Source organism: Rhamphochromis longiceps, linkage group LG7 (assembly GCF_057381845.1).
Source record: "Rhamphochromis longiceps isolate RC_006_pf linkage group LG7, R_longiceps_female_GT1.1, whole genome shotgun sequence".
Taxonomy (NCBI): Eukaryota; Metazoa; Chordata; class Actinopteri; order Cichliformes; family Cichlidae; genus Rhamphochromis; species Rhamphochromis longiceps.
The window spans coordinates 34,155,246-34,225,612 of NC_140563.1; the positions used below are offsets into that span (position 1 = coordinate 34,155,246).

The following is a 70,367-nucleotide window of genomic DNA, read 5'->3' on the forward strand; positions in this document are numbered from 1 at the left end:
ATATATGGATTTTACACACATGATACATAAGTGAACACTCACACTTGTACAAACAGGATATTCACTATAGGCCACACAACACAGCACAGACTCATTTTGCACAGCAGACACACTCCACTTGAAGAACTACACATAGGAACCAGTTTCCCATGAGGCCTTTCAGGGGGTGACTTCCAGGTGAAATCCAGGTAACAGTTTAGTAAAATAAGAAGGCATGTATGCAACAATAAACAAAACAAAAAACTAGTATGGAGATAATTGTTAAATATTTTGGGGACGTCTTTATTGAACCTCTGTAAGTTATGCCAAATACATCTTCTTCTTCTTTCGGCAGTTCCATTTAGCGGTCACCACAGCAAATCCTCTTCCTTCACCTCACTCTCTTCTTGCATCTTCCTTTGCCACACCAACCCTCTGCACGTCCTCCTTCGCCACATCCATGAACCTCCTCTGCGGCCTTTCCCTTTTCCTCCTGAATATATCCACCACCCTTCCCCTGCACATGTCTAAACCATCTCTATTGGAATAAATTCAGGATTCTTACTTTAAAATACATCAACATATGAAAAAAAGTCAACCTATTTAATGCATCTTGGTAAAGATTCAACCACATCTGCTCTTCATCCGACCAAAAACAAAGCAGCTCCAAATCATGATGATACTGATGATAATAATTTTTATGAGATTCTTTGAGTTACTGTGACTGAACTGTAAGAGCAGTCTAAGTATATACCTGGTGAGAATTTCAACATATTAAATTAACAGGGTGTTCTGTGATTTTGTATCCTCTTCCCCTGAGAGTCTAATATCACTAACAGCAGGCTTCTTTTATAACCAGAACTTTTCACCTATATTGACTGAGTTTGCGTCCTATCTCAAATATCAAAACTGCAGAATATGTGTGTGTCTCTGTGTGTGCTATGAGATCCTATATGTTACCCTCAAACCACCCAGCATGTGGAGAGTGCTGGGTGGTTTGAGGGGTGGTCTGAGGACAGGGTCAAAAACAAGCTGTAGCTGACATATGATTGGGTAAGGACTCACATGTACTGCTGAATGGAAAAGCACTGAAATGTGACTCCACAGGCTGGGAGGCATTCGCTCTGTTAGTCTACGTGTAGAGTCCAAGCTGAAGCTGAGCTTTTTTCAGCCATTTGTTAAGTTTCTCTCACAGTTTCTCTCAGCACCCACGGCAGCTACCAATTAGCTGTAAGAGCTTTATTAAAAAGGTTGACTAATGCACGTAATTATGTAAATATATTAAATTGTTTAGATGATACTGTGTTATCCATTTTTTTCCCAGAGCATTTTCAACATTGACAGAAAAATATTGACATTTTTTATAAAACAAATAAAGACAAATGCACATGACACACTTATGATTATTGCAAAGGACAAAAGGTGAGAGTGAAAAAATACAAGACTAAGAAAATACTAAAAGGTTTAGTTTTTTTGTAAATTTTGTAAAACAACAATAAAAAATTGTTAAAATTGGAAGAAATAAGGCAAATGTTTTGGAAAAAAATTGGTATATTACTTACTCAAAAAAATAGAAATATATAGGGAAAAAATAAAGATCTAGCAAATTCACATGAAAAAATATGAATTTGGTCATATTCAGGAGACAAAAAGTGTCATATTTAGGAGAAATTGAGAAACACAAAAACAGCAAATTGAGAAAAAACGTGGCAATTTTTTGCATTTTGCAAGAAAAAATTGTCAATATTGTCAAATATTGACTAAATTGAATTAATGAGAACAAATGCAGATTTATTGTTAAATATGTGACAAAGTTATTAGAAAAACCTGAAAATTTCATGAGAAAAAAACTTTACAAGACAAAAGCTGCCAACAAGGCAAATTTGGGAAAAATAAATAGCAAATGTCCACTTCTCCTAAATTTCCCAGCATGTTCTTCTCTTGCCCTAACATATAGGATCTCAGTATTTGTGACACCAACTCAGTACATTTAGGCATGTAAAAATGGTCAAGAGGGGCAGGCTGTTGTGTGTATTTCAGAAACTACTGATCTAGTTTTCCCACACAACCATCTCTCGAATTTACAGAAAGGACACTGAGTAAGTGGCAGTTCTCTGGGTCACAAGTCCTTTTCTCTGGTAAAAAAAAAAAAAAAAAAGGTACTTGTTGATGACAGAGTTCACAGGAAAATGGCCACACTGCTTCAACCGCAAGACATCAGAAACTCAAATAACCCATCATTACAACCAAAGTGTGCAGACAAGCATCACATCTTATGCAAAACTTTGAGGCAGATGGGCTACAGGAGCAGAAGACCACACCAGGTGCCACTCTTGTCTGCTGTGAACAGGAAACTGAAGCTACAATCCACACAGGCTCACCAAAATAGATTTCTGCTGTGACATTTGGATGGAAGGCTCAGAATTTGGCATAAACAACATGGATCCCTGGATCATTTACCAGCACAGCCTACCTGATCGTTGCTAACCTTGCCCATCCCTTTATGAGCACAAAGGAGAACACACCATGTCTCAAACTGGTTTCATGGACATGAAAATGACTTCACTGTGCGTAAATGGCCTCCACAGTCACCACATCTAAATCCCACAGATCCATGAAGACAGACAGGAGCAAGGTGTACCTAATAAAGTGTCCGGTAAGCGCCTTCTCACTGTTTTCCTGCTGTTCTCAGACTCCACCGGTAGATGGCGCCACTCTTTGCTTCTCCACAGCGTAAACACATCACAGCTGCTGCCGACTGACACACAGCGAGGCGTTCTTCGACACCGCTGCCAGCTCATCCCGCATTCTGTGAACAAATACAAAAATAAAAGTAACATAAAAACCATCACGGCTCGCAGCAGAGATAATCCGGAGGTCATTTTTTCCTGAGCGAAGTAGGAGTTTTAGTTTTTTTTTTCCTTCTTGCGTGCGTTCGCCTTTGCTACAGCTTTACCCAGGACAGCAGTGAGACCTCCAGGACCGAGCACACTGCGGTGAGTTACAGATGTGTGTTGTAACCCACGCGGATCTAAAAGCCACCAGTGGATCTGGGAATCCCACACGCAGTAGATTAAGCCTTGCTTGTGTTGTGTGTGATACTGTCAGAGCTTCTCGTTCACGTTTTCATGAGGTTAGCCTGAAGAGGGGAAAGGACACAACTCCGACTGTGTAAACAGTAAGGGTGCTGCCACCTGCTCATTACATTTGTTTAGAACTACTTTAATACTAATTTAATTTTTACTTTGGTTATTTATTATTATTACTTTGAGAAAATACTAATTAATCAATTAAGCTATGTAATGTTTCCAAGCAAAAATTCTCTAGTCATGTGGATTTCTTTTCATGTGTCTTTTCCTGAGGATTTTCTCCTTTCCTTCGTCTTAAATGAGTAAACTGAGCAATTTTGGGGTTTTAGATCTTTACGAAACCTAAAAGAAGTTTACTTTTTGGATTGTCACACAAAACAGAACTGGGGGGGGAGGGGATTACATAAGAAGCACATATTAATCAATTCGTTGATTATTGGAAAAACAATTAAAAAATAATCAAATATTTGGCAATGACACTAAAAGTGAAATACTCCAAATGCCTCATGGATTTTAGGAACGTTACAAAGGGAAATAATGAACTCCTACACTATGATGAATTGCAGCGCTGCATTCCATGTTTAATATCTTCAGCTAACATGTAGTGAAAATATATTTTGATAATATGAAAGTTAGAAATGAGGGGTGACTCAAAACTTTGGCACAGCACTATGTGATTATATGACTCTGAATGCAAAGTGGCATTAGCTGTATCTTGTTTGAATCAGCAATTTTTGAAAATGCATCTAGAACCTGTCTAGGCTCCTCTCGTGGCAACCTTAGGGGACTAGACATAATAGTTTAGAGACGTTCAAAAGTGTGCATTTAAGCTCCTATAATTAACGCTGCATGTCAGGACAAAATCCGTTAAAACCTGTGGCGAGGTGCTGATCAGGGAGAGGGTATGAAACCGTTTCTAAAGCTCTGAGGGTTCCTGTGAACACGTTGGCTTCAATAACTCAAAAACGAAAGATATTTAGGGCCACCAGTAGTAACTAGGGCCTCAAAATAGCCTGGGATGCCTCTACCACTCTAACAGAGCTTTAGCGGTCATCTGGAGTACTTGCTGTGCTAGAGGACTCTTGGATTTCCAGGAAGAAGATTCTCTAACTGAATGAGTCAAAAACTGAATCATCTGGGGAGAATGCTAAGAACTAAGGTTGACAATGTCTCTGTATTTTATCAGGAAAATAGGAAGTAGGTGCAGAGATTTATTGAAACATGCAAATGCAATTATTCTTGTAATTTCTTTATGTAGTTTTCAGGACTACTTCTCCGGGTCTCTCAAGGGACGTTCAAAGCTCTTTGCTCTGTTCCATTGTCTGCTATCTTTTCTATCCAGGTCTGCTTTTACTGCACTGGCAGTGTGTTTGAGACTGTCATGCTGAAAAATTAAGCATATCAGATGCCTTCCAGATGGAATCAGAATGGTAGATCAAAATCTTACTGTACTTCCTTCATTCATAATTTCCTAATCAACTTTAACAATATCCCCAACACCGCAAATTTAGCCCCAATCCATGACACAGCCTCTCTGAACTCCATGACAACAATTTGAACTATCAATTTTAAATATGGATTCATAAGACCTGTTGTCACTGTTTTTATTCCAGTTCTTGTATATTATGGCATACTTCAGTATTTTCTCCCTGTTTCCCTTGGAATGGCTTCTTGATAACCAACCTTACACTGAGACAATTTCTGAGAAGCTTCAGTGAACAGTAGATGGATTTGCTGAGGACACAGATGTATCTTTCAGGTCCTGTGTCAGGTCTTGCTGGAATTTTTCCTATTTCTTTACGGCTTGACTTTTAGATACTGTTTAAACAAACAAACAAATAAAACAAAATTCCTCTGAAAATGATCAGATACAAGGACTGCACTGAATGTGAGTGACATCCTGGAGAACTATTCCTCAGACCAGTTTGAAGAATTAGAAGAAAGTCTGGTTTTTAATGAATGGAGGGTGGTGCTGGAGATGATGTGCTGAGAAGAATGTCTTTCCAAAACATCTCGAAGCTGAAGGGAAAAACAGACTTCCATCAAATATTGAACTAAGAGGCTTTTCTTAATGAGAAAATTCTCTTCTTATTTGCAGGAATAAAATCTCATTTGAACGTGGCTGGATGTTTTGTGAAGTAACTGAGTGCAAAGCTTTAAAGTCTTAAACCTAAGGTGGAATTTCCCTGCCTGTCACAGTGTTAAGTTTCCTGTTTTCATCAAATCTGACAGCCCTGTCCTAGTTAAAAAAAAAAAAAAAAAAAAAAACCCCAATGCAGTCTCACCCAAAAGATATTTTACTGTTTTGTTTTCATTTTTTTTAAGGTCCTGAAATGTTTAAACTGAGAAAATGCATAATTTCAAGACAAGTATGAGTAGTTTTAAAAGGGCTGGAAAATGGAGTTAAAGCTGTGCTTACAAATTGTGAAACAGTTTTAGTTCCTCAGTATAAAATGACCAAGGGTTTAATATCTCATCATCCACATTGCATGATGCCATTAAAAGATCTGGAGGAATCTCTGTGTGCAAGCGCCAAGACTGAAAATCAGTATTGGATACTGTGATCTATAGTCCCACAGACAGCACTGCATTAAAAATAGGCATGATTCTGAAACCACTGTCTGTGAGCACAGGTCACTGTGTCATCCACAAATGCAGGTTAATGCATTTGTTCATGCAAAGAGGTAAACATGATCCAGAAACACTGCCATCTTCTCTCGTCCAAAGCTCATTTAAACTGGACTGAGGTAAAGTAGAAAACTGTTCTGTGGTCAGACAAACTGAAATCTCAAATTCTTTTTGGAAAACATCCTCTGGGATCATCTGGCTTTTTATCAGCACTCACTTTAAAAGCCTGCATCTCTGATGGTTTGGGGCTGCATTATTGTCAGTAGGCACCACCATCAATGCTTTAGAGCAACAATGCTCTCATTCAGATGATGTCTTTTTCAAGGAAGGCTTTGCATATTTCAGCAAGACGATGCTAAACCGGAAGCTGCAGCTATTGCCTGCGATCCAGATCTACCCTAAACTATTTGTACGACAAAGATTCAGGACTGGTGAGCAGCTAGAGTCCTATATGAGACATATGGGACAACCTTCCTCTCAGCTATCGCAGATGTTTATAGACTTGTTAAAAGAAAGAGTGGATGCTGCAGAGTAGTAAACACAGCCCTGTCCAGACTAGGGCTGGGCGATATGACCCAAAAGTCATATCTCGATATTTTTTAGCTGGATGGCGATATAAGATATATATCTCGATATTTTTTTAAGCCACAAAGTAAGAACAAAAAGAGAGTTCTTAGTCACACTGTGTCCCAGATGTCACACAAGCACTTTTATTAACATACAGCACAGATGTACATGAAAAATTACTCAAAAATAAATTATGAGCATTCATTAAATAATAATGCTCCATAAATTAAATAAAACAATGTTGTTTTTGTGCATAACAAAGAGCTCACAATTGTGCAGTCAAAATGTAAACTAAAAGACGCTGAGCATAGTAACAAAGAGACAGATGTCACAGCAGCTCTATTTCCAAGTTTTACTGCGTGACTGACAGCCTGGAGTTTGAAATCCACTGCATAACCACGTACGTCTCTTACAGGTGCTATTTATGGTCCTTATACACACACAATACGGTAATATTACGTTGAAGCACAGTACGTATCACTCCGCGAGGCTCCTCGGTAGCCGTAATGCGCCGACAATCTATCAAGCGGTGCAGCTCCGTAGCTGACCAAAATCGTACTCAAACATTTTTGACAGATTGCTGAGCGCCGCGTACCACATAAAATCGGTTCGCGGCCATCAAGCACAACCAGAATTCATACATAAGGCGCGCTGTCAACTTTTGAGAGAATGAAAGGATTTTAGGCTATGCAGCCCGTAGGGACTAGCGCGGTTAGCTCGTTAGCATGGTTAGCTCGTTAACACGTTGACGCCGTCCAGCCCCACGCATGGGGCGATGCGCAGTAACTCGTTAACGGAGATTTGCCGTGTCCATCTTGTCGCTGCCTGCACGTGAAGCGATGGGGGAGGAGGGGGAGTTGTCGTCAGTGAAGGCGAGGCGGAGTAATGTTGCGTAGAGACAAAAGTAGACGAAAGAGAGGCAAACTTGCGGCTCCACAACTATAAGTATAACGTAACATAGACTATATCGATATAAAGGATATTGTCACATCTTATATCTCGTATAAAAATATATCGATATGTTTTAAAAACTCGATATATCGCCCAGCTCTAGTCCAGACTTTGTTTTTAAACGTGCTGCTGCATTCAAATTAAGCCAATATTTTTTTCATAAAATTGTACATTTTCTCAGTTTAAACATTTCATATGTTTTTCATTGTTCTATTATAAATAAAACATGGGGTTGTGAAATTTGCAAATCGCTGGAATTTTTATTTGTATTTTACAAAGTTTCCCTGGGTGGAAAAGGAAAAGTGATAGTATTTATACTGTAACCTTTGTTTTGTTTCAAGTAGGGGTGGGCGGTATAAATGGTATACGGTAGAAACAATATGAATTTGGCCAACGGTAGTGTTACGGCCCTAGCAGGGCCTCTCTCTCTCCTGAGGGTGCCTGTGTGGGCGTGTCCCACTACCTCCTGCCTGAGGTGCCACCTTTCCCTCCTGTACAGCTGGCTCCTATCAGCAATTAAGGGTATTTAAGCCCAGAGCAGGGTGAGCTCTGGGCCAGAGTGCCATTTTGTGTGGGCCCAGCTAGTGAGCTGAGTGTCTTGTGGTGTTCCCAGCTAGTGAGCTGTGTATTGTGGTTCCCAGCTAGTGAGCTGTGTATTGTGGTTCCCAGCTAGTGAGCTGTGTATTGTGGTTTCCAGCTAGTGAGCTGCGCTTTCCTTTTGACTTTTTGCCTTACTGACCGACGCCTGAGTTTTGTTTGTTTCTTTTATGGTGATAACGGCTTGTCCGTCTCCTTTAGTTGAATTACTTCAATAAAACTGTTTTATTTAACTGTTTTGCCTCCCTGACTCCTTTTTCTGACCCGGTCACTTTTGTTACTTCCCCCTCCCCGCCTAGACCCCTCAGGGGAACGTAACAAGTGGGGGCTCGTCCGGGATTGTTGAAAAGGGAGTTTTGAGTTGGAATTGGTCTTTGATTATCTTGCTGTTTTTACCTTTGGAGATTCAACTTCCCAGTTTAGTTAGGTGAGTGTCCAGCTGAGCTTTGTTTTAAGTTCTTCCTTCGGGCACTCTTTTGTTGTTTTGCCTTTTTTATTTTTGGAGTAATCCTGGGTGGGGATTAGTTCCCTGTTGGGGGTAGGCAATTCAGGGCTCCAGTCGCTGAAGTTTCGCCTTTCAAGTTGCCTCGAGCCCGGCACGCTCCAGAAGATAGGTAAAGTTTGTTGTGCTTAGGAACTGGGTAAGTTGTGTTTGTTTAGTGTATACTGCAAGAGGTAAGTTGGTCAGTTAAAGTAAGTTGTGTAGTTTTCCATTAATCGGTTAATTATTGGGTAGTCTGCTTGAGTTGGCAGACGGGTGTGGCAGTGGTCCTAATTAGGTGGTGTGTTTCTAACCCTTCACCATCCCCAAAATGGTTGACACAGCTGCTAGTGTACAGGTGTCTAGAGGCTTGTTTGTGAGCAATAACATTCACCTGGTTCCAGACTTCTGTGAATCCAGTGTTCACAGCTTTTTCAGTGTGTTTGAATGCCTGGCAACTGCACTGCAGTGGCCTCAAGATGTGTGGGGGGTGATGTTGCTGTGTCGGTTGACAGGTAAGGCTCAAGAAGCGTGTTCTGGTCTGTCTAGGCAGGACGGCCTGGTTTATGGAAAGATCAAAAGTGCCATCCTCAAAGCCTATGAACTGGTACCTGAGGCCTACAGGCAGCATTTTCGACGGTTGGAGTTGGCGCAGGGACAGTCCTATCTTGACTTTGCCAGGGAGAAGGCGAGGCTCTTTGATAGGTGGTGTGCAGCAAGCCAGGTTAAGGATGTGGGGTCCATACGTGAGCTTATGCTGGTGGAGGATTTTAAAAACTCTGTTCCTGAGTCTGTGGCCCTTTATTTAAGTGAACAGAGGGTTACAACTCTACAGCAAGCTGCCACCCTGGCAGATGAGTTTAGGCTGACTCACAAAGCAAGTGCTGTGGGACAGGATATCCCTCTGCACTATAGCGCATCCTGGACAGGTGAGAGTGGGCCAGCTAAGAAGGAAAACGCAGTTATGGTGTTAAGACCTAGGCCCAAACTGTGTTTTTTCTGTCACAAGCCTGGCCATGTGGTTGCCAATTGTGTCAGACTGGCACTCAAACAGAAAGCCCACTCAACACGAGAGGGGCCTGTTTTGAGTAAAGTCAGTCGTGGCTCTCAAACTGACAAGCCTGCCAGGCCTACTGATAGGCTAAACCTGGAGCACAGTTGCTCGGTAGCACCCCGTAATCAGTGTATGAGGCCAACTAACCCTGAGCTGCCGCTGGTTGACCCATGTTCAAAACCACCCTTCAGACCTGCACCCCTTGCAACAATCATGTTTGTGTTTCAGTGAAGCCTGCTAGCTGCCTGCTGGGTTCTCAACACGCGATGGTTCGAAGCCCCGGCTATCCCATGGGACACTGTTTTGAGGGTCTGGGGCCACTCTCTGGTAATGTGGTGAACCCACTGAGATGGGATTGGCAGCTCCCGCAGGCCATGCCTAACCGTTGCTACGCGGTTTGGTAGGTGGAAAGCCTGCAAAATTCGTCATGAAACGGTTATGGACTCATTTTTGGTTATGGTAATTTGACAAACCATGGGTTTGCATTTATGGGAGGGGGTGTTACGGCCCTAGCAGGGCCTCTCTCTCTCCTGAGGGTGCCTGTGTGGGTGTGTCCCACTACCTCCTGCCTGAGGTGCCACCTTTCCCTCCTGTACAGCTGACTCCCATCAGCAATTAAGGGTATTTAAGCCCAGAGCAGGGTGAGCTCTGGGCCAGAGTGCCATTTTGTGTGGGCCCAGCTAGTGAGCTGAGTGTCTTGTGGTGTTCCCAGCTAGTGAGCTGAGTGTCTTGTGGTGTTCCCAGCTAGTGAGCTGAGTGTCTTGTGGTGTTCCCAGCTAGTGAGCTGAGTGTCTTGTGGTGTTCCCAGCTAGTGAGCTGTGTCTTGTGGTGTTCCCAGCTAGTGAGCTGTGTCTTGTGGTGTTCCCAGCTAGTGAGCTGTGTCTTGTGGTGTTCCCAGCTAGTGAGCTGTGTCTTGTGGTGTTCCCAGCTAGTGAGCTGTGTCTTGTGGTGTTCCCAGCTAGTGAGCTGTGTCTTGTGGTGTTCCCAGCTAGTGAGCTGTGTCTTGTGGTGTTCCCAGCTAGTGAGCTGTGTCTTGTGGTGTTCCCAGCTAGTGAGCTGTGTCTTGTGGTGTTCCCAGCTAGTGAGCTGTGTCTTGTGGTGTTCCCAGCTAGTGAGCTGTGTCTTGTGGTGTTCCCAGCTAGTGAGCTGTGTCTTGTGGTGTTCCCAGCTAGTGAGCTGTGTCTTGTGGTGTTCCCAGCTAGTGAGCTGTGTCTTGTGGTGTTCCCAGCTAGTGAGCTGCGCTTTCCTTTTGACTTTTTGCCTTACTGACCGACGCCTGAGTTTTGTTTGTTTCTTTTATGGTGATAACGGCTTGTCCGTCTCCTTTAGTTGAATTACTTCAATAAAACTGTTTTATTTAACTGTTTTGCCTCCCTGACTCCTTTTTCTGACCCGGTCACTTTTGTTACTTCCCCCTCCCCGCCTAGACCCCTCAGGGGAATGTAACAGTAGAGATTTTGACTATACCACTGTACCTCGATAGCGCATGTTGATGGTGTCATCAAGCCTGTTTTGGTCGAAAGCATCGCAGTGGCTGCAAGCAATATCATCTGCAAATTATGCCGTTTGGCAGTAATAGCAAAGAGAAGAAGCACGTTTTGGAATATGAGGAAAACCAAAAACTGCGCTTCACTTCCGTACCATTGATTCATCAATGTTGAATTCTCTCGCAGCTGCTCTATTTCCATGTTGTTGCAGTAAATTAATGACTAACCTCGTATTGTGGATGGATTATCTCAGTTGTTCTCCTGACTGAAGTTTGGTCCGTTTACAGTATCCTGCCATGCGATTGCATTTGTCTCTAACCATCAGGAACCCTCACGTTAACCTTTATCGAGTGGAAAAAGTTAGCGTTCATCCTCTAGCTTCACTGTGTTTGTTATGCTAAAATAGCTGTGTCGCTAGCGGTCACGTAGCACATCATTATATACCAGCTAATCCAACTTCACTAACTCTACAAAAGTCACTGTTGTTTAGTTTTCTGTCTTCATTTATGCTGGAAGTGATAGCAGAGCTGTATGTTTAAATTCTTTCAGAAATCTCTCAGTCAGAACATGCTATATCATGTTTAGGTGGAAACTAGCGAGCTAACTTCCTGCTAACTTCTAACTCTGTTAAATTTAATAAATTCTGTTTTCATGCTTGGATGTTAAACTTAATTGTTACACTTGGTAAAGCAGCAACGCTGATCATTATACTAAAGATGAAAAATTTAGACAGTTTTTAACTCTCAGTGATGCCGCAGTGTTCGTTTGACTTTGGGACCTGAAGCAGACGAAGTTTTGGACCCAGATTACTCCACGAGGCTCCTGACTATGGTAGTTGTAATGCTCCCACAATCCATCAAGTGGTGCGGCTTCGTAGCTTACCAAAGTCATTCTAAAACATTTTTGACAGATTTTTGAGCGCTTGTACCACATAAAATTGGTTTCGAGGTCAGTAATCACAACCAGAATTCATAGATAAAGCGGATTATAAGGTGCACTGTCGATTTTTCAGACAATTAAGGGATTTTAAGCGCACCTTATAGTGCGGAAAACACTGTATACAGAGGAAAAGAATATCGCGATATATATCGTTACCGCACATGCTTCAGATTATACTGTGATACGGATTTTAGGCCATATTGCCCAGCCCTAGTTTCAAGCATAAACAGATTTATGATCTTAAATAATTTCTCACAGTTGGTTACTGTATTATCACAAACAGGTTGGATGTATTTGCCAACTTGACCCATTCAATCTCAGAGTGATGGCTCTGACTCTGTCTGTGGGCAACACTTTTTAGTTAAAAAGGTTGGTGAGCAAAATAAAGACTTGGCATGAGATAATTTAATCTTATTAGATAAAACAGATACTGACAAAATGTAACTTTGAGGCGAATCATTTGCAGTTGAAAAAAAAACCCATGATATATCGCAGTATATGTTGGCATAAACATATAATATATCACAGTGTTAAAAATTGCAATCATATCAGATTCTATTAAATGCTAGTTATTTTTTAAAATAATGCTTTCACTAATTAGCAATACATTTGTGTGATATACACAAAAACTTCAAGAATTTCAAGCTGTTTTCTTTTTACGTTGTCATTATTTGGTAGTGTGTGTGGAATTTTGAGGTGAAAAAGGAATTTAATCCATTTTGGAATAAGGCTGTAACATGAAAAAATGTGGAACAAGTGAAGCACTGAGAATACTTTGTGTACTTCCTCCTTTGTCCCCATTATAATTACTGCTGCTGTTGGACACAGGGCAATCAAGCCTGATCGTTAGACATAACTAAGGCTCATAAAAATTATGAAAACTGAAATTATGTCTGTTTGTGCAAACACCGGTACAACGAGGCCCTGAATACATGTTAAAAAGTTATGATAAGCTTCTCTAGAACCTGGTATTGGCCTTGAACATGGTAGCGGAGCCCAGGTGTGTTTATTTAACAGGCTCTGACCTCTGCAGCTGTGAGCAAAGTTTAGTCTGGAAGAGCATGAGTTTAAAAAAAAAAACCCTCAAAAAAACTGCACATGTAAGAAACCTGCTTTCTTAACTCCGTGTAGACAAACAGAGGTAAACACTAACTTACACTACTGTGTGCATTTTGACTCCACTTTATAAGTTAAAGGTTATGTGTGATTTACCTACAGAAGTGTGGTATCTGCAGGTTTCCAAATCTGCTGTCAGTGATCACATATATTGAAACATTTTAGGGCCAATCTGTGTTAGCTGCTGAGAATCTGTTTTCTCAGAACAATACTGTGAGATATTTATCCTAAAAAAGTTAAGCTCAAGGACTTTAGATAATGGGATTTCAAATGGGCCCTCTGAAAACGATGCTAGAAAATCATCTAAAAACAGCCCTGCCTGTAGAAAAATAACCACAGTAGAGACTTGAAATTTTGCATAATTCCCGATAAGTGCAGCTTTTGTTTTTTCAGGCAAATCCAAGATTGTCAGACGGGAGGAATTCGATACACTGACATCGAATAACCCTGATCTAATTGTGTGAAACTAACTGATGCATTTATCAGTCACTTTCTTCATTTTTAATGATGTTCTGTATAAAATGAGTTTGAAAGAAAAGGAGGAAAGTTATCAGTGATTGCTGTAAACCAAGCAAGTGTCTAATTCTGATAAATATTTAAAGTTAAAAGAATACAAAAATACACATGTACCTACTGTAAGTCCTGATATCATTCAGTAAACCTTTAGTAAACCTGCAAGATGTGACCATCCCCCCCACCTGCTCCAGGGTGCCGCCGGTGCGTCGAGCCGCCTGGGGGGCTCTTCAACTGGTGGGGGGGATGGTCACATCTTGCAGGAGCTTTCTTCTCTTCAGGAACTCTCTGCAGGAGGGGGAGATACAGGAGAGGTGGAGGAAGATCTCAGCCTGGGCGTTTACCGTCTTATGTAGTCTGGAAGATGTGTGGATGGTGGGGTGGGTGCAGTTTTCTCTGTGGTGGGGTTGGGTGGACTGTCCAGGGCTCTGTGGAGCCGGGGGGCGCTACTGCACTGGGCCCCGGTCTGATGGGCCTGGGCCCCCCTTCCCTGGCGGGTCGCGGAGGGTGGGAGTGCCTACTGGGGTCAGCGGGGGAGCTGGCCCCAGGGAGGGGTTACCTGCCCCTCCCTTCCTTCCCTCCCCATCTCCAGCTGCCTCCCTCTTCCCGCTCCTCCACAACCACCCACACATGCAGGACCTTGGAGTGGGGGTATGTCACCAGGGTGCAGAGGAGGCTACCCCCCCCCCCCCCCCCCCCCTGTCCCCTTCTGGCTGCCTCTGCCTCAATTTTATCCCACAACTTAGACATTCACATTATTCACACTCTCATTACACATACATATAGGATCTTGGGGGTGGGCACAATCACGGAGTCCAAATCACCATCAGGGTGTATACCTCACCCCTGACGTCGTTGCCCACCTCTCAATTTTAAATACACTTAGTCATTGAGGGCTAGCAGGAGGGACTATGCGCTTACCTGCTGCTCCTTGGCAGGTAGCTCCATGCCCTCCTGGGTTTTAATTGCACCTTAGAACACATATGCATCAACACTGCAATGAGCGGGTGGAGGGAGGTTTGGAGTCTTCTCCCACCCCCATTCTCTGCGGCCTGCTGGAGCGGGAGGGCTAGTAGGAGGAGTTGGCCGTCCGACTGCGGTCTGGGGTGTGGGGCCTCCCTGCTGCTGCGGAGTCGGGGTGGTCTGCCTCTCCCCACCGCAGGGAAAAGGGTAACACCACCTGGGTCTGGGTGCAGTTCCCCCCTCCAGGGGCAAGGGTACCTAGACCCGGTTTGTAGAGTACGCTTGGGGAGTGTGATTGTGTGTACAGCGTCTCTTTATGTCTGTCTCCACGTTGGTTGAGTGTGGAGTGAGTGCATATGAGAGCATGAGGGTGGGAATGGATGTTTGTGTCTGTGTGTGCCTGTATGTCTGTGTCTATATGTCAGGTTGGGTATCAGACGCCACCTCTCTGGGGACACCTCAGGCCCTCCAAGGTTTGGAGGCCTATCTCCACCCACCACCACTTCCCCTGCCGGTGGCGGACTCCCTCAGGTGTCGGTGTGTTGGTGGTTCTTTGTGTCTGGGGGTGGGCGTCCGGGTACACACCGGCTCACTCCTTGGCGGCCGCTTGTCGGGGCCTGGGGCCTGGGGCTCGCTCGGGCCCCTTTGGAGGTGGGGTGCCCCCGGCCTCTCGGCCTGGGGCTCGGTCACTCAGGCACAGCTGGGGGCCGGCGGAGCTCACGGGCGCGTCACTGCAACTCCCCCTGACTTCTGCTCCGTGGCTGCTGGGCGAGCCCTCATCTGGGACTCTCCTCAGCTCTTACTGGAACAGTGGCGCGGCTGCCCCTCTGTTGGTCTTCCATGGTCTCTTGTGTTCTGGGGGCCTCTGGATGTCTGGAGTTTTGATCTCCTCCATACCCGCTTCACACCCTGGAGGACGGGGCTGTGGCCCCCCCACACTCCCTAGCAGATCATTACATGGAGAAACCTTTGGAATGCAAGCATGCTGATCCACACAGGTATGCACACATGGGTATTCACAGACGCGGACTAAAGCTTTCTTGGCTGCTGCCTCAAAGCACACTGTGCGCTGTCTATCTTGCGTGCTGCACAATATCGTTTATTATTTAGTAAATATTGATATCTATGACTAGCTAGTTTATTGTGATGGTGCTTTGTTTTCTCTATTATTATGTTACTCTTTGTTGTTTGCTGTCTCCTCTGTTTGTTTTTTTTGTTTGTTTTTTTTTTTTCTCCATACAGGTGACCCAGGAGTTCTTTTTTTTTTTTTCTCTCTCTTCCCCCCCCTTCTCACCGTCTCTTCTCCCCTTTGGTTTTCTTTCTTTCTCTCCCCCTCTTTCTCTCATTCATTCCCCCTGTCCTATTTATTAAAAAAAAAAAAAAAAAAAAGTAAATTAATATTGGGTGATTTGTAAATTAAGTCTAAGAAAGTCAATGCTCCAAAGTGAGCTTAGTTGAAGAAAGAAATATGACCTTGCTGCACATCTTTGAATAGCACGGCAACAAATAGCAGTGAATATATTAGAGTGGAGACGGTAAACTGGCAAGACGGCAGACATCAGAGAAACATTCATGTAGATCGAAGCTGAACAGGCTTAGAGAACAACATGAATGGGTTTGCATCAGAAGGTCTCTGCCTCTTCGAATGGAGATCAAACCACATCTTTGTTGATATGTTCTGAGGCAGGGATCGCAAACATGAGGCCCGGTGTCCAAAATTTTGCACATTCATGTCTTACAATTTAAACCTAAGAAGTCATGTTGACACATTTCATTCATTTACTAGAGCAACATGTTTTTTTTATCATGTATAAACACTGAGACATGCTGTTTAAATTGTACTTTTTCTTATTTTAGGATACAGTATGTCAGGGATTAAATGTGGAGGACTTTCACTGGTCCGGTCCACTTAAGCAGTATGTAGCCCACGGTGTAAAATGAGTTTGACATCCCTGATCTGAGGTGTGAAAACTCATCATTATGCATAGAAGATCTTTATTTGTGAAAGAGTTAAATTATTAAAAGATAAACATTTTGAAACCACTGAAAGTGTTTTCTGAGTTGTATGTGGTGCAGCGTCATTCACAAGGCCTACAACAAATACCGCCTTCATCCTAACATATATGTGGTTTTGCGTTTTCTTTAACTTTTGAAAATTCCTTGGCACAAATTTATAAGCTCCAACAGTCTGAGCAGTGCTAAGTTTTTAAATGTTATAATAAGTGTTTGTGAGAAATATTTATACAAAAAGACCTTTATTATCATCCCTCATTAACACCTCTAATCTAAGCTCACAGAAGTGAGTTCTGGGTAGATTAATTTGGCACCGAAAAAATTGCAACTGATGTCAGCAAACAAGAGCTACGCAAAGCCCAGAGAAGTAGTAAGGTTGGATTTCACAAGAGCTGGCAGGACTCCAGCACCACTGGCTGGGTGTCACGTTCAGAAGAAATCTGTTTAGTATTTCGAAATATGCCTTTCCAAGAAAGATGGATTGTTTGTGAATACCAAGAAGCATAATGAATAAAACACATTTCTTAACCTGCTTGTCCTTGCTGCTTTCGAATAACTGGTGTTGTCTCACTCATCCCCATCTTTGTGTAGCAAAAAAAGATAACAAAAACATGTCATTAAACAGGTTGCAGTTTTGAACAGCTGCTAAAATACTGCTATGGATATGCACTTACTGGCCACTTTGTTAGGTATACCTGCTCCGCTGCTTTTTAATGCATATCTGCTAAGCCTGCATTTAGACATGTAAACATGGTCAAGATGACCTGCTGAAGTTCAGACTGGGCATTGAAATGGGGGGAAAAGGTGACTGAAGTGACTTTGAACATGGCATCGTTGTTGGTGCCAGACGGGTTGGTCTGAGTATTTCAGGAACTGCTGATCTGAAGGGATTTTCCCACTCAACCAAGAAATCTGCAGCAACTGCACGATGTTATCACCATGTTTGCACCATGTTTAACCTATACAGTGAAGAATTAAGGCAGTTTTTCAAAGGAAAAAAGGGGGTCCAAGTCACCACTAGCAAGGTGTACCTAATTAAGGTGCCAGTGAGTGTAACTGTCTTACTGCTTCATCATTTCGTTGCGTTAAGAAGCTGCAGTTTCTGCTTCTGCTGCTGCTTCTTTGTGCACTCTGAGCTTCATATAATAAAGTGATTTGAAGTGTGGATGAATGAGACTTAGTCATTTATTCTTTTCTTGAGTTTAATGCAGGTAACAAGAAATGCATCCATTAAATTGTGATAGTGCAAAAGATGTAGCACGTAGTGGTGTCTGGAAAAACAAGCAACATGCAACTAGCTTAAAATGGACACTGGGCTAGCTTGTTAGCTCAGAAATTTCTTAGACATGTGGATGGACAAATCTGAAAATGTCACTCACTCTTAAACTGAAAGCTTAACTATAAAGAATTTTACTAGCCAGTTTCCCAGACACGGATTAAACCTAAAAGACTAAAAGGAAAAAAAAAATCTGTGACAACTCTATTGAAAAAAGGTTTAGTCTAGGATGAGGCTTAATCCATTTTGGGGGAATTGAGCCGTGTATTTAACAAAGGCCTCAGTCATACAGCGAGCCCCCGGCAACCACTGGTTGCTAGTGAAAAATGTGTATTCCCTAACTGGCTGGCGGATGCTTGTTAGCTTCCAGCAACCACTCAACCAATCAAAAACCGTGAGTCAACTGCTTTCAACAACTTCTGTGTTCTTATTGTAACACCTCTACTAATGTTCTAGATAAGAATTAATAAATAGCTAAAGCTGCTAAACAGAAACAAGCAAACAAACTGAAAATAAACTGAATTAAAGGCAAAATGTCAAAAATAAATAAAAATAAAAACTAATCAGAAAAGAATTTTAGAGCGCTCAAGCACTCCCAAAACCATAGTAGCCCTGAAAATAATAGCAATAATAGTTTGGAAAATAATGCTAAAATGCTAACTTCTAATGCTAACCCAGAAAGAAGATGAAGAAGTAATCTAACGACACAAATCAGTGGTGCAGATTTAAAACAAGTCTTACCTGAAGCGTTAGCAGGCAAAAGTGCAAATTGTTGTGATGATGAAGGGTGATTAAAGTGACTTAATAAGTTTCTGCTTAAGCATATTTGCTGTTTAAATAGCGTCAAAAACACTGGCTGGCTAATTTTAACCTTCAGTGTTTGTTTACAGTATAGGACAGTTACAGATCCAGGTATGAACAAGTGAAAAGAATGTTACCTGTCCATGGCCAGCAGCAGCCCGTATTGATTTAGGATATCGGTATGACTTTATTGTTATAAATTCTGTTTCACTGTTACCTTTGCACAGAGAAGGAGAGAGGAAGACAGAGAGGGGGAGGACAGAGATTTCTGAGATAAATAATATTTGTGTTTTCTTGTTTTCAGTACAGCTGGTCTTCTACATGCATTAAGCACTAGGTTGTTATATATTATTTTAGAATCTTTACTCAAGTCATGGATTTTTTTATTTATCAGTTATTGTGCAGAAAAACTGCAAAAGAATGCAAATGTGCAAAGTTTAATAAAGTTAATCCAATTTTCTTACAAGCAAGCTGAAACTATAAACATACAGAGATTGTTACTAATGTATAGCACCTGCAGCAGTGTGGCAGTCGTCGAAGTAGTAACATTCGTTCAGCATGGGAAGCTGGTATAGAATATTTTAGTAAACCAGGAAAAAAAATTCTTTGCCTTAAATAACAGTGCCTCAGCAGAGGTTTAGATCTAGTTACGCCCCGGTGGGAGCGTACTGGTTTAATGGTGGTAGTGGGCTGGGCCTTCGTCAGCTGTGTGGTTCAGTGGACTGCCCTGAGAAACTTAACATTACCCACATGTCTCCTCCACAGCTCCACACCATGGCTCACACTCTCACCATGCTCCTCTTTGTGCTTCACATCCTCACTGCTTCGGTGCTGCAGTCGGCCTCAGAACCAGGTAGGATTTTGAATATTTATTTCAATAAATCAGCATGCATGTTTGTAAAGCTGTGGAAGACCTGATTCAGGTTTGAAAACACAGTCATTAAATGACATTAATTCGTGCCTTTGGTTGTGTTTTGCAACTCTACTGCTATGACATCTGGTGCCTTCTACTAGCCAGATTTTCAGATGCTGTTGAACTGTTTTGTGGGAATAAAAATTGAGGAACATCATAATAACTGGGGAACTATTACCAGAGATCAGGATGCTTTTAATGGTCACAGGAGACTTTGAGCCTAGTATAATGTAAAATACTAATAGTTGCATACTTACTGACTTGTTTTGGCTTTAAATGAAATGGGTTGCATAACACATTCACAGAGAGCCTCGGTGAGCAGAGAGCAGATTTCTAGTGAAGTGGCTTCCCAGGAATTCTGAACAGAGAGCACTCGGCTGTTGTTAAACAATGGGAAGCTGTTCAGTTCGTAGAGGCCTGGCTTTCTACCAAACACTCCGCAAATGGAAGTGGAAATGCTGTGTATGTGGACACATAGGCTGTGTTTTATCCACAGTGAAAAACTATGTCTGTGCTGGTTATTTATGTCACACACGGACATCCGGTGCTTTGTCTTGTTACATAATGCTCAGTAAGTTAGCAGAGGTGTGGACAGAGAACATAATCTCCTGCTGTTTGCTATTATCCTCTTTGTGCTCAGTACCCTTTAGGTGGGATTTTACAAGGCCGCTGTGTTTTGACAGGAGTGTTTGCTGCTCTAGAAAAAAAAATGAGACTGAGGACAACTTGTTGATTGAAAACAGTGAAGTCACAAGTAAAAGAGTTCTTTTTAAAAACAGATTTGGCAACACGCTAGCCAGCTTGTAGTGACCTGTACATTTCTGACTCACTCCAGTGATCTCAAATGTTGTGGAGGGATTCTTATTGGTTTAGTGTCACCATGGTTAATGGCTGCTTGTCCAGTGGGAGGAATATCTACAGAACCAACATAAACTTCATGATCTAATTGTGTAATATGAGAATCTACACTGGAATTTTTTAGTGTAGACAAGATTTTCAGAATCAACATAAATTTAAAAAGGCTGAATCATCATCAAAATATAGCCAGAGGCCTTGAAATTGTATTTACACAAATGTACACTATATGGACAAAGGTACTGGGACCCTCTTTGTAGCTATAATAGCCACTAATTGGTGTTGTGCTTTGTGATGTAATGCTTGCGTGCAATTGCCCTGCCATAGAAACCCATTCCATGAAGCTTCCTCTGCACAGTTTCTGTGCTGATGTTATATCCATAGGAATTTCTAGCTCTGCAGTAGCTGACTCAGCAGATCATTGGCGATGTTTATGCACAGTGGTCCCTCGTTTATTGCGGGAGTTACGTTCTTAAAAATAACCCGCGATAAGTGAAATCCGCGAAATAGCCAGCTTTATTTTTTACAATTATTATAGATGTTTTAAGGCTGTAAAACTGCTCACTACACACTTTATACACATTTCTCAGACAGGCATGAACATTTTCACACTTTTCTTTCTTATTTAAACACTTTCAAAGTTCAGACCTGATGGTGCAAAACATTTCGTCGACATTGTTGTGTTTGTCGGGGAGAAAACGTGCAAACATACAGTACAGCGCTTCAGAGTCACACTGCTAGTGATCAAAGAATTATGTAAATTTGACAAGCTGAATGCATTCTGTACTGTACAGTAGGGCTGGGCCATATCATACCGTTCACGGTAATACCGGTATAATGTTGGGCAATGATAAGAAAATGAAATATCGCGATAGAATATGGGTAAAACGTGCATGCGTAGTGCCTTTGTTTTCATACGCACATGGCGGAAAAAGTATGGCAGCGGAATGAGAAGAAATGAGAATGAGAAGGGCGAAAGCGGATCATTGAATGAAACGGATGAACCAGAATTAGTTTGTAAAAATGCTGCAACTTCAGTGGTGTGGAACTGGTTTAGCTTTCGTCCATCAGATACACAACAAAGCACTATTTTTGGTAGAGCATGCTAGCGGGCCGTTGTTATTACCGTGTTGTTTGGAAAATATGGCACACTTAAAATCAATCCTTTGATTTTTCTGAAAATCGACAGATTATAATCCCGTGTGCCTTATGTAGGAATTCTGGTTGTGTTTACTGACCTCGAAACGATTTTATGTGGTACATGGCGCTCGAAAATCTGTCAAATGTCTTAGTACGACTTTGCTAAGCTACGAACCTGCACCGCTTGATGGCTTGTACAATAGCAAAAGCGTACAATAGCATTACTGCTATTGTAGGCAGGAGCCTCGCGGAGTGATATGTACTGCGCTTCAACATAATATTACTGTATTGTGCGTGTATAACGTCTTTTTAAGTTTTGTGGATATTATACATGGTTATGCTGAGGATATGTCGGCCAATTTCCACTGGAAATGCATTTTGGTTAAACTGTCCGCAAGGAATTTGCATTTGCACTGTTAAATTTATATATAACTTTAATGCACATAAAAACAGCAGCTTGTTTAAGTGAAAACACATTTTTTTTTTTTTTGCACTAATAAAATGTGGCGTTGCAAAGTATTTTGTCTAGTGTCAATTATATTGTCCGTTATATCGTTATCGCAAATTTTGAAATGTATATCGTGATAAATAGTTTTGAAGGCGGGTCATCTACCAATCAGTTCAATCGCTGGCTGCTCCAGTCTCCAGACTGCATGCCTAAGTAACCTTTGGCCTAGATACTGAACCCCAAGTTGCTCTTCGATGTGTTCATTGGAGTATGACTGTGTGTAAAAGGCCTTAGGTGTAGAAAAAGTGCTTGTATGAATTAGGGCTGCCACAAACAATTATTTTGATAGTCGACTAGTCACAGATTATTTTTGCGATTAGTCGCCTAATCAGATCATGCATCCACTGGACGTAAAGCGTACAGCTTATAGCAGCAGCATGCGTCTGCTCTTATATAACTATCATTAGCTTACAGCTTGAAGTGTTTAAGGTATGTGCTAACTAAAAATAAAGACAAGATGATAGTTTATTAAACTTTTAATGAAATTTGTTTTTTTTAGTTTTAGTTTTTTTTTTTTTTACTTTTAATTCCACTCACTGGTTAGATTTGGCACTGAAAACGACTGCTGAGTTTAGGTAAAATCTCCGTGGATAGGATTAGGAGAGGACTGGTTTGGATTTAAACACACCCTTTCACAACAATGGCCCTGTTTGTTGTGAAATAATGAGTTGGGAGGGACCAATTGGGCTCAATTAATCCTTAACATGGTGCATCAGGGCAAGATGCAAAAGGACAACTTGTGCCTTTTTTCATCTGCCATATCAGTAGTTTTGACAAAGGGGCACTAGTTGATGCCCTGGAGATGAGAAAGGACTGTAACATCTGAGGCAACCAGTGAGGCATAAAATACCACACTCAATCTGGCATTTCCGCTAGCATTTTGAAAATGAAACGGTTAAACATAAATGAAATAATTAAGAAATGTAACTGGCTTTCAAAGTAATGATGATGAAAGCAGAGGAAAACGTTAGAGGATTTTAAAGAGTTAAAAAATAGTGAACAATCAGTCGGCTTTAACAGTTTTGTTCTTGTTTCACAATAAAAGTCAACATTATCTGTTTCAAGTTTCAAGGTTGTTTTGTTTTTTTCACCTAAGGTAACAAAACTTTTACAATAGCTCTGTCACATCTTAAGGGGTGTTTATGCTCTTTCTTTCCTCCTTGCTTGTTCCATTTGGCCCCTTATATGATCATCTGGGTCAAGCTACAGCATTGGAACAAATAGTACATTTCTTTTGAGAGCACACATAGCCAAAAATAACTCCTCTCACTTTCCAGCTATACTGAAGCACCAGCTGTGGGAGGTACTACTTCTAGGAATTGAGTGGTCTATGTAGGGGTCAACAAGTGTTTTTCCTCTTTGCTACTAGAGCACCACAGGGGATATTACTTAGAAATCAGGACATTTGCCGTTGATAAAACAGCATTTCCTCTCTTAGGAGGTTATATTGTTGCTTTTTGGCATGAATAAACTGTTTTCCTGCCCATGATTTGCCCATAAAGCTTGTTGGGTCTCTAAAAGGCTGGAACTTTAATCACCGATAAGGGCTTCTTGGCTCTTAGCCAAGGAAGGAAATGGCTTTTCTAAATGTAGCGCGTAAGGCATTTCCCCCCTGAGAGTGCACTTATTGATGTCTGAGCATGTGAATCTCTAAATCACTGTTTTCGCTGTCTGCTCACAGGAAAGACATTAATGAAGGCTTCCCACCAATATGCTGAGCACAGGTTAACAGGTGCAATAAGGGGAAAAACATGAACTGATTAATTAGGTGGATTTGGTAAGTGTACGAGGCAGTCCGTCAAAAGGAAATTAATTTATCTGCTATTTCCCTTCAGAGCTAAAACATAACACATCTTATCAAAACAAATCACACAAGGGTGTTTTGTTTTACCCTGAAATAGGCTGCCAGGAGGCCTCTGAGAAATAAACATGCAGTAAACATGTTCACCCCGTAAGCTCATGGCAGATCTGTAAGAGAAGCCCTGTAATGAGAACAAGCTGTAAGCTGATATTGCCATCTTGGAAACCGTCTGCGTGTTTTGTAGCTCTAATGATATCTGCTGCTCCAGAACTCCTGCTCACATGTTTACTTACACCACAAGTGAACTCTGCTTGGTGGCTGCTAAGCAAACACAGCAGCACTTTGATGCACAAGCACAAAAATGAAAACCCTTTGCAAGCCAGTCTAGTTTTTTTAATCACTTCTCTGCCTGCAAATGGCCCAACTACATAACATGTGTATAATACGCTGTGGCACAATACACTTTTTCCATTTTGTCTTCTTTTTCACTTTCACTCAGTACTTTAAATACAAGTGAAATGAACCCTGAAATCACAGAATTGTTGTTAGCAAAAGTGTTTCTAAAATAAAATTACTCTGCTTACCCTTTCATCGTATTATATTTAGATTTAGTGCTGTCAGCGTTAATCTCGTTAAATCAGAATCAGAATACGTTATTAATCCCGAAGGAAATGACGTTAATGCCATACCCGCATTAACGTGGCAAATTTCCATTAGCCAGTTAGCGCGGATCGCCCCGTACGTGGGGCTGGACGGCGCTAACGGGTTAACAATCTAACTCGGTAACGGAGATTTGCCACGTTAATGCGGTTATGGCGTTAATGTCATTTTAACGAGATTAACGCTGACAGCACTAATTATATTATATTATATTATTTGGTTGCAACTTATCTTAAACTCAAACAAATAACAGTGCAACACCCCATTTGCTTTTTCCTTTTAAGACCATTTTAAGCAGGGAAGCTGTGCTTTTAGCAAATCAAATCATTATTATTTCACAGCAATGTTGTTACCATCGATTGAGTAATAATTTCACCTCTTATCATTTTATTGGGACATAATTAAAGTCGCATTCATTTGAAAGCACTTTATTGTTTTAGCTGGTGGAGCTAAATGAATTACGATTAATTTGCAACCTGCTGGGCATTCTGACTAATAACATGCCTTATTTAGAAGTTATTACATATCCACATAGTGTTACTGATTGACCAGAATGGTCAGCATACCTTCTGCCCATTGAAACAAGAGTATTATTTAACACTTTCCATGGCATCAGTAATCTCCTTTTTTAATTCGAATCATACAGAGACCATATTCAAACCTCTGTGTCATTGTTTTATGCAAACTATACTTCCCCAGTCACGTGCCTACATGTCCCTTGAGATCATAGATTATATATGAAGCTAGATAAGATAGATGGTGTCACTGTGGTGGTAGAAACACACTTCGAGTCAGAAACATTCGAGGAAAACTGTTTGAGGGTCAACACATGAGATGCAGATGGCTATTTTTGCATTTTGAATGAAATTACGCACTTTACAATATGACTTTGTGTATATCAAACTACAGTATATAACTCTTTCCAAGGTTAAGATTTTCTATGCCGGCACTACAGTCATGTGAAAAACCGTTTTCACACGACTCTGTGCAACCGAGTGAAAAACTAAGTACATCCTTGCTGCTTCCATTATTAACAAGCGTGACTAGCTTTTTGGGGGGGAAAAAAAAGAAGGCAAAAAAAAAAAAGAGGTTTTGACATGTTGCCGGTCTGGAGCATCCAGGTTCATTTTAGCACAATGCCAGAATTTTTTTTTTCCAGGAATGGATACCCAGCAATTCTACCCCAAGGTCATACTGTGTAATACTCAGAAAGACTGTAAAACCTCCCCCGAGCTAGATCCTAAAATCTGTAGGCCTCAGTTAGCATGTGAAATGCTTGACAGTACAATTAGAGAAAGACTGAACAAGTCCAGCTTGTTTGGAAGGGTTTCTTGGAAAAAAGAAAACTCTTCTTCTCTCTAAAAAGAACATGGCAGCATGGTTTAGATTTGCATCTGAACAAACCCAAAGGCATCTGGAACAATGTCCTGCCATAACACATGCAGATCACCAGACCTCATACCAACTATCAAGCATGGTGGTGGAGGGGTGGTGATTTGGGCATCTTGCAGTCATTGAGTCGACCATGAAGTCCTTTGTATTCAAAAATATTGTGTCCGAGTGCAAAAGTGTTTCAGTGATCCAAAGTACATCAGCAAATCTGCAAGTTACTCATTTATACAAAAGGATCTACAACCCCCCCCCCCCCCCCCCCCCCCGGAGACAGACACACACAAACACACACACACAATTTCTGTCAATGATTAACATTACAAGGAGATCAAAGTTGAATTTCACTTGAAGTGCAATTGCATCAGAAAGTTCTTATTTGTTGATTTTTTTTTTCCTTTAAAAAGAGGAAAATCAAATATCTGCATTGCTCTGCCTACCGTCAGTGGGGCCCTGCCTACAGTTTAAGAGTAATTAATAATAATTAATATGAAGTAATGTTCTTGAACGCTCACATTCAAGCGCATACCAACTCAAAGAAATGTTCCATGTTTTCATTTATCACTAAACTGAGCTACAGGAATCCACCACATAGCTGAGTGTCAAATTAATTATTCTCTTAATCCTGACACAGTTCTAAGGAGGAGCAGGGGATCGAATACACAGGTTATTCTAACCCATGACGGCTTTTTCTCTGAAGCAGGCCAAAGCTATTCATCTGCTGCCTCTCAGATGTGAAGGAGTCATCTCATTGTCACACTTCTATCTCATGTTTTATCCTCTCGGACATGTTGATGTAGTCAGCTGCCTGCAGCTACTGCTGTGTTTACCTAACAGCCTGTTTTAAAAAAAAAAAAAAAAAAAAAGCTCTCAGCTTTCTATTTAAAAGGACACCTACTTGACATTTCACAAACATATCCCCATTCTCCCATGCAGACTGCTGTCCATACACGCCCTATTTAGCCAAAGCAAGTCACGTTTAACCACCCAAGTCAACAAAATACACAAAATAGATAGCCCCAACATACAAGATGTACTTTGCGGTGTCTCCCAGCACAGACTCAAGATTCCAGGAGACGGGCGGTTAATTCTAGGAGCTGGACAAGGCTGTAGAAGGTCCTTAACCCATCAGCAGGATGGTATCTGCTCCTTTGTGGACGGAGGACCAGGATAAGAACTGCCAGAGCTACAAAATGACCTTCAGCAGTCTGCTGTTGTGAATGTCTCTACATGCATAAAGGACACGGGGTCCATACAGACTACAGAATACAATTTTCATTTGCAATGAAATTTCAGCAAAATGGATTAACCTGCTGTGTATTCTTTTCATTTCTATCAAACAATGTAGCGTCCTTTCAAATCTAACACATTGCCCAGTCCATATCAGTGTAGATATCCAGTGTTCCTTTGGATTTTTTGACCAGTGTACAATAAAATAAAATTCAGGAAAATAATAAAAAACCAACATATAGTGTAAAAGGACATGATGGACACACAAAATTTAACTGTTTTTAAGATGAGATAATACCGGCTTTTATTTGGTTTTCACTTGGAGGGAAAAAAGCCCAAAAAATCACTCTTCCCATCAGCGCTGCTGATTTGTTCTGTGAAAGTCAGGAAAAATCAGCTGAAGCGCCAACATCCTTAATTATAAGTTTTGTGCATATATGGATTAAAAAGTGCCTTTTTATTTGGCAAAACTAATTTTTTTTAAATTCCCACATCCCTGATTTGATATCAAATATTATTAAAAAAGATGAACCCAAAAGCGGAGAGGCGGGCTGTTAGAGATCATGCATGCAGATCTCTAACAGCAAGAGTCCAAAACAAAGACAAAATAGAATCCAAAACTAAACTAGGAACGCTTGGAAGTAAACAGGTGGAGGACCACATGACACAACCACAAAAATGAGGATTGGATGCCTTTATACGGAGACACATAAGGGCTAACAAAAAACAGCTGAGAATGATCAGAAAAGGGCAAGGGTAGGAAGTAAAAGTGCACACAGTTTCTAAAGGAAGTGCACACAGTTTCTAAAGGAAGCAAACAGAAAAGAATACAAACATTTACCAAGTGCGACAAGAAAACATACTGAACATGTCTACACAAGAAGACAGGGGCAAGGAAACACTAAAAGACGAAGACAAACTGGGAACTAACTAAACAAAAACTCCGTAAAGACATCAGTAAATAAAGATAACACCTGAAGACTCAAACGACAAAGGTAGAAAAACAAGACACCATAAAGACTGGATAGGGAAGCTCAGAAAATAAACATGTCAAAACTTCTAAACAAAAGGCACTAAATTAAAACTGCTCTACAAACAGTAAACTAGACACGCAGAGAATCCAAACCTAAAAATAACCAAACAAAATGCAGGGACTACGGTCCCTGTGGAGATGATACACAAATCACAAACAATATGAACAAAACTGAAAACCTTTCATTTAAAAAAAGGAACAAAGTGTAAACCAGGAGCTCCCAAAATTGTAGCGCCAGTTAACAGCATTTTGTTTTAAGGTGAAATCTCTATAATATTGGAGAAAACCAAAACCGTTGCCGATCTTGCTCTGAGCTGCACAGTGGTGGAGTCTCAGGGAGGGGCAGCCATCTGGTGCGACTAGTTGGAAAGCGAGGGGAAGGTGCGAAGTTTAGCAGAGAGAGATGACAAACAGCACACAAAGGAAACATTTGGCCTGTTAGAGGCTTCATTAAACACACACCGGGAACACAAAGCTCCGGAAGCCGAAACATCTGCAGGAAGGAACAAGAACAAAGCAAGTGGGACTTCATGGGGGAAAAGACACAAGGTTAATGGTTTATCATCATTATGAAAATATGATGATAAACAAGGACAGAGGGGAATAGGGGTGAGGTGCCCAGCACAAAATCACAGGAGGTCCTCCAGATTTGTAGTTTAAAGCCCAATCTGAAAAGTAGAGAGGGTACCTGCCTCCTGAACCTAAACTGGGAGTTTAGCTGATAGCTGAAGACTTCGTCTCCCGTTCCTCTTTTAGAAACTCTAGGAACCACAAGCAAGCCAGCGGTCTGAGAGAGAATTGCTCCATTGGGATAATATGATACTATGAGGTCTTTGAGATACGATCAGGTCTGATCCTTAAGAACTTGGTATGTGAGGAGGACTTTCATGTCAAATCTGGATTTAGCAGGCAGCCAATGATGATATGGAAGAAATGTGATCTCTTTCCTAGTCTCTGTTAGGACTTTCACTGCAGGATTCTGGATAACAATACAATTACAATACAATACAATTTTATTTATATAGCCCATTTAAAAACCAGATATATGCCAAAGTGCTTCACAGAAACCAATTAAGAGCAATAATAAATACAAGTAAATAAAATAATAAAATGAAATAAATAAAAATAAAATATACTGACAGGTGGGAGACATAACTAACCAATGATACAGCAGGTAGGCACAAGCCGAAAGGCTGAAGGTTAAATCATAAAAACATTAATAAAAGCAAAAAAAGATAAGTTACAGTACACTTAAAAATGCAGGGTCTAGGAGGCAGGGAAGGCAAGGCTAAATAAATACGTTTTTAATCGAGATTTAAAAAATCGAATTTAATCAGATGCGTTAGGTAGTTTAAATCTGATCTATCCGAAAGGTCCTTTTCTGTTACGATGGGTACCCACTCTTCCTCCATTGCCCCTGTTACCTCTGGTGTCCCCCAGGGGTCTGTGCTAGGTTCTATGCTGTTCTTTTTATACTTGTTACCCTTGGGCCGAATCTTTGCTAAATACAAATTTTTTTTTTAAATTAACTGAAAAATTTCCCCGATAAGTTGGGAATGAACAATCTTCTCTAGGATTTTAGACAGAAACAGGAGTTTGGAAATAAGTCTAAAGTCAGCGAGATCTTTCTGATCGAGGCAGCTCTTTTTGAGTATAGTTTGCACTACAGCATGTTTAAAAGCAGCCGGAACACAGCCCAATAACAATGACAGGCTTATTAGTGATAAAATACGGGGCCCGATAACGTTAAACCCATCTTTAATAATGCGAGATAGGTGGAAGTCATGAACAGCGTTTGAGGGTTTTAGGTGATCAATTATACCCTTAAGAGTAGGGAGCGAAACTGGATGAAACTGATTGAGGTTAGTGGAGCATCGTAAAGCTGGGGCCTGACTCATCACAGGGGGGTGCAAGACTCTTAGAGATAAGATTCTGCCTGCAAAATGATTTAAACATTCTTCACAAAGAGCTAAGGAAGACGATCTAGGCATTTCAGGACAGGGATTAATCAATGAGTTAAAAGTTTTAAATAAAAAATGTGGATTGTGACTGTTATTTGTAATGACAGCCCACAGGAAAGCCACTTTAGCCAACTTAACAGATTTCTGAAATTCTGGCGGGTCCTGCGAAGGATATCAAAAAACACCTGGACCTTATCTTTTTTCCACCGTCTTTCAGCTTGGCTGCAAACGTGTCGTAGAGCACGTAAAGAGTCATTTAACCATGGCTGAGAGCAGCTTCCACACCATTTTACCTTTATAGGGGCCACAACGTCAAGTAAAGAGGAGCATGTATTCATTTAAACAGTAACGTATTGTGAAGGTTCAGACAGACTTAGTGGATTTTTAGTTAAAGCTAAATACAGCAGATAATACTGAAAGTTTCTGGTGTCCCGTGCGACACCTATTTTGTGTCATCTTTTCACTGAAAGTTAGTTTAAGGCCTTGGTGTTCACTCTCAGGGCTCGTCATAGTAGATCTAAGGAGCTTGGAAAGAAGGTGACTGGACTTAGAACTGAGGAAGCTTCTTGGATGAGAGGTGAAACTTCAGGAAACTTAAAGAAGTCCACTAACCTTCTTTCCTTAGACTACCATGACCTGGATGACTGAGAACCGGCACACACATTCTTGTGTTTTAATATTTGTCTTTTTATTTGTTATTTGCTGTTGGGAAGTACTTTGAAATCCCCAGAAAGGTTCTATATAATATATATATGCTAAATATATGTGTCTAAACGTTTGCATAACTATAAATTGTGAATGTGAACATATACACAGCATTTTGATATGAGTTCAGCATTTGCAGTAAATTGAAAAATAACATGTTTGTGCTTTAGGGTTAAAAAAAACCCTGCTAATCTTTTCCACATAGTTTTGGAAACTGCCCACATTAAATCAAATTGCCAAGCCAAGTCCAAATCAGTTTTTATGACTACCACAAGAAAAGTCCCACGCGTATCTTGCAGAGTGCAGTAGATATTTGGCGTCATCAGTATTGTTTAAACAAATGTTTAAAGTGGTGTTATGTTACTGTGTTGCAGAAAGCATTGAATAAAGGGGCAAAATGACCTTATGGTTGAACGTGTTGAGCATGCACATCAGTGCTTGAAAAGAACAAGAAGCAGTGCTAAATTACTAACTATGCACTGAATATTATGCACCACTTAAACTTTGGTTTCTGAATTAAATATGTTTTTCTTCATTCTGTACAGAAAAGACCAGTTAAACCACATTATGCTCACATTTTTCACCTTTGCATTGATCACAGTTCACACAGACAGGATCTGGGACAGAGTATCGTAAGTCTGTGAAGGTTCTCAGTTGTATCGTATCGTAAGGAAACTGCAGAAATGTGCTCTCTGCACACGTGTTTCGAGTTTATTCAGGCAGTAAAACAGATTCCTGGAGGTTCTTTCTGTGTAACTGTGTTTCTAGGTAAGGCAAAAGCAAATAGCTTGTTCCGTGAGCGTCGTGGCACTGAACTCTCCAGCTGCTGCTTTCTCTTAAAGAGCAATAAAATGACTTCCAGGAAACTGCTGATACTCGCCTTGTGGCTGCGCTCCTCAGTGGAGTTAGATTACCATTATTAGCTTGTCACTGAAGTGTATCTTTGCAATCCTCAAAAGCAACAAGATTTTATAACACTTGCAACAAGGAAAAGAAAAGAGAAGTAGATATTTGCTGTATTAAAGATAATTATGCGTAATCTTCCCCTCTGTTCCTCTCTCCCTGTTTCCTTCAGTTCTCTCTGAGAGACGTCCACACCTCACTGGCTGTGCTTCCCCAGACATGATGACTTTCCGTTGCAGATGGAATGTTGGCCCTTTCCAGAATCTCTCTGATCTCAGAGCTCTCCGCTTATTCTACTTTATAAATGTGTAAGAAGAAAATATCTCTCATCACTACCAGAGTGCTTTTTTGGGAAAGATTAGGAAGGGGAAAAAAGAAGAAAAACATGGGTCATAGGTGCCTGTTTTGTACAGGCATTCGCACATCTGCAGGTTCTTAAGCACAGCTTTAAAGAGTTTCTACACATATGTAGTGTGAGGAAAACGCCAGTTGTTTGCAGCCTTTGAAATGATTTTAAAGTATTAGAATAGAAGTATTTTTAGCCTGTTAAGTGAGCAAAAACACAATAGAAACACTTTATGTGTAGATAAACCATCATTTAGCTGCTTAGGTCAATCAGGGCCACTGGGTTTATACCTCCAATGCGTAAAATTTAAACTTATGGTGCAGACATTCACTCTGTTGACAAAGCAAAGTCCAGCTTATATTGTAACGTTTAACACGCCTAACTTCGGGCAGTTTACGCTTTATTGCCTTAAATACTCTTTTTAAGTACACACGTTTTCACACAGGCAAAGTAAATTTTCTAATTGTCAGCAAATGCAATAAAAAGATAAAAGAGGAATAATGAAAATCCCAGTTCCAATCCAGCTCCAGACTGTCACCAGGCCGACCTGCACTACCTTCATGACCCATGAATCCTTTGGCTGTATTTTATGTGTTATCAGCTGTTGCTTGATTGTGAAACTAGGAAAAACTAGATAAATTGCTTTAATTTTACATACATGTCATACTTGATGAGTTCATATAATACAGTTGTTTATTCCTCAAAACTCAAACAGAATATTTAAAAGATTAGTTAATCATACTGCCTCTTTTCATTATTATCTATAATTCCCCTCAGAACAAAATGCCATTTATTAGCAGGGTAGGTCATAATCTTATCTGCAGATTACCATGAAATCGCATTTCATGCATACATGGGAACAACCCTTTGTTCGTGACCTTGCACTGCTCATGGATTTCTTACTGTAACTGACTAATGCGCTGATCCTGTCCCCCACCATTCAGACCCCCTCATCTGTCTTCTAAAAATTGGAGTGAATGTCCTCACTACAGCAACGAGACGCCAAACGAGTGCTTTTTCGATCAGAACCACACCTCGATCTGGACATATTACAACGTCCAGCTCCGTTCCAGGGATGAGACCATCCTCTATGATGAGAAGGGTTTCTTTGTTAATGACATTGGTGAGTTCACTGCCTCTTTACACACACTGAAATTATTATGTTAGAAAAGACTAATAAAAAGATACAGTTGTAAAGTTTTCGCATGTTACACTGTCACCACTTTTAACTGTCACAGCATCACAAGTACGCGAGGTGGTTATATGACATTTTCAGGGGTGAACAATACTTTTGATCTTTGTTACAAAATTTTGTTTCTGTTTGATCTTTTTCTTATAATTCGCTAGAGAAAACTTCAAAAAGGGAATTTTTGGTTAACATAAAGGGTTATGGCCAAAGTTCAGGTCATCCCTCCTATGATTGCCTGTGCAATTATGGATAACATCTCCCATGAGTCTTAGCATTTGCATATTTTTCAGGCTTCATAGGAGCTGCAGAACAGGTTTAACAGAGCTACAGTGATTTCTAGTGTCCTGCAGAATTGATTATAAAATGCTCTTGCATGTATATGAGACTCGCTTACATGGTCAGGGCCTTGCTACATTTCTGATAATCTGTTACTTTACGTTATCCTCGACTCCTAAATTGTTACACATCCAGTATTCCTCAAAAAGAAAAACTGGGGATGCAGTTTTTCACCCGTCAGCCTGAAAGGTTTGGTTTATTGTCGTCACCCCGCCAGGCGGCGTATCTCTCACCTCTTCTCTCTTTGTGTCTGCTTTAAAGGTTTATTTATGAAGGACTTATCTGTATTGACGTTTGCAAAGGCCAATAAATGGAACATTTAAAAAATAGAGCAGAGACATATCTTCCAGCTTTTCCTCTAACGCCTCGTGCAGCTCAAAGTTTTTCACTTACTGTTGTGAAAACGCTTAGTTAGGATCTTTATAGAGCACAGAGCACACATGACTTTCATCTACTGATAGTTTCATAACATTTTTTCTCTCTCTCCCCCCCCCCCCCCCCCCCCCTTTTTTTATTGTTTAGTCTAAGCCTATTTTTCATAGAAATATCTACAACAATGTGCTTACAACTTTGTGCCAACTGTTTGGGAAAAACTTTTCCTGTTTCAACATGATTAAATCTGAACATTGACGGCGAGCCAAGCCATCAGTGGCTGACTTCACTAATTCTCTCGGGCCGAATGTGACTAAAGGCTTGATGTCAGGTTTTGAAATCTTGCTTCAGGATGACTTGCTGCCAAATTCCAAGAAGAGGCGATTACAGCAGTGCATGTATTCCATTTGCTTTGTAAAAACAAGTTCAGCAATCATTTGCAATGTCCTGGTCTTTGCTTGCTTTCATGTAGGCAGTGAAAGAGACAGTCGAGGACAGTGATGTAAGGATCCGTCTGTTATTACTCAACAAATTAATTAGTTCAGTCCAGTGGAAGACTTCCTGACACCAGCCCCCTTACTGATGAAAAAGTGCTCTAAAGTGACCTTCTGTTCCGCAGTGCAACCGGATCCTCCTGTCAGCCTGAACTGGATGCTGCTGAATGTGAGTTTGACTGGCATCCACTATGACATACTGTTGAGCTGGAAGCCTCCTCCATCTTCAGGTGTGGAGACAGGGTGGATGAAGCTGCAGTATGAAGTTCAGCACCGTGACAACAGCTCCAGGGTGTGGGAAATGGTGGGTGTGTCATGAATCTAATACACAGCTCAAAAAAATTAAAGTAGCACTTCAAACTTCTGGGGTATTTATCTGGTCAGTTAAATAGCAGAAGGGTTGTTAATCAGTTTCAGGTGCTTTGGTGTTATTAAAATTAACAACAGATGCACTAGAGGGGCAACAATGAGACAACCCCAATAACAGGAATTGTTTTACTGGTGGAGGCTGCTAACATTTTTACCTCCTATTTTTTTGGTTTTTGGTTTTTTTGCTTGCAATTGTGGGGGTTTTTTGCATTTGGCTAGGGTCAGTGTCACTATTGTTAGCATGCGGCAATACCTGGACCCTAAAGAGGTTGCACAAGTAGTCCAACCTCTGGCAATGGCCATCAATACAAGATGAGCACTGCCGAGGTACAAAATGCACTCCAACAGGCTACTGGTGTGAATGTCTCTAACCAAACAATCAGAAATGTCACGAGGGTAGCCTGTGGGTCTGACATTGATACCGCTGACTGGCCCCGAAATTCGCCTGACCTAAATCCAATAGTTATGTTTTGGTCAATCTGACACTGTCAGGTTGCACCTTCGAGCTCAGTGACTCCCAGATATGGGATAAGATCCCCCAGGACACCATCCATCATCTCGTTATGATGATGGTGTCAGTCATGCATACAACCACATGGAGGCCATACAAACTACCTGGTATCATTTTGAGTTGCTGCAGTTGAATTTTGGCAAAATGGACTTGCCTGCTTTGATTTTGATGTGTCTTTGAATTCGGCCCTCTGTAGGTTGATCATTTTCATTTCCATCAAATTATGTGGCATCCTTTCATTCCTAGCACCTTATCCCGGTACATATCAGTACAGATATCCAGCATGATTTGTTTTGGGGGTTGTTTTTAACCCATCGAGCTCTGATGCATTTTCAAAAGGTTTTTGGGGAGCATGCACACTGGCTGATTTTGGTAATAATCTTTTTATTGTTGTCAAAGGAAACCTAAATGTCAGACTTTGAAACCTTATTTTTTTCACCACAGGCTGACCCTGTTTTGAGTACAAGGTGCTCCCTTTACGGGCTTCAAACTAACATCAATCATGAGATCCGGGTTCGGTGCAAAATGCTCGGTGGGAAAGAGTTTGGAGAATTCAGCAAATCTGTCTTCATTCACATCCCATCGAAAGGTAAACTCACTGTTTGACTCAGTGTTTGAACCGGGTGTAAACGGTGTTGTAAAGACTTTTCAGTTTTAGATCATCTTATATTTGTCATGAATTAACATTTGAGTACTATTTCACGTTTTATGTGAAGTTTAATGTGATTTTTTTTTTGTGTGTGTGTGTCCATTGTTTTCATCAGTTTCAAGATTCCCCGTGGTGGCTTTGCTCATCTTTGGTGCCTTGTGTTTAGTGGGAATCCTGATGTTGGTTATCATATCACAGCAAGAAAAGTAAGCATTTTAGATTTATTAGGCTTTTATGCTAAGCTGAAATGGTTTTGGCTGCTTAACTTTGAAAATCTACCACAGGCTCAGACGTCAATTGTGTTTACTGTTTTCTAATTTCTTCCATGCACTGTGTGGAATTTAGTATTCTTTTTTTATTTATTCCCCAAGGTGGATGGTTATCCTTTTGCCTCCTGTTCCTGGACCCAAAATTAAAGGAATTGACTCTGAACTTCTCAAGGTGCTTATCCAAAGTTGTGACACTTAAAATAACTTGATTATCTTAATTACAAAACTATATATACATATACATATATATATACATATATATATACATATATATATACATATATATATATATATATATATATATATATATATATACATATATATATATATATATATATATATATATATATATATATATATATATATATACACACACACACACACACACATATATATATATATATATATATATATATATATATATATATAATATACACACACATATATATATATATAATATACACACACATATGTGTATATATATATATATATATATATATATATATATATATATATATATATATATATATATATATATATATACATATTCGAATGACTATACACTAGAGTACAGTCTACAGGTTAAAAACAAGACTTAAATTGCAATGATGGCCTCTAAGTGCATTGGTATATTTTCTTTCTCACAGAGTGGGAAGCTTAGGGAATTGACATCAATCCTGGGTGGTCCTCCTGATTTGAGGCCGGAGCTCTACAACTCCGACCCCTGGATGGAATTTATCGATCTGGACATTGAAGAGCAAAGCGACAGAGTGACAGAACTGGACACTGACTGTCTCATGAACCACCACCTGACTTCTAACTGCTCCCCACTATCACTTGTCTTCAGAGATGACGATTCAGGTCATGCAAGCTGCTGCGATCCAGATCTCCCATGCGACCCAGAACCATCACCTTTCCTTCCTCTGTTCCCAAATCTTGCCCTCAGTCAGGAGACATTATGTGCAGCAACCTCCGAGCCAAGCTCTCCCATCCAAAGCTGCAACTCTGGGGAGCTTCCTTCATTCGTAACGGACAGAGACACTTTGTACACCCAGGTGAGTGAGGTGAGGTCATCGGGCAAGGTGTTGCTCTTACCTGAGGAACAGACAGAGGGGGAGAAAAAGCCTAGTAAAGAGAAGGAGGACGAAATTGTGGTAGAGAAAGAGAAGAAAGAGTTTCAGCTCCTCGTGATGAATGCAGATCACAGAGACTACACTTCAGATCTCAATGCAGGAAAAACAAGCCCAGAATTATCCACAGGGGACCTGACTGAACCCTGTAAAACATTTCCGTCACCTCCCTATGAATCAAACACCACCTCGCCCCCACCAATCCCTGCTCCTGTCTACACTGTGGTCGAAGGTGTTGATAGACAGAACAGTCTCTTACTGTCACCAAATTCAGCTCCAGCCTCACATCTGATAATTCCAAAGAACATGCCGACACCAGACGGCTACCTGACCGCTAACCTTCTGGGAAGTATCACACCGTAATTCAGTGTCGAAGTGTGCAAATTAAAAATCTGGAGGTTGAATGTTGACTGCATCCTTTGGCAGAGTTTTGTAAAGGAACTGAATAAAAATGTGTTTTACTCTGATTGTAGAAAAGGGAAGCATTAAAAGGGAACGCTCGAGCTGAAAACTGCTGCAGTCGAAAACCAGGTCTGCAACAACTTAACTAACCACCTTTGTTAAAGCCGTATTAACCAGTAAAAGAGTAAATATTGATTGCTTATGAAGTGCACCTTCCAGTATACATGTATTTATTTTATTTGCATTTATAAGATTTAGTAAAAAAATTAATTTCCTTTCATCCCTGGTGGTCCTCTTTGTTTAAATCTTTGCTAATGTTTTGTCATTTGGTGCTGTAAGCCAAACAAGGACAAAAATGGATTGCAGGTGCACAATTCCCTGCAATATTTAAACGAGCAACACCTTCTATGCTACAGATTCACATTTTAATCAGCATTAATGTTAAAGGCACCACGTCCTTGTGCATATTGTACATATGAAAAGACAATATTTGAAAAGAAACAAATAAATAACCTTCTTTTTGATTTTCTTTTGAATGACATTTTTTTTATCTGTCAGATCAACTTTGCCTCAATGCAAACTCAATGCATTCAGTTCTGTGCTTTTCAGAATGCTCAGTGTATGTCAACATATTGATTCCTAAAAAAAGAATAATAAAGCATGATTTATGTGTGACAGGATAAACAGGAGATCAATGTAAGATGCTAATTTAATATTAATATTATCACATATTGTGTTCTTAAAAACTGTGAAAAGTTTTGAGAACTAAAGCCAAAACGATATGAACTGAAATTATTTTGCTTAGTGAGTATTTGTGTTTATAGTGCATGGATTCTTTTGCTGTTTTTTTTGTTTTGTTTTGTTTTGTTTTTTATTTCTGGTTGGCTTATATGCATTTGATGCAATGTAAAAGCTAAAGGTATATGAACAGTGTTAATTTGTATGGTTATTGCAATAATCTAAAAATATTGTCAAATAAATGAAATAAAAAATCAGATTTTGACTTTATGTGTCTTAATAAACTAAAATGTGTTTTGTTTTTCTGCGTTATTTATGTAAAAGCCAGTGACTCTACAGCCATTGGTAAAAACCCACAATCTACTAAGTATCTTGATTTTTGGGTTACTTCTGAGTAAGTCAAAATCATAAAATATCAAAAAAATTCTAAATTGGGGACAAGTCACAATATATATTTTTTTATTTACAATAATAAAAAAATAGAACATGGTAACAACTGTCACCATATACATTTTTTTCTCTTAAAGGTAATAATTTATGTGAAATTTATATAAACTGCAGATTTTTATTTATTTATTTTACTAAATATTAAATCATCATAGCACTGCAGAGAAACCGCTTCACTGCTAGTAAGCTAGCTGTATGCCCAAACGAGCTGGGGTCTTTGTTAGCATCATGTTAACATCACTTATGAGGAAGATAATAAAGACAATACTATACTGACTTGCTCTCGGGCTTAAAATATGACAAAGTTAAACTGCGTTAATCTTGAGAAATTTCTGGAGGAGTTTTGTCAACTAGAACAGGTAAAGTAATTTACATTGCCCTATTAGCCAGCTAACTTGCTAATAGGCTAACTTCATCTGCTATTTACTTTCTCATTTTTTTACTTTCTGCCTCTTTGTTAGACTAGGAGTTTATCTATGAACTTTTACAGGAAGGCTTTCAAATGTTTTTATTAATGTCAGCTATCTTTTTTTCTTGTGTTGTTTTTTTTATTGCTCGTAGTCACTTAAACATAAGAAGGAAACCTAGTAAGTAAAAGAGGGATTAGACTGTAAATAAACTTAATCCTAATGAACATACATCATACATTTGTAATAAATGTGGATTTTACTTTATAATAAACCTGAGACTGTTTGTGTTTTATTATATATGTGCATATGTGTCTTTATGGAATAAAGTATTTTCTCTGGATCTTTATTAAACAGAACATAACTGAAGTTAATGGCAGAAACAGCATGTTGGAGATCATGTTGGAGGATGCTAATAGACTGGTGAAGTTTTACCAGACCAAGGAGAAGAGCCTAATTGAGGGTGAGTGTTAAAACTCAAAACCTATCATTCAGTTTAATAACATCTCCCTCTGCTGGTGGTTTTGCATTCATCGGGCCCTACTGGAGTAGTGCTGTATGATTCATATATAAAAATAATCGTTATTCAGCTTATACTGGCCTTGGTGAAGGCCCTGGGTTCATCCTCTTTATGAAGTGAGATGTTATAACTTGTTGATCTCATTATTTGACATTTTAGCCACATTTCATATCAGTATCCAGCATTGTAATTCCACATATGTCATAGAAAAATACCATCTGGCAGATATTAATAACAAGCCGGATTTGGTAGCGATTCACTTTACAGAAGAAAAACATTTTAAATATTTGGGGATTTTTTCTGTAAATTATTAAATTTATTTCTGTTTTATATATGTATTTGGAGCATGAAAGTAGACTTTGTTTCTGAACCTCTTTCAGAAAAAGATAGCCTTCTTCTCACAGTGAACAAACTGCAGCAGACTCTGCAGGAGCAGTGCAACCTCAGAGGTATCTCTAATAACATATCAAACACACATACACATATATACAGCAAAAAAAAGGTACCCTTTGTCAGCTCTAACGTTTTACATATCAGGACATAATAATATAATAGTTCTTAGCAGGTCTTAAAATGAGGTATATACATGTGACATATTAGTGACATATTATATTGTGTTGTTATTTATTTAAGAACTAAACCAGAATGCAGAAATGTTGTGTTAAAGACTAAGTGCACCCTGTGCAGTTTGTAGAACAAGTTTTAGTAGCAAGAACTTGAAGTAATTGTTTTCTTCTAGGATTACTGCCTTGTTTCAGTATCCAGTTTTGGATAAACTTTAGCTGTCGCAGAGATGGCTGCACATTTGGTCCTGTATGCTGGAGAGGAAGCCCAAACCATCAACCCTGAGGTGTTTCTATTGAGATGCTGTGTTTAGTTCTCTCCAAATGTGACACTGCACATCATGGCCAGACATCTTCACTTTGGTCTTGGCTGTCCAAAAACCAGTGTTCAAGAAATCATGTGGGTTGTTCTGGTAACCCTTCCAAACAAGCCATACTCGTTCAGTCTTTTTCTGATTGTATGTCACGAACTTTAACATTTGAAATGTGAAAATAAGGCTTGTCTGGGTTGTTTGAGGTTTCTCTGAGCATTACATGGTCTGATTTGTGGGGGAATTTGCTGCGATGTGCACTAAATAAGGACTAAATAATTTTTATTATGTCTTGATATGTAAAACCTTTATATTTTTATATATTTTTGATAGGGTGATAATCAACTGAAAATGACTCCATATCATCTTTTTCATGTTTCAGTGAAGAATGAGAGACTCAAGAATGATATGGCAGATCTGAAACAGCAGAATGAGAGAACAGCAGAGGTATGAACAGAAGTAGGAGCAAGCAACAGGTGTTTCCTGTAATCACTCTGGCTCCTTAGACCTAAACTGTTAGGCTACAAAGCAAAACTAAAGGGTTTATCAGGTACATAGAGTGTTTCTACCTAGCTAAATCTCCATAATAACATATGCTGAACACATATCCAGAGTAGGTTTTCAGGTTATGAAAACGAGTTTGGTTTAAAGACCATTGTAAGTTGACACTTTTTGTTTGCCACAGATGGTCTTACCACCAATATGCTCTCTGTGTTTGATTTTTCTTTTCAAAGTTTTGAAAATACAAATTTAACAAGCAGATCATGTCTTGTTGGGCCGAATCTTTCTTTATCTTGTTTATGTGGTGGTGCTCATGTGTTTCATAAGCAGTCTAGGCTCAGTACTTTCAATACTTTATATAAATTTGGTGGTGCTAGAAACACGAAGACCGACATTAGTGACGTCTGAGCACCTCAGCATACAGGACTGAGCACGTCTGAGAACCTGTTCAGCTGTTTATGATGAGTGAAGGAACTTAACCCTCTCAGGCTCAAATTAAACTTTTTGTTGCTAATCCACAACCAAGTCCTGCAGTGGTACTTCTGAGTAAAAAAACCTCATAAAATATGTATGTGGGTTAATCCGGTTGTTAGTTCTTAACTGTTGCAAATCGGCAACGCCTGCCTTGAGAGGGTTAAACTGATGAACATCTATCATAGAAATGATACAAAGCTTTTCCTAGAGTTGGTCAAGTGAGAAACACAGAATTATACCTGCACATTTTACTTTCTCCTTTGGTTTTTTTGATCATGTAATGTGGCAGTCTTGTTCAGTCTTGCTGTTGGATGTAGTTGATGCTGCCTCTATGCAAGACACCTTGAGGCAGGAAGGTGCCTTTTCCTGGATTATATCCAGTATAGATGTTACAATATGATGTTGACATGTTTGGCTGTCAATCTGTTGTGTTTGGCTAAGCAGAAGTTTGCTGCGGTGTTGTATTCGTTGGGATTGCACCATGTTATCTAAAAGTCATAAATCAATTTCTCTTTTTTGTCGTGAACAGCAATGCAGCAGGGTGCCAGAAATTTGCAATAGAGCGTTCGGCAGATGATGCAGAACGCACATAAATGTGTTTTCACAGAGGCTTTGGGTTTGTTTCAGATTTAAAGGTTGCTTTGTACAAGTGTTTTAATAATTACTTTTCTTAGAGCCAAGTAGTGTAAAGAAATTTCCCATTTAGTGCAACATAATGCTTCAGGTCTTGTGCTGTTGTAGCTAATAGCAGACAGGTTAGAGAACTGATCAGCCTATTTTGTCACAGAATATTTAATAATGAAATTACTTTTTACTTCTTAATGCGTAGCATATGATGTCAAAAATATCATGATTAAAGTTTAAGAGGTATAAAGTGAAGCTGTCACTGAGAGTGCACAGAGAGGTAAAATATAATAATAATAATAATAATAATAATAATAATAATAATAATAATAATAATCAAATTGTACAAGATTATGAGTTTTCTTTCTGCATTGTTTGGATCACCAGTGTTTCATTTTGCTGCAACAACTTTTAAAATATTCTTTACATCTCTTCGGAGCCATGGGCTTTCTTTGCCTTCAACAACAGCGTTTATTGATGCTGTTGTTAGAGGCAAAGAAAGCCTGGGCAGGTCACACATGCTTCGTAGTGCACTCTATTGCCAAGTATGAAACAAGTGAAGCTATGCTTGGATTTACCCAAATTTATAACTTTAATGATTAATTGTAATAATAACAATAATAAATCATGATAAGTGTGTCAATGTTATCTAAATACAAAAATATGCCTGCAAGTGACAGAGCTGTCGATCAAACTCGGTTTCAGTATGTTGAGAGGAAATCTTTAGAAGTGAAAACATCTGAGGGGTATGAGCCTGTCGGAGCCTGTGCTAAAACTTTGCGCAGCAGTAATTTCAGCCTTTGTATGCTGTTATCAGGTTGGAAAAGCTGAAGTTCAGCGGCTGGTCAGAGAAATGAGAGCAGAAGAAGGGAGACACAAGAGGGCGCTAGAGGATCTAAGACAGCAGTGTGGCAGGGAGGCGGAGGATGCCCACAGGGAGTATTTTAGTCAGTGTAAGGCCTCACAGAGTGCTCAGTGCACTGAGACACTGGTTCATGTCCAATGAACCCATTGCACCCTGACATGCTACAACAAATGTATGAGAACAAGTAGGATGGAAGAGTTCCAAACACTGTCTGATAAATGGGATACCTAAATCGCATTGCCTGCAGACACACCAACACAAAAAAAGCATTGTCAGCTTGCAAAATCCTTTCATAGTCTATCTTTTTATGATGTGCATTTAGACATTTCAGTGCAGCTTTAATAAAGTCTGCAGAGGGTTTGCTTCTCCCTCGTATTTAGCTACATGCTCGCTACTCTGATCAGGAAGCTCTGCAGAAACTGTTAAAGGCATCAAACAACTTACAGTTTGCTCAGATTTGCAGGAAATCTTTAGTTTTGTTGATTCTAAAAAATGTTTTTGTGAACACGTGCACTTGTTTTGTTGATTGATTGCTTTTTATGGCTGTAGACAGAGTGAGACAAAGCATCAAGCAAATTATCTCACAATTTGACAGCCTTGAGCTCTTATATGCATAATGGGAGCACACTCCATTGAGTGCATGAGGGGGTTGTAAGACTCAGAATAAGTGAGAGTGGAGATGTTATGTAATGTTTCAGGGAATACTGACACATTATTTATATAATTTATGGTCCTTGAGTCCTATTGCACAACACGGACAGCTAACAACAGATCTGTTGAAGTTTCCTTACTTTACATCAGTTTTTTACTGACAAAATCAGAGAAATCTGCCTGTGATTTGTTTTATTCAGTGGAAGCTAAAGATGCTGAATGTAAGAAGCTGCTGGAGAAAAAGGATCTGGATCTAGAGGACATGAAGAAGAAACTAAAAGATCAGGAAAAGGAGAGTCAGAACGAGCTACTCAAGTTACAGATGGAGGTAAAATAACATAATTGAAATTGTAACCATCATACTTAATTTGATTAACATAGATCTACATAAATATCTGTCATTGCTTTTAATATATTTATGATGTTTAATAATCAGGTTTAAATTGTGTGTGATTTTAATGAATAATATTAAGAACACAGGCAGGAGCAGGAGTCTAAATCTTTGAAATAAGAATAAACTCTGCTTTGGTTTTGAGTGTCTAGTTTCAGTTACAAGCTCATTGTTTTGCTCTGTGTTTTTGGCAGTTTGGTGCAAAGTTAGCCAGAGTTCAGAGTTCAGCTCAGTGGAGCCAACAGCAGCAGCAGCAGCAACATGGCCCAAACCTTCCTCAGAGTGTCTTTAAAAGGGTAAGCAGCCCACACAGAACCTGTTACACCCCCTTGTTTAAACTGTTGTCAATCTGTAACTGAGTGTTTTGGTGTGATTTACCGTATTCCAAAAGCACAGGTGAGTAAACACCATGTGTGTAACTGTTACTGATGTACTGATGTATCCTTCTCATAGAAACTACAACTAAGAGTAGAGCAAAGTCCATTAAGTCTTAACTAGAAATCTTATCTTGTTAGTCTACACGTTTTAAGTCATCAGGCTGCTTCCCGGTATGCTGTGTAAGCTTTATCAGCCTTTGTAATGCTTTAACAGACATAAATTCCCACTTAAATGGTAGGCTGACTGCCTGTATACGTTGCTTTTCTAGTCTTATTTGACCACTCAGCTTTCAACATGGGCATGTCTTTACCCCGAAAGTGTCAGCTGGATCATTTTTGAAGCATAAATTAAACTCCAAGAAGTGAAATGGCAACTTTAGGTTCATTGCTATAAATGAACTGCACCACAGTTAATCTTGATGCTGACTGTCACAAACACCTCCTTCAGGTTAACACTAGCTGTCCACTTTATTAGGTATACCAGTTTGGTATGAGCAATACTCATCACACCAGGCGTTTTTCCAATCTTCCATTGCTCAGTTTTGGGGAGCCCCTGTGAACTGTAGCCACAGGTTCCTGTTCTTAGATGGCAGCGGTATCACCTTGTGTCACCGTCCTCCATCTACATTCAGAGATGCGCTTCTGCCTTGGTTGAATATAGAAAATGCACACTAGATATAACCATCCAATATTCAAATTCACTTAAATGACCTTTCTGAGTCATTCTGGTGCTTGGTTTGAACTTAAGGAAGTCATCTTGACTGTGTGTACTCTGTGTTTTGTGTGTTTTGTTGAAAACTGCTAACCAAAATTTTCATTATTATGATTTCAAAATTTATTTCATTAGGGGGGAAACCGTTCAGTTATGTGTTTTCTTACATTTTGGGCTTTAAATGATTGAATAAGAAAATAATTTCAAAAGGCATGAAATCATGAACAGCAATGAAAATATCACTGAGTGGCTTCAGCAGCCACTCAGTGCAAAGCACATGGCAGACTAGATTTTTCATTTAAACTCGTTTACCTGGCATTAATCTGAAGAATAGAAGCTAGTATTTACAGGGCGTGTTTTATAGGTCAGCAGTGATTTTGTGTTTTCAGAAGTGTGTTGTATGTCTTTTTATGTTTTTCTCAGAAGCTGCAGTTTTTCCAGGAGGAAAAGAACAAAGAGATTTTTGCCCTGCGTCAGAGAATCAAAGAGCTGGAAGAGAATCAGCGTGCCAGCAGCATCCTGGACAGCCGTCCAAAGAGAAGAAAGATTTAATTTGTTTAGAGGCTAACGAGCTGCTGACCTGCCAGTGGACGTGCATGATTCCCATAGAGCATTCTGAAATTTCCAATCTTACATATTCAACAGGACATTTACTTGGTGCTTGTGCAGTGTGACTAGATTTGACTGCAAGTCCAGTGCTCTTCTTGCAGGTGACCAGTGTAAAGAAAGTACAAACACATGCTGTATTCCTGTCTAAGGATTTAATCCAATTAGACGCCTGCAGGGAAGGATGGAGGGAGAGAGTGTAGGTGGAGTAGTGCGATTGTGAATGAATTGGCTGAAAGGGCAGTCTGATTCAAGGATGTAAATCTGTTTATCTGTTTTCATTCAAAGAAATCATTAATAGTACTTATCCCCCTTTTTTCAAGGTTATTGTAATTCACACTGAGTTCTCTTTGTGTTCATATAGATGCATTTTCTCTGTGGTTTATTGTTCTGAGCATTATTAATTGACAGAAGTCTTCAACTAGCAGAGTGTCTTGCCATAAGCTAATGTTTTGTGTGTATCATAGACTGTGTAAGAAAATGTGTATTAAAAAAACTTCAGTTGATCCAGTGAAACATCGGGCACAGCTCCTCTGTTTCAAATCTTTTCTTCTTTTTCTTTTATAAATTGCAGCTCTGTTTAGAATAAAGTAGATGACACAGCAATTTATACTTCCTGTATCATTGTGTGAACAGCATGGGTGTTGTCAGTGTGACATATTGTCAGCTTCTTTAAAAAAGAAAGCATTAAGTAGTAACACAAAGCCAATAACAAAGTTGGTGAAAATGAGCTGTAAGAGCACTTCACAGCGGTTTACACGTGGAAACAGTTACAGGTAGGCTACAGTGCTACAAGCCTGTCTGCTCAGCACTGCTTCGATTAATTGCTGGAAATCAAGCTTTGGCTGGTTGGATGGAGATTATTTGCTACTAGCTTTTATGTTAGCCTTAGCCCTTAGTGTCACGATTCCATCTTTTGCACAGTAAAAATAAAACTTCACACGTTCATATATCCACTCGCCTGCTGCATCATTTTCACTTTGATTTCCAGGGTGTTTTTGAATTCAGCCCTCTGCAGGCTGATTATTCATCCTTTTATTCCTAACATGTTACCCAGCACACATCAGTATAAATATCCAGCATGATTTATTTTTGGCAGTGTTGTTTTTTGAGGGGGTTTTGAGCAGTGTGTATAATAATTATGATTTTGTACATTTGCATGGTTTTTGACTGCTGTCTGCTGATTAATGTCCTTCCACTACTCTACACAGGGATGACATACCTGAATGAAGATGCTCATGCCTGCTGAGGCGTTGACCTTTCTAATCTCGTTATCTGTGCTGTTCTGCCAGCATCTAAAGGGGACAGAGAGCTAATCTCTATGGGAACATTTGCTAATGCCGTTGCATAACATTTCATCTTCACAAAATCCAAGAGATCAACTTTACCTAGATAGCACATGGATGTCAGTTGCACAGGTGTATTATGTTAGACATGAAATCCGCATTCTGATCATATAAACTCTAAAAACAACTTATTTGTGCATATCTGTTTTATGGCCCCTTTTTTGATGTTTGAATTGATGTTAGCTGTATGAAAGGACTGGGGCAGACTCAGATTAAAGCAGGATTAGAGGTCATGGCATCATCTTAAGCTTTCGTTTCTTGGACATGAAAAGAGGCTGAAGATAAGCAAAGGTGAGGGGTGTGGCCAGAGATGCCCACACTGACTGAACACTTTACTAATCGTTGTGACGCTCCCCCTACCACGCTGCCTTGCATGTGATTTGCCATGAGTGTGTAGTCATCTGATTTAGAGGACTGAGAAGAGAGCGAGGCTATGACAACGCTGCTCTGAAGACATTTTTTAGGGTTCTGTACAGAAAAAATAACCCCCTTTTTTAATATCATTTGCAAGGGGCTCTGCAGCCATGGTTTGATGCAGAAACTTGGTAAGAAAATTTCTCATTGTAGTTATTTGTGTGTGTTACTGTTTTATTGCAACCATTTCACTACTAGGCTTCTAAAACAGTATAAAACATGTATTCGTTGCAGATTTAATTAATGTTTTACTTGAGCGATTTGGTTTCAGTGAAATAAGTGTCAAAACTTAATAGTGGTTCTTTTGGGGAAATTTATAGAGAATATCAGGAATCAAGTAAAAAACAACACCTTTGTCCCTCTAGTTTACTTCTATATGCTCCTCTGTACTGTAACTTACATAAGATGGACTGTTAATGACTCCACCACTATCTTCAGCCTGCTGCAGAAATGCCTGGAGGCCAGTACCAGGTGGCGAGCGCCAGGCTCCACCACAGCCTCTACAGCCTGACGGACAGCTCTGATGCTGGGCCTGAGGATGAGGAGACAGAGAACCTCACTCCCCTGGAGAAGCTCACCAGAGATATGTGCAAGGACGAGCAGACCATCAAGGAGCTGATCATAGGGCGCAGAATTGGATTCTATATGGTCCGCGGGGAGATCGGCTACGGGACATTCTCCAGGGTCAAACTGGCTTTCCACGCTCTGACGAGAGGTAGATGGATATTTTGAATCTTCAAGATAATCTTCACTTATATTTTACCTTTGCTTCCTTTGCCTCTGTCTCAGACTCAACCCTATCAAAGCAGAGCTTGAATAGAGTGTGGATATGCAAGGTTTAAACTGGTTGCAGCCCTTTGTTGACAACACTTGAAAACCTTTTTTAAAGACTACACACGTCTGATGTTTGATGGGCCTGAAACTGAGAAAAAAACACAGCTCATGCAATAATGAGCAATTTTATGCAACACAGTTTCCAAATTTAAACTCATCTATAAAGCTTCCAATGCACCAGATGCTGATTAGTTGCTCAGTTAAAAGGAGAAATTACTGAAATACAGCAGCAGAACAGCTGCAACCTGATTCCAAACCTGATGTGTTGAGTCGTTTCAGGACAGGTGGCAGAAATCTGACCTGAAAAGATCCAATTATTCACATAGCTTGAGATAGCTTCTCTTTGAATGTGTTGCAAAACAGTCCACCACAAACACATTCAACATACAGCAAAGTTAAGCTGAGGAGATTTTCACATTTGCAAAGCACAAACAGATTGTATCATTATAAATACCTTCAACATTTAAGCACAAATCCAATGACTTAAAACTGCTAATGGTGGTTGAACCACTAGAACCACAAGAACTGCTAGAGAAAACAGGTTACTGCAAAATTGCTGCCTTTCAAATGGCCAGGTCTGTGACCACTCGCAGTTAGTTGCCATCTTCAAAGCAACTTGCAATGGGAAGCAGTAAGAAGGAAGGGCAATGGGAATGAAACAATCAGTCCCCTGTCGATTGGGAAATGAATGGGGTCAAACTGACAATTACATGTAATTTTGTTTGTGATAATACAACATTTAACTGTGAAAATCTGTTGCCGTCTTCATCCACAGAAATTCATATGAATTATTTTGATTCTAGCCAGAATCTCGTAGATTTGAAACAGAAATTTAGATATTTAAACTGCTAAATGGCATAAGTGCTTGGAAAGACCTGCTTTTACATAGGAATATAACCAGAATACAACCAGCTGACAAACAGTTGAGAAAAGTCTGCTATTGCAAAGAGACATGTCGCAGCTGAGTTGCACTTATTGCCTAAGACCGACTCATATTGGTTGAAACATGTTAGCATTTTTTTTATAAATTAGATGGCAGTTATTTGCAAACAGTTGCCAATCTGTCTGAGACTGATTGCCATTTGTGTTGGTCTGCAAATGTTCAAAGACAGGTTGCCTTCCACTATGCACCTGGTTAAACTTTTTCTATTCCAAGGAGTCAAGTCTGAAAAGCAGCTGATATCTGGTGGTTCATCTGGATAAATTAATTAAGAGGACCAATCAGCTGCAGCTGATTATATATTATATAATATAAACATGCTGTTCTGGTGATGCCAGTCCTTTTTCATCTTATCCTGCTTTAAGCTAAACAATTTAAAACATTGGGATTTCAGGTTTACCTTCAGCAAGCTAACCCTTTATTAACTTTTTGATCATTACTTAATAATTAACACCATATGTTATAAATTTAATAAAAGAATTCTGCTCGCAGTCACTTCTTTAGTTAAAGACATTTTTTTTCCGATTCATTTAACTACTCTCTCCATGTATCTCCATGCAATGCAAAAGCACTCCGGTTTCTGTGTAAGCTTTCAGTTTCTGTTCGACTTTCAGCCTCTGATGTCATGGACACCTTCTCTGGAGTTATGTTACCATGACACGATCATTCTGTCCAATCTTTCACAGACAAAGTGGCTCTGAAGATCCTGGATAGGACGAGGCTGGATGCTGAAGCCCAGCGTCTTCTCTCCAGGGAGATCAGCAGCATGGAGGCCCTGCACCACTCAAATGTGATCCGTTTGTATGAGGTCGTGGAAACGCCGAGACGCCTCCACCTGGTGCTGGAGTATGCAGGAGGAGGAGACCTCCACAGCAGGATATGCAGCGAGGGAAAATTGTCAGACAATGCCAGCAAGATCACCTTCGCCCAGATCCTCTCTGCCATCAAACATATGGTCAGTGATGTTGAAAGCTTTCAGAGCAAGATGCTGCTTGTGTTTCCCATCATGCAGTTTAGTTATGTGCTCAGTGAAGTCACACCTTCTCACATGTGAGACACACACAAGATGTCATCTGCTTCAGATGTGTCATGGCTGCTGGCAGTCCTCTGTTTGGTTTGAAGGTGAGGGAGCTGCCTGGGTAGAGCGTGCAGGAGGCAGGACACATGACAGACACTGGCTCACTGTGAATAAGCCAGATTATAACCTGCCCTGTTCACACAGGAACGCAAACTGGATTTTTACTGAGAAGCTGGCAGGTCAAAGATCAGCTGACAGTTAATCCCACCATGTCTGACACAGAGCTGTTATAATTTTACCCATTTTAAAAAATTATTTGAAATTTTATCTTTTCTTTTATTTGGTAAATTTCTAGTGTGAGTTTGCTTGTTTTGGTTCATTTTCATCAGCTTCACGGTTCATTTTAGTTTATCATTATGCATTTATTATATTAGGTATTTTAATAAAAACATAACCCCTCATGACATGTATGTATTGTAAGATGTTTTTGGTGTTTTTCCTGACTGGAAAAACACCAAAAACATCTTGATGTGTTTACATACATCAGCACACTAACAAAGGTTAAAAGTCAGGACATTCACCAGGGAAAAACCAGAATGACACAACAAAGACCTGATAACAAAGTCAGGGCTTAAATACACACACGAGGTGGGTAATTATAGATAAAGAACAGGGCTGGAAAAATAAAGAGAGGTGGACAGAATCAAACTAATGACATAAAGAGGAATCAAAACTAAACACACAGGAGACAAGAGACTAGCAAAATAAAACAGGAAGTAACCAAACAAAGGAACATCTGACATTGCCAGGAAACTGGAAACCATCCGGGGGATAACTGTAAAGAACGCAAAAAACTGAAAGAACTACAACAAAGAGTCTAAAGCCAGAAGCACTGGGTCAAATATCCAGGATCATGACAGTGGCATCAAGTCTGTGCTACCTTACATGAGGAAATGTACTGTTATTTTTGGCCATGAAATACTCGATGCACTTTATGCTTCAGTAAATAAAATCCTGCTTAATATTTTTATTTCAGTCTTGGTGATTTTCTTTTAGGGAAAGAATAAAACCTCTTTGGCAAGTCCCAATTTTTTTTCTCTGCAGGAAAATCCTGATGAAGACCTGATGAAGATCCAATATATATCTCATATTTATTCATAAAAGGGTTCTTTCCTTATCTTATTGTATAAGATATTATTTTAGTGACTCACACTCAACTCTTATAGTCAGGTTGCATTAGAAGAATGAAAATAGGGTCCGTTAGATGAAATCTTGGAATGGAGAATGGAGACATACATCAAAAACATGCAAAAACATGATTATAAACAAGCCTTTGTGCTGACCCAGTTATCTAAACCATTGGAGTGAATATTTTAATTTTCACTTTAGATTTTTTTCAGGGTGATTGTGGGTTTAGCTGTAACCTGGGCAGCTTAGGTGCAGGTCTGCTCAGAGCACTTTTTTGTGTTCCAAAACAATGTTAAAGTTGTGCGGTCACTGAACTGGTCACCATTAAAATTATAATTCATTACAGCCATCCAGCTGTACATCTAAATTCCCAAAAGCCTTTTAACAGATGCAACTTTAATAGTGAAAGTCTAACCTCACATTTACTTTACAGTTTGAAATTCCAACCTTCTCTTTATGTTTTGCTCTGCAGCACAGCATCAACATCATCCACCGGGACCTGAAAGCAGAGAATGTCCTGTTCACCATCGACGGCTGCGTGAAGGTGGCTGACTTTGGATTCAGCACGCAGATGTCAAACTGCAACAATGCCCTGGACACCTTCTGTGGCTCGCCGCCCTACGCAGCCCCAGAGCTCTTCAGGGATGAGTCCTACCTGGGGCCTCCGGTAGATGTTTGGGCAATGGGAGTCCTGCTTTTCTTCATGGTGACCGGCACCATGCCGTTCCGTGCCGAAACCATGGGCAAGCTGCGGCGCTGCGTCATTGAAGGCAATTACACCATCCCCCCCTGGGTGCCAGGCCCCTGTCAGAGGCTCATAAAAGGCATCTTGAAGCTGGTCCCCAGTGAACGATATGCTATCGACCAGATGCTGGGTTGTGATTGGCTCTTACCTGTGGAGTTCCCCTGGTCGTTTCTCCCTTCCGACTCAATGACCACCCTGCGGAGCCTGATGGTCTCGGAGAACACCAGCCTGGAAGAGGAAGTGGAGGAGGTCAGAAGCTCGCTGGAGAAGCTTGGCTTTACCGCAGAGCACCTGCAAAACAATCCGCTGAAAGACAGCCGGAGTCCTGTCACCGGGGTCTACCGCATCCTGCTTCACCAGGCCCAGAAGAAGAAGGGCTGCGACTCTCCCCCAGTAGTCCGAGGGATGGTGAGAGACCCCAAGAGGGAGGGGCTCCGGGCCTACAGGGGCCTCAGGCACACCTCCAAGTTATGTGTGCTTTCATAATAAAGCACTGCTTTTGCACAGACTTATTTTATACCAACTTGCAACAAACAGGAACATTTTTAAATGACTTGTAGCTTTTACAGTTTTTAGCTTTTGATAAATTTGTTTCACTCCTCCTAATGCAACTCAGGTGTCAACCTGCAGCAATGCCCCAGTCACCTTCTGCACTGTTTGGAATACCCTAAATGTTAAATAAACATGGAAGTGCCTAATGAAATTAAACAAAGGTAGTAATCAATGAAGGAATGTGTGTTTTCATTCATTTATTATTACTTTTTAGCAATATTTAAACACATAAAATATTTTTTTTCTAAAGCCCAACAGACAATATAAAAGCTGTAAAAAGAGAGAGAGAATGGGACGTACATTAAATGAGAGACAACGCTTATGCCCTGTTCACGAAAGTGTAACTAAAGTAAGGAGCGGTGCCTGATGCAGATTTCATTTTAAAGGCAGAGCAGGTGGTTCTGCTGCTGCACCCAAACACAGCTGATCTCCTGTCTTTGTGCTGTGTTTACCAAAGTTTCACCAAGTGCCTGCCAGTAAATAATAGTCCCGACAGCAGCTGGCAGGATACCATAGATAGTCAGGACCCCCACCCTCTCTTCTCCCCAAAACCGGCCCAAACCAGCCAGACCTCACTCAGCACTGTACTGACTAACCCCTCCGACTCCTCCCAGCCCTGCCCTGTCCGACCCCAACCTGCAGGAAGCAGCAGATGGCGCGGCGTGGCCAGGGAAGACATCTGCGGGCTAAACAATAGGCACTCTGTTCGGACCGCTGGAGCTGACAGGCCGGGAGCCCCGCTATTGTGCTCTGCGCCATACATATTCAGATGAAGTCTGGAGGAGGAGGGCCTGAATGTGTTTGCCCCCTCCTCCCTCAGATGTCAGGCCGTATCGTCTCTCCACCCAAAGGGAGCTTAAAGCTTGTGTTAGTTTCAGCCCTCCTCCCTCTAAACACCCCGAAAAAGCACAAAAAACAGAGTTTTGCAACTGCAAGTGAAAACACAACGCAAAATTCATCTTTCAACTTTTATTGAGTATTTTCCACTTACAGCTTCCAATAATGTTTGAAACAGCTGATAAGTTAACACCAAGTTAGTTTCCAGCATTGCCTCAAAAAGATCAAACACATTAAGTCAAATTTTATTTTCTTTTTGTTTTCACTACAGGCTACATAGTAAAATATTTATAGGATAAGCTAACAAATTCTCATGACGTTAAGTTAATTGAGCGATTTTCTAAAGTGAAACCTTTAGAATATAGACATTTTGTTGTTTTCTATATATGTTTTAGAATATTTTGTCATTGTTAAATTTCTAAAGTGAAACCTTTAGAGAATTAAGACAATTCTGGAAAGTGGGAAACATTTCCGCTGACTGCAACTGATGTCATGTTGCTCAGCGAAGAGGACATCCTTAAAAAGTCCCTTTCTAAGAAGGCCTCTCTCTCAGCACCGCTTCTTCTCCTGCTGCGCGTGCTTCAACGTGCGACATTTGCTCTGTGGAATCACAGGACGCAGAAATCGCTTCTCCTTCCTCTCCAAACCTCATCCGCACAAAGAATGAGGGTCGATGCGTCGCTCTTGTGGCATGCCCGACCTCATTCACATAAAGAATGAGAGTCATCTTGGCATGGACGGGACAAGAGGCGACGGTTCACGGGGGCCCCTCGGGCCGGCGCCGTGCTGCCTGGACGGGAATCCTCCTCAGGAGTATCCAGGGATGAGCAGAAACAGGGTCATCCTGTCCATCAGGATGAGTATTTCCAGATAAGAAGCTTTGCAGCATCTGAGCGAGTGAGGAGCAGGTCCCAGATCAGCGCTCGGGGAGGCTGATCTCAGGAACCCAGTCGTTCAGATGCCTGCTCTCCTCACAGAACAGGTGCAGCTTCTCCAGAGCGGGGTCCTCCCAAGACCCGTCAGCCGGGTTCTGATCAAACAGGAAGAGGAAAGCAGATTTAGTCGCACGTTTCTTTTCAGAAAGCACAAAAAAATAAAAACAAAAAATCAGCCTTGAAATTCTTCACAGTGCTGCTACTGAGCTCTACATACCGTGATGAGGACGCAGTGCGCATCTTCAAACTGTTCCGCCTTGTCCCCAACAATCTCCACTAGACGCTGCATGTCGCTCACTCTGACGATGCTGATGTCGTTGTCGAAGCAGAAGGACTGGATGAGGGTGAAGTGGATCTGGAGGGCGATGTCACACTCAAACTCCTCATCCATGGCCAGGACGCAGAAAGACACACTGTCCGGGTCTCTGTGGGGACATTAAAGAACAAAATCCATGAGATTCTACCCACAACTGAATAAATCAGCGTTTAAATGAGTTTACACGTAGTAAACTTTATCTTTCCAGCAGTCTCATACTTACAGGTTCATAACTTTTGCGCACTCGTAGACACCAACGGTGAGGGAGTCGTTGTCTTTGGCGGTCACCAGGACCTCCTCGAGGGCAGTGCCGGCGCACTGAGCACGCTCGGTGGGTTTCTGGATCAGGACCTCCTCAAAAGTCATGATGAAGGCTGTGAGGATATTCCGCTGTGGAAAAGCTCGAGAAAGTCTGAAGAGTAAATCCGCAGAGAGAGCAGAGTGCTTTCACAGCCGCGGTCACTCTCTTTTATACCCTGCAGCTCGTGCGGCGCAGTGAAAGCTCTGTGCCCTGATTGGCTAAAGCTGAATGGTGTATTGGTATGATAATGCTATTGTCACACTCCGGCTCGTGGCAGATTGATGGGGGTCATCGAGCCACTCACACCCCCGGCTGCACGCACGCAGCAGCTTGCCCTGCAAGCTAAAAATTGCTTAATTATATTACAGAAAACGTTTGATTACTCTGCAGCACTTTAGTGCAACGCACTCAAAACACAGCATATGATTCAAGTTGCAGTGACACATCGTGCACCTGTCTTTTTACATGTACTCATAATAAACTACAAACTGAAGTAAAATGCGCATATAGCTACTCGGAAATCTTTGCAAAGGTTACTTATGGACACTTTTAGCCCCACAAACGTCTTTGTGAACTTTACTAAAACATTTTTTGAACTCAGACAAACTTCTAATGTCTTTTCCTTCATTTTATACTTTTCTGATAGAATCTAAGTAGCAGAATGGCGAAAGTGTGAAGCTCCCCTCCTCCCTCTCAGCAGCAGAGAAAGGGCAGGTGGATGATGCCATCTGTGGAGTACAGGCTGGCCATAAAACTGCCCCATTGTAAGCACAGAAGCTCCTCTATTGTCACGGTCTTCTATACAAATGCAAATCATCAGCGCGTGCCAGAACGCAGTGCGTGCTGCACAATCTGCAGTGCTGGCCCACGCGAACCACGTGGCCATCAGCTGGCCCCCAAATCCTTCCTTCCTCGGGTTTTATTTATTTACTCTGGGGAGTTCAGGAGCCACGCGAGTTACGCAGAAATAGCTTTAAAAGTTATTTTCCTTGGAATTTGGCCCATAGTTCCACTAAATGCTTTCATTTGCGATTTAAGTGGTCCCGACAAACTTTTACGCAGGACTCCATTTCACCTGCTCCACGCGTTAGGCACTTTCAATGCAACATATTGTCATTATTTGGTAATTTTTAGTATCCAGTTCAAGTAACCTGACCTGTGTCTGGTTTTATTATTATCCACAACTTCTTTTCACTCCGAAACTTTTACGCACGATCCTGCCTCATTCGGTTCACTTCTAGTGCCGTTTCTCTTCTCTTATTTGGTGCCATTTCATCTGCATAATAATCCAAAACACATCTTGCATCAGGTCAGACCTGTTGCCATTGCTGCGTAAATTGCGCAGGGGGTTGGAGGTGCAGACACAGGTCGGTGGTGATTGATTCAGCACTATTGTTCTATGGAAGGCACAGTGGCAGATGGAGAACTGTCGCTATGAGGGGACCCCCTCCTCCAAGCCCCCCTTCTCCAAGCCCCCATTCTCGTTCTCCTAAACCTAGGTCATCTTCGACCCCAGGGCTGTTTTTTTTTTTTTTGTCTTTTGTCGACATGTCTCAACATTCGCAAGTCTGTTGTCTGAGTTTTGATTAAGTTAGAATACCAAAGATGAGACTTCACAGTCTAAACTTGCAAAATGTAAAAGGCTATCTCCCCAAACAAGTAGAGGCAAATAAAAATCACTCTCAGTTTGAGCTGTAATCAGACGAGAATGCCCCAAGTGTTTCGTTTAACAACAAAATGCTTATCTTTGCATTATTGCAAACAGGGTCATTTATTTGTTTTTACTTCAGTCCTCATCTGCGCGTCATCTGGCCCAAAGTTTGATTTGGATCTAGCTGATACAAAATAAAACACACATCTACTTTTAGGAAGGATAAGCTCTTATCACCACGGGCCAGGCGCGTGCAAATCGATACCAACCCATTGTTGGTGAAGCACATCTGCCAGATGGTGGACTCTCCGGCAGTGCGCGACAGGTGTTGGTGTTCAAAGCTCTTTACTGGTGACCTGCGGCGACTCAACAGAGCCCACCCTCTGCGTTATAAAGGGAAATGTCCAAAGGTGGCAGATAATTCAGAGGTTTGCAGAAATGTGTTTTTAGTGTTTGCAGAGATGACTTAAGCTCTGTGAATAAAAACAAAATATTTGTATATATTTTTGCACTGATAAAATACGTTTTTGAGTTAGAGAGCGATACACATTACATAACAATCATATTTAGCGTAGATCCACGCAGTCTGTCTACAATTCTGCGTTTTAAACACAACTTACAAAAATAATCTTTGCAGGAGTAGAACATGTGTCTATTACGCCCAGCAGGTGCTGCGTGACTTCTTTTGTTCACCCTCACTTTACCTTCCCCCTGGGACAGATGGTATCTGCCGGTTACTATGGAGAGTGATGCAGAGTAGAGAGATAAAGCACGCAGGCACCTCCAGATGCCACGCGCCAGTCTTTACACATGCAAAGCAGCGGCCCGTGCCATTTCTTAATCTACAACAAACAGTTCATGCTGTGAAGCTGGTCACGACGTCTAAAAGTCTGCCTGACAGTCAGTACAGTTAGAAGGGTGGATAGATCTGATTATTTTGACATCAAACATTGCTGAATACCCTGCATTGATGCTGTTTTTAAGAAAGTTTCTGCTTATTCTTCCAGAAAATTTTCTACGACGTCTTAAAAGGGCCCTGTCCGACGGTGTTCCAATAGTGTTTTAGCTGTTCTGACCACAGCATTAATAACAATTTGGACATTTCTCGCCTATTTACAAATATACATTGTGCATATTTCATAAATTTTTATATCTTTGCATTTTTACACCAGCTGCGGTTTCAGTTAGGAATAAAATATTTAGCTTTTAAAAAACTTCAAAAAGTGGTGAAAGCATGAAAATATCTTACAAGTCTCGAATAGATTTACTGAAGCATTTGTGTACACAAGACTTTATTTGACTAGCTTATTAAATCAAACTTTTATTTATACAGAAAAATATAATGTCATCATTTGAAAACAAACCAGTTCAACATCTAATGCTCTGTCTTCAGATTTTAAAAATCCATCTTTAGATCGATTTTTAACAGCAGACCAAACCAATCAGCCACTGCCACCCATTCATTTCCACAAAAGGTTAAACTAAAACAGCAAGTCTTTCTCTGTGATTTCAGCTCATTTTAATAATCTTTATAAGCTTGCTTAGATCTGATCTGAAGTTAACTTTGACATGATGAATGGTGTTAGGATTCTAACCTTGCAGGAAAGCTTTATTCAGAGCCCAAACTCTGTGGATGAATGGAGTAATACATTTTAAATGGCAAATATGAAATGATATGGATGACATAACTGGATCAAAAGGATGTAGACTTCTTACTGTTTTCACTGGAGCTTTTTATTGCACTGATCCAGGCAGACATCAATTCGCACAAACCAGCAACAGTTACATGGAGAACCTCAAGAATGCAAGAATGCAGGAGTTTTGACCAAAGTTACTACTAATGCTCTGTTACTCTTGATGTAATCGAAGATCACTCCAAGTTTTATTAAAACTAGCTGATTGCACAAGAAAGAGCAAGTTTGAAACAGATAGATTTGAAAAGTCTGAAATGAACCTGACAAACACTTTGTTGATGTTCGGTGAGATGCCACAAACACCGGTAAATTTAACTCCATGCAAATGAATGCAAATGACTGGGTGCATTAAAACAAGCCCCCCTAAAGCACAATATTATGATTTGGAAAGCGTGCAGTTGCATTGAGAAATACTTTAGATTTAAATATCCTTTGGCTTCATCGTTTAAGCATTTCAGTGGCGTTATCAGTCGCTTCTTAATCTTGCAAAACTTTGAGGACTTTCACAATAGTAGTCTGGTCTTGCTGTGTGGTTTCATTATTCTTGTAAGCTGAAATAAGCACTTAAAGGTCAGGCTTTCTACATTTGATCCTTTCAAATGAAGCTGCCCCCAACTTTCTAAGACTTTTCTATGGGCACGCGTGCCTGAGGGTGGGATGGGGGCTGCTGGCCTCTTGTTACCATTGTGCTGCAATCAGCCAATGAAAGAGTCAGCACGTGCTGGGTCTGCAGTATAAATGTTGGCAATCTCCTGGAAGCAGCACAAACAGCCTTTTCTGGACTTTCTGATACTGCTTCAGCTGAACTGTGAGATACAAACTAACCATGCAGTCTCCTGGAAAATCTCTGAAGGAAGCTCTGCTGTGTGCTCAGAGCGAGGAGCGACTCACTGTTGGAGTCTATGAGAGCGCCAAAATTATGACTGAGTAAGTAAACTTCATGTGACCTTAGCATCTTCTCTTAAGATTAGGGTTAATAAACACTGAACAGCAGCGCTTAACAGGATGATTTTTGTTTGCCTACAGAGACCCGGACAGTGTGTCTTTCTGCGTCCTGGCCATGGATGAGGAGTTTGAGTGTGACATCGCCCTCCAGATCCACTTCACCCTCATCCAGTCCTTCTGCTTCGACAACGACATCAGCATCGTCAGAGTGAGCGACATGCAGCGTCTGGTGGAGATTGTTGGGGACAAGGCGGAACAGTTTGAAGATGCGCACTGCGTCCTCATCACGGTATGTAGAGCTCAGTAGCAGCACTGTGAAGAATTTCAAGGCTGATTTTTTATTTTTATTTTTTTGTGCTTTCTGAAAAGAAACGTGCGACTAAATCTGCTTTCCTCTTCCTGTTTGATCAGAACCCGGCTGACGGGTCTTGGGAGGACCCCGCTCTGGAGAAGCTGCACCTGTTCTGTGAGGAGAGCAGGCATCTGAACGACTGGGTTCCTGAGATCAGCCTCCCCGAGCGCTGATCTGGGACCTGCTCCTCACTCGCTCAGATGCTGCAAAGCTTCTTATCTGGAAATACTCATCCTGATGGACAGGATGACCCTGTTTCTGCTCATCCCTGGATGCTCCTGAGGAGGATTCCCGTCCAGGCAGCATGGCGCCGGCCCGAGGGGCCCCCGTGAACCGTCGCCTCTTGTCCCGTCCATGCCAAGATGACTCTCATTCTTTATGTGAATGAGGTCGGGCATGCCACAAGAGCGACGCATCGACCCTCATTCTTTGTGCGGATGAGGTTTGGAGAGGAAGGAGAAGCGATTTCTGCGTCCTGTGGTTCCACAGAGCAAATGTCGCACATTGAAGCACGCGCAGCAGGAGAAGAAGCGGTGCTGAGAGAGAGGCCTTCTTAGAAAGGGACTTTTTAAGGATGTCCTCTTCGCTGAGCAACATGACATCAGTTGCAGTCAGCGGAAATGTTTCCCACTTTCCAGAATTGTCTTAATTCTCTAAAGGTTTCACTTTAGAAATTTAACAATGACAAAAAAAAAAAGATTCAGAAAAAAATCATCTAAGGTTTTCACTTTGGATATTTAATACTGAATTTAAAAAAAGGTTTAAATAAAAAAAAAGATCTGACTTTAAATCTTGAAGTGTGAAACAAAAACTCTTTCAATTTAACTTCATGAAAAACGAAACTATTTGTGAATTCTTGCATATTTTTTCACATGAAAAGTTACAAATAAAACATTTGAAAATTCTACTTTGCTTATTCACTATTCTTTAATTTTTTGTCTCAGTTGTCTGAAGTAGAAACACAGTAACACTTGGATTTTTTTCCCGTGGCAACATTTTGAGCTCCTTTTAGGGAGTTTTACTTTTACTGGAATCACTCAGCAAGGTCTGCAGCTCCTGAGTGAAATGGGAATAAAGTTAAGAAAACCAAGTATATAACAATGTAATTGCACAGCTCAGATTATTGTTATCGGACTCATTTCTTTATAGCAGTAAAGGATTAGGAGGGGTTACGAGATGGATAAAAAACAATAAAGTGGGGAAAATAGATGCATAATGGTAAACCTCTAAAAAGTTTCATAGTCAGATGAAAAACAGCTAAGACCAATCCATTTACTTCTCTAGAGGAGGTGAGGTGATTTTAACGTTACCTGGCATGGCCAGAGATTTAAATCTGCTGTTTTCATTCCTTCTACAGTAATGATTACAGATCAAATTAAGTTTGTCTCTGTGAGCCTGCAGCTTCTCCTGTACTTCAAATGCCAAAATATGTTTTTTCTTTTAGTGTGAAATTCCTACGACCGCTGCTATCAGGTGACCCTCTAATCTCAAAAATTGATTTAAAAAGTATTTTTTGTATATATTGTTTATCACGCTTTTTCAAGTTGGTACATTAAAAACCTAGTGGATTAGCTATTAGCAGCTTGTGTTTTAATACTATAGCCAGAGAGGCCGACTTTGACCTATGAAGGAAAACTTTCAGTTTGTGATATTCAAGTTTGTTTTGCTTCCTGTTAAATTATTACAAAGTCCTGTTGATGATGAACCTAAACTCGAGTTAAATGTGACCAAATAATGAGTGCAGTCTATAGACGGGCAAATAACATCTGCATCTATCTCAAAAACTGATGACTTTGACAACATAAACATATTTGACACCTTTAACTTAGTTATATATCCCCCTTTTCAACAGAAGTGAACTATTTTTTAAAAGACTTCACAGACAGAGGTGGAGTGGTAAATTGTTCCAGAGCCTTGGCGCCACAGACCAAAAGGCTCTGTTTGCCTTAAAGGCTTCAGTCTTCTACAAAGGACAACAAACAGATTTTGAGCTTTTGAATGAAGACACTGAGCAGCACTGTGTCTAATGTGTCTAACAAGAAGTTGAGATAAATAGTCTGAATCATTTTCATGTACATAAGTGTGCTGGATGCAGTTTTAAAACATACTCTTAAATCAACCCGGAGCGAGTGTAAAGAGAATAAAGTCGGGGTAATATGCAAATTTGTAAAACTCGGTTCAGACTGGAGGCCTCAGATGACTCTGTGTTAGAGTTTGTATTGTTGATTGTCATTTATGCTTAGAAACATTTACTCACACACCCACACACACACACACACACACACACACACACACACACACACACACACACACACACACACAGGCAAGGTACTCTTTGTTTGTATGTAGACGTCATATGTTAATGAACCTATGCATATTCATGTAACCTCAATAAAAGGACAGTGGTACGGGAGAACGGACGAGAGCAACTGGGGCCAAGCGAAGGGACGGCGTTTGTCCGGTTCTCTCCCGTGCACGAGTAACATGAAGAAGCTTGCCTATTTGTGCCTTGCTTTGCGGTGTAATTATATTGTCTTCAACGTTCCAGCGAATAGGTTTATGCTACAAACCTATCACTCTGCTTCTCTGTTGTCTTTAAGCAAGGACCCGTCCCATCCTGGCAACAAACTGTTCCAACTTCTGCAATCTGGTAGAAGGTTCCGCATCTTCCGGGCAAGGACAGAGAGACTCAAGAGGAGCTTCTATCCCCAAGCCATCCGTGCCCTAAACACACACACCCGCCCTCTCACATCATCTATAATTGACTGAGACAGGACTCTTCCAGACACTAAACCAAGGCACAATGTACATTTCAATTCCTTTAATTTTAAATATGTTTATATTGTCTATCCTGTAAAATAGTCAGATGTCTATTCATATTAATGTACAGAATTCACCTGCTTGCTGCTACTACTGCACATTCACCCAGTGTATATACTATATATATATATATATAATGTTTTTCCTCTACACCCCCCCCCCACCCCCCCAATTTTTTTGCACATGTCGAGGAGCGTGCTACCCCCCCCCAATTTTTTTGCACATGTCGAGGAGCGTGTCAGGCTACATTTCACTGTGTGTTATACTTGTATAACTATGCATGTGACAAATAAAGAACCTTGAACCTTGAACCTTGAGCAAGATGATGAAAATGTGTTTTTCACGTCATTTTCACACATACACTGCTAATTTATTGGTTAAAAACTCTGTGTAAAGTTAGATTGAGCAGATATGGAAGTACATGGTTAACTGTCTGGAGCATTTCGTGCTAGGAAATGCTCATTCAGGCAGCACTCCCAGCCTAATCCATCAAGCTTTTCTGATCTGATTCTTTCCAAACTGTTTAAAGTTTAGTCTCCTCATTTAATTGATGGCCAGTTTATGCAGAGGTAAGTTTATGTTTGAAAGAAAAAGGGTGTTTATAAAACTTTGCAGTGACTGAACCGATGACATTTTCTGAGGCTAGCTCATTTAGTATTGCCAACTCCAAACATTTTAAATTATTTCACTCTTGTCAGCATGCTAACTGTACTTTGTACCCTGTACCCTTCTTTAAAAACACCCCCCGCCCAATAAAACTCAGCTACACAGAGGTTGCATGGAGGTTAATGGAGGTGATCTTCTGCTCCTGGCACATGATACTTTTTTCTTCTCATTCTCAAATTTACAATTCAGAACCTTTAAGAAGCTTTTGTGTGCTTGAATTCAGATTTTAAAGGCGCTCTGACCTGCATGTTGCCTGCAGTGTGAACTATTGTGGCGTCAACAGCTGCTGCAGGCCCCCCCATGCCCCAAATGACATACACAAACACACACACAGACACCCATGATTGCTACTTAAGTCTTTACTCTTTCTGCTGATCTGCTTTCTAATGTGATGTTTTAAAAGATTGAAAAATTAAACCAAAGAAGAAGAAAAGTGGTTGATCTAAATCAGTTACACCCTAAGTAGCTTCATCAGTCTGTGTTGCACTCTGGTGTGTGCACGTACGCACACCCAGCAGCCCTTTGTGAAACAAAAAAAAGAGGAAGAAAAAAGGGCCAGGCCAGCTGAAACGTAATCAGCCCTTTAAATTTCCACAGCAACCAACCCAACACTCACTCCATCTGCTGTCCAATTTAATGACAGAGAGAGAAAGGGAGAGAGGAGGAGGAGGTGGCCCTGTGCCTGGCACAAGTCTGCTGCCATTCATCCATTCAAAGCCAAATCCTGACTAACAACAACATCCCCCGGCCGAGCAGTCAGCAGAAACACATCTGAAGTCTGAGCACAGCAGGACGGAGCGGTCTCTAAAAGTAGTTAAACAGTTTTGGGCATTTTAGAAAAATGTGCTTTTATTTTATTTTATTTTTTTATGATACACTAAATGAGAACCAGTGTCTGCCATGTGCAGGGGATAGCTTAGCATCGCTGGAGTCAGAGAGCAACATTAAGGCTGGAACTGGAAAGGTTTAAAACACACCTGCAAACACATTTAAGGGTACATTTTCTGTCTGCTTCTCTGAACCCTAAACAAACCCAGCTGCCCTCAGCCTCAACCCAACCATTAAGAGCTGTGCTGCTGCAGGCGCATGCTGCTTCTCAAGTATCCTTTCAACATAAAAGCTTTCTTCTCCTCCTAAAGTCTTTTCAGTGCTGGAGAGCTGCAGCAGATGGTAATGACAGGCTGCAGGCTCAGTGTGTGTTTCTGTGTTCTCCTGTTTTATTGGAGTTTTGATTGAGCAATCCATTTATATTTCTTGCTTTGCTCGGTTATTAGGGTTTTTTGGACAATAAAGGCTTTTATGCATCTAAAATCCTAAAATATTGAATAATCTAAGAGCCCTAGCCAAAGCCAAAGTCAATTAAACTGTTTTTACTTTAGAAAAAACAAAATTGCAGAAATCAGTAGCTGTCTGACAACAATGCTAATCTTTTTTTTTAAACTATGCAAATTTCCTGATTCATCCTTTCCATACGCCTGCTGCTGTTGCGCTGCTTGTGTGCGTGTGTACATACGGGACAGAAACGCCCACCCTGTTCCCCCGGTCATCAGCTGCTGATGCTAATTTCTGGTTGTGATCTCAATCGCCCAGACCTGCTCCGGCTCGTAATGAGTCTAATCACTAATTACATTAGCAGGCCCCCTGAAGGGTGCGCTGCTCATCGGTGGCCTCAATCCTGCACAAAGATCCGGTGTAAACACGCCACCATCTAAAGAAGCAAACCAAAGCTCGTTTGTATTTGTAACAGAGAAAACTTCAGCAATTTTACAAGTTAATTAGAAATCAGTGAAAATACATTTGTTTGCATGACAATTTCATCTTTCGGGTAACAAGAGTGTTTATAAGTAAATATGAAGACAAAGAGATTATCTGTTTTGTCCAGCGTTGCAGCTTGTTAAGATAAAGTGGACTCAGAGAGCTGAAGCGCTGCCAGCTGTTGCCAAAACACGGGTCTGTTTCTCCATTGAGCGTTGAGGCCCTCGAGGGCCTGGCTCAGCTGCTGCTGGTTCAACACGGCAAATTGCTGTGTATGCATTTAGCCTTACAGACAACATGGCAGAATTTCAACACTGAAATGAGTCCATAGCCACCATAATTTATGTAATAATGTAGATTAGAGGCCAGATTTGAGTGACACAGCAGTGGCCCGTATCCTTGTATGCTGCAGAGGAGGAAGATCAGATGGCTAAATGTGCCTGTGCCGCACCTCCACCCACTGCACACCCACACCAAAACAAAACTCTGGCAAAAAAGAAAGAAAAAAAAAGCTACAGCCAACACGTCTACGCCCCCATCAATGGACACAAAGAGCAGAAAACGACAGGAGGGGCCCCAAACAAAGGTGCAGCGAGACCTGGGCCCTCTCTCCTCTTTTGTGCTGAAGAATGGCGAGGTCCAGGAGCAGCTGCTGCTGGCTGCATGGGACATTTGAGCCGGTCCTTTTCACCAAAAAACAAAGTCTGGCGCTGTGAGTGGACAGGCTGCACGGCTGGAGGGGTGGAGAAGAGGAGGAGGGAGGCTGTATACAAAACGAAGGGCACACTTTGCCAGATCGACGTAGAGTTGACTCCCCATTGATCCTGCAGATAAGCAGCAGCAGAGGAAGAGGAAGGTGGGGTTTAGCAGGGTGAGGGGGGGGGGGGGGGGGGCGTGCTTTTAAAGTGAGGCCCTTTAAAGTTGATGGGAGTCACATCAGTCACAGCACAAAGGAGGACCCCGAGGTCTGCCATATGGTTGTAGGCACATCATCTGTTCAGGAATCACTAAAAGAAATCCAACCTAGGCCAATAGCGGCTCGAGCTCTGCCGACTGCACTACTCAGCAACAACAAATCTCTGGTTTCTGATTGGCCGATGGGATGTAGTTATTAAAAGCTCAGCGTCTCAATTACCCAGACAGGTATAGAAGTGAGAGACTTTGTTGTTTTAGTACTTGAGGATGATCTGTGTGGCAGATTGATAAGTGCTATTAATATTTTATTTCCTCTCCTTTTGCAGCTGTCAAAATCCGTTCTTTTGTATACTTTTTAGGACTTTTTGCTGGACTCCTTTTGCCTCAGATGTCCACTGAAACTAACCAGTTAATCACAGGATGAAACAAATACATTAAAAAGCAGTCAGTGCATTTAGCAGCATTAATCAAACCTCAGATTTTAATACAAATTTAAAAGAAACCTAATGCTACATATTTGGGCGCTAACTTTTACCATATGAATAAATCTTTTTTCTTTCATGCACCAGAACTATTTTAAACAAAAAGAATGAGATTTTTACAGGCATGTGGCCTAAAATAAACATAACTTGTATTAAAACTGTAATAGTTATTTGAGGTATAGGTCATTTGTAGGTATTTGTTTTATTCCTCTAAGCCGACCTGACCTTTGACTCTCTTTCTGCAGTTGTTGCAAATGATTGTATCATAAAGGACAGAAAAACATGCTGCCCTGCAAAATTCAAAATGCAGGCCAGCATGGAACATACAAAATCTTCAGTAAATAGTGTGAGAATTTAAATGAACCCATAATTATACATTTATTCAGTATGTCATGTATAATGATGTTAATCAACTGCGTTTATGTGTCAGAAGAAGATTACTTGTATTCATTTTAAAAGCATTTTTCTTGAAACTGCTTATTGCATTAAGTATGTCTGGCTGTAGGAAAGAAAAAAAGCTGACTTACATGTGACATCTTTCATTCAATGGAATCTGGTCAAAATTAATCCATTGGTATACCTTAGTGATTCATTATTTTAAGAAATACAATTTGATTTTAGAAATTTTAGTTGCAGTTTTACTCAAAATTATTGTTACAAGTGCACGCCTGCACTTGCCTAAAGGCATAGCAGAGGGAACCCGTGTGTTAGGAGATGAAAGACTCGAAAGAAAAGGTTAAAAAACAAAAAATCTAATACATTTAACTGGACTCTCTCCTAATCTTTATTTAGGAGGGGAATGAAACCATAGCGGTGAAACGGACGAGCACAGTGTTTTTGTGAGGCACCACAAATATAAAAAGCGATCATAAATGAACAGTTCTTTTTAATAGGCTTGTTTGTATTTCTTCAAATGTAACACGTTATTCTGAAAGATGACCACAGCTGACAGGTGGAGTAGGACCATAAAACATGGCGTAAAACGGACATAAACTAATGCACTTTACACTAACTGGTAAATAGTTTAGGTTGGCTTTCCAGCTAAAGATATAATGGACCTGTCTTCTTCTGTCAGCCTGTAGCATCGCAGTGGCACTACAGCTATCACCGCTCTCCTCCAGTCGGCATAGTGAACGAAGACAAATAGCTCCACCTAGTGGTTAAAAGGGGTTCCTGCATAACAGTGCAGCGTATCGTGGAGCCTGGTCTTGATTAAGTCCATCAAGGCCAAAAATGACCGTAAAAACATGTCAATTAGATTCAGATGATAAAATAAAGAAGCTGAACGTTTCTTTATTTGTTGCAATAAATCTGTTAAAATGATAAAATAACACAAATAATCATGGGCAAATGATGCACTTAAATTCTATTTCTTATCTGTTATTTCTAGAACATTTTATTATTAATCATGATAATTAACTAACTATCATTCATAATTATTTTATATTTCACTCTCCATTGTGATTATTATTGTTATTCTAAGAGGATTCTTTACTTTGAAATCACTTTTAGCTGGATCTGTATCTGTAGTGGAATTATCTAAAGGATATTATGGCTTGTTGTGTGGTTCAGAGAGGCCAGACACTTGTGCTCCAGTTTTGCTGATTGACAGTCTAATACATCATTAGCCTACTACCTAGCACTGTGCAGTGCATAAGTACAGTTTATAGTTACACTCTTGCTAAGCAGGCTTGCTTATATTAGCTGACAATTTAGCACTCCACACTACTGTGCAAAAGGCTTGGCCCATCCCTCATTGTTGCTTCCAATGAACCAGACTTTTTATCTTTCTTAAAGCTATTTTTTAAAAAGGTGTCTTAATCAACAGTTCTCCAGGTCTTTCAAAGTTTTTCTCTGACCACTGGCTGCTTTTTCATCCATTTTCAGTCCTTATAACTGACCACCACTGACCTATTAATCATTCAACCATAAAAAGGCACCTAAACTCAAGGGAAAACCAAACAGAAAACATAGCAACGTTTTGCTATGTCACAAAAAACAAAACTTGTTCCCATTTCTATAGTTAAATCTACAAGAAATACCAAAGATAACAGTGTGTGCTGTGTGTCCCTAACAATACCAAAGTCATGACCAAGAATTAGGGAGAAAGAAATCCAGCAAAGACCTGATGCATGACCTGAAAGAGCTTTTCAAAATCAATAAAATTTTGAATACAGAAAAGTGCTGATTTTTATCCACCATGCAATACCATCTGGAAAGCATCCGATCAACAACAGCTTGATTTTTCAGCACGACAATGACCCCAAACACAATAACAATGCAGTAAAAGAACAGAAAAGGTTAGAAGAAACAAACAGTGGAACCAAATCCGTCATGGTGCCCAGACATCAACAGTATTGAAGCAGTGCGGGGTCATCTTGACAGAGAGTGAACCAAAAGGCCGACAACATCCTAAGAAGAACTTTAAATCTCCTTCAAGAACCTTGGAGAACAATTAATGAAGGCTACTTAAAGAAATGACAGCTTTCCTAAGAGAACTCAGGCTGTGTTAAAGAATAAACATATATTTCCATGTATATTTGCACCTTTCATTAAATCTTTGCACATATTTCTCATTTTCCAGGCAAAATATAAAGAAATGAACGATGATTTGACACTTTTTCACAGTATCGTAAATTTGCTCCTATTAGAATTTGATAGCTTGAAAAGCAGCCAGTGGGACGACCTCTGGGCTGAGTATATCAAGCACAGCCACAGCACTGGGCGGGTGGTGCCGACGGGTCAAGATTAGGTTAAGTGGGGTGTGTCGTGCAATGAAGTAAAGTCGGTCTGTCGGGTCTCCAAGCTGCAGATGGGACCCCTTCTCCTCTGGAAAGTCCCCTTCCCACAGGCACCTGTTGGCTGGAGTCTGGTGATAAGGTTAATTGGTAGCAGTCAACCATTCCATCTCTCGTCCACATTGCTTGGCTTTGCTGTGCTTTGTTTGCACTTGGGAGGTCCATCTTCCCTAACAGTTTTGTAGAATTATCTTTTTGTTATAGCTTTTTTAAAATCTCAGTGGATTTGATAAAGGTCCGCTAGATTTACCAAAGCTGTAATTCCACTGTTGCGTCAGTCGGATGGTTAAAATACTCAGAGGAGCCTAAAAAGACAATCATGAAGTGCATATCACAACTTCTGTTTCTAGTCCTCCTTTTCTCCATAATGCACATTTAGATGGCGATGACAGCTGCTGCTTGGATCTGCCTCCCAAAAATCAGACCACCCAGTCGTGAAGCTAAAGCAAAGTTTTGAGCAAGTGTGTTTTTCAGTCACCAGAGAGTCTGTGTGTGTGGTCACTGCGTTGGAAATACATCCACACGTCCTCATAGCAGATCAGCAGTAGGGAAACAGGCTACAGGCAGCAACATGTTTAAGTCCAGTCCTTTAAACTGGAGGCGGACAGTTGAGATCACAAGTCTCTGCTGACTTACAGCAACTATTTGCCTGACTGGAGAAACAGTGTCAGACGGGGAAGTCAGAAGTCCGGCAGCTTTCCTTTTAATTGGCTCTCAGCTGCTGGAAAACAGACGTTCACTTACACATGAACACAAACACGATGGGCAGCACATGTGACTTCATTACTGTGGGAATAACACAAGCAAACACACGCCTTTTCTGGTGCAGCACTGACCCAGTGAGAGGAGGAGAAAGCCAAGTTTTAGAGCACTAATGTAGCTTCTTGAGGGGTTAAGTTCCAAAGATAGGAGGGTTTCCCCCTTTATTTCAGGATTAAACCAAATAAAAGAACCTGAACATGCTATCAAGGGAAGTGTGGGAAGAACACCTCCTCCGCCTCTAAAGTTTGAGTGTTTTATCAAACATGAATCTGTCATTAGCAGCAGATATAGGCAC

General features: G+C 40.7%; 5 protein-coding genes across 8 annotated transcripts; 4 read left to right on the forward strand and 1 right to left on the reverse strand.

Annotated features, from left to right (window-relative positions):
* The first annotated feature begins 2,697 nt into the window (after window positions 1-2,697).
* LOC146665718 (growth hormone receptor-like) lies at window positions 2,698-38,562 on the forward strand. 3 transcript variants are annotated; one of them, XM_085413463.1, is made up of 10 exons: window positions 2,698-2,975; window positions 13,683-15,362; window positions 19,220-19,307; window positions 31,725-31,860; window positions 32,843-33,021; window positions 34,415-34,593; window positions 35,614-35,758; window positions 35,934-36,024; window positions 36,190-36,259; window positions 36,735-38,562. In XM_085413463.1, exons 3-10 carry the CDS (start codon window positions 19,229-19,231, stop codon window positions 37,578-37,580), a joined length of 1,725 nt encoding a protein of 574 aa, XP_085269589.1. In that variant the 5' UTR covers window positions 2,698-2,975; window positions 13,683-15,362; window positions 19,220-19,228; the 3' UTR covers window positions 37,581-38,562. The 3 variants fall into 3 exon arrangements, with proteins under 3 accessions (XP_085269589.1, XP_085269588.1, XP_085269590.1); XM_085413462.1 differs by lacking the exon at window positions 13,683-15,362 and having other exon boundaries at window positions 2,699-2,975; XM_085413464.1 differs by lacking the exons at window positions 2,698-2,975; window positions 13,683-15,362 and adding an exon at window positions 3,006-3,157.
* A 438-nt stretch (window positions 38,563-39,000) lies between these two features.
* On the forward strand, window positions 39,001-46,402 carry ccdc152 (coiled-coil domain containing 152). Its single transcript, XM_085411201.1, has 8 exons — window positions 39,001-39,163; window positions 39,569-39,674; window positions 40,112-40,180; window positions 40,988-41,052; window positions 43,022-43,157; window positions 43,921-44,048; window positions 44,306-44,407; window positions 45,624-46,402. The coding sequence occupies exons 1-8, from the start codon at window positions 39,101-39,103 to the stop codon at window positions 45,750-45,752; spliced, it is 798 nt and encodes a 265-aa protein (XP_085267327.1). The 5' UTR covers window positions 39,001-39,100; the 3' UTR covers window positions 45,753-46,402.
* A 1,169-nt stretch (window positions 46,403-47,571) lies between these two features.
* Window positions 47,572-52,913, forward strand: nim1kb (NIM1 serine/threonine protein kinase). 2 transcript variants are annotated; one of them, XM_085413465.1, is made up of 4 exons: window positions 47,572-47,697; window positions 48,005-48,281; window positions 50,027-50,295; window positions 52,019-52,913. In XM_085413465.1, exons 2-4 carry the CDS (start codon window positions 48,017-48,019, stop codon window positions 52,775-52,777), a joined length of 1,293 nt encoding a protein of 430 aa, XP_085269591.1. In that variant the 5' UTR covers window positions 47,572-47,697; window positions 48,005-48,016; the 3' UTR covers window positions 52,778-52,913. The 2 variants fall into 2 exon arrangements, with proteins under 2 accessions (XP_085269591.1, XP_085269592.1); XM_085413466.1 differs by lacking the exon at window positions 47,572-47,697 and having other exon boundaries at window positions 47,770-48,281.
* An 884-nt stretch (window positions 52,914-53,797) lies between these two features.
* LOC146665721 (growth arrest and DNA damage-inducible protein GADD45 gamma-like) lies at window positions 53,798-55,379 on the reverse strand. The gene is made up of 3 exons (XM_085413467.1): window positions 55,155-55,379; window positions 54,833-55,040; window positions 53,798-54,710 (listed from the first exon to the last, which is right to left on the reverse strand). The coding sequence occupies exons 1-3, from the start codon at window positions 55,295-55,297 to the stop codon at window positions 54,597-54,599; spliced, it is 465 nt and encodes a 154-aa protein (XP_085269593.1). The 5' UTR covers window positions 55,298-55,379; the 3' UTR covers window positions 53,798-54,596.
* A 3,945-nt stretch (window positions 55,380-59,324) lies between these two features.
* LOC146665722 (growth arrest and DNA damage-inducible protein GADD45 gamma-like) lies at window positions 59,325-60,781 on the forward strand. Its single transcript, XM_085413468.1, has 3 exons — window positions 59,325-59,504; window positions 59,604-59,811; window positions 59,934-60,781. Exons 1-3 carry the CDS (start codon window positions 59,404-59,406, stop codon window positions 60,045-60,047), a joined length of 423 nt encoding a protein of 140 aa, XP_085269594.1. The 5' UTR covers window positions 59,325-59,403; the 3' UTR covers window positions 60,048-60,781.
* The last annotated feature ends 9,586 nt before the right edge of the window (window positions 60,782-70,367 follow it).

Coding starts and splice junctions, on each gene's coding strand:
- LOC146665721 (XM_085413467.1), bottom strand. CDS start 55,297: ATGACTTTTGAGGAGGTCCTGATCCAGAAACCCACCGAGCGTGCTCAG. Junction 55,041..55,154: donor TGCGCAAAAGTTATGAACCT/GTAAGTATGAGA, acceptor ATGTCCCCACAG/AGACCCGGACAGTGTGTCTT. Junction 54,711..54,832: donor CGCACTGCGTCCTCATCACG/GTATGTAGAGCT, acceptor CTGTTTGATCAG/AACCCGGCTGACGGGTCTTG.
- LOC146665718 (XM_085413463.1), top strand. CDS start 19,229: ATGGCTCACACTCTCACCATGCTCCTCTTTGTGCTTCACATCCTCACT. Junction 35,759..35,933: donor CATTCACATCCCATCGAAAG/GTAAACTCACTG, acceptor TGTTTTCATCAG/TTTCAAGATTCCCCGTGGTG. Junction 36,260..36,734: donor TTGACTCTGAACTTCTCAAG/GTGCTTATCCAA, acceptor TCTTTCTCACAG/AGTGGGAAGCTTAGGGAATT.
- ccdc152 (XM_085411201.1), top strand. CDS start 39,101: ATGACAAAGTTAAACTGCGTTAATCTTGAGAAATTTCTGGAGGAGTTT. Junction 39,164..39,568: donor AGTTTTGTCAACTAGAACAG/GTAAAGTAATTT, acceptor TTTATTAAACAG/AACATAACTGAAGTTAATGG. Junction 39,675..40,111: donor GGAGAAGAGCCTAATTGAGG/GTGAGTGTTAAA, acceptor AACCTCTTTCAG/AAAAAGATAGCCTTCTTCTC.
- nim1kb (XM_085413465.1), top strand. CDS start 48,017: ATGCCTGGAGGCCAGTACCAGGTGGCGAGCGCCAGGCTCCACCACAGC. Junction 48,282..50,026: donor TTTCCACGCTCTGACGAGAG/GTAGATGGATAT, acceptor AATCTTTCACAG/ACAAAGTGGCTCTGAAGATC. Junction 50,296..52,018: donor TCTCTGCCATCAAACATATG/GTCAGTGATGTT, acceptor TTTGCTCTGCAG/CACAGCATCAACATCATCCA.
- LOC146665722 (XM_085413468.1), top strand. CDS start 59,404: ATGCAGTCTCCTGGAAAATCTCTGAAGGAAGCTCTGCTGTGTGCTCAG. Junction 59,505..59,603: donor AGCGCCAAAATTATGACTGA/GTAAGTAAACTT, acceptor GTTTGCCTACAG/AGACCCGGACAGTGTGTCTT. Junction 59,812..59,933: donor CGCACTGCGTCCTCATCACG/GTATGTAGAGCT, acceptor CTGTTTGATCAG/AACCCGGCTGACGGGTCTTG.